A 69,228-nucleotide genomic window follows, 5' to 3' on the forward strand; every position below is an offset into this window, starting at 1 on the left:
TGTACTAAAGTCATCAACCGATGTAAAGCAGAGTGTAAATAAAAGTGGATTTGTAACTTGGGGGTGGAGATCGACTCTACAAGAGATGACTTGAGAATTCATTTGATTTGTCCCCGTGGACAAATAACCAGATTTTTCCAAAGGCCAGACCAGAAGGTGTTCCTTGCTCGGTGGCTGTGCCCTCAGGTCGTGGCTTCATTCATGTTATTCTGGGGGTGGGTGAGCATGCTGCTACATTTTTAGGTAGGTCCTGATGTTCTTCTGAAAGATGGCCTTGAGGTGGCTAATCAGAAATACCTTAAATTTAGGGACTTTCTGACTCTAGGTCGGTGTTTCAAGGAGTTGGTAACCGTTCAAGCGGTGGGAAGTATTTTTATTTAATTGTAGTTGCGACTGTCTCCATCTGCTTGGGTGCGATAGCTGCACGCGAAATAGTCGTGGAACTAAACCTGCTTTTATCTAAACAAAAAAAGCTTTGCTTTAGAGCAAAGGCACAGGGGTGAGACTGACTGGCCTGTGGTTCCAGGCAGTAATAGCAAATGGCCAGAGGTTGCTCCTACACCCAAGGTGCCACCAGGGAAAACTCTCTGGGAACCGCTTTCATCACCCTACAAACCTTGGGGTTCCAGGCTTTCCTGGCAACTTCATCCTCAAAACCATCTGTATTGATTCTCCTCAAGGCTGGGCTCAAAATAACCAAACTCTCAGGGAGGGTATTTCCTCAGCAGAGACTTGGAGCTTGTCCCCACAGCCTCGTAAAGGTGAAAAGTCTGTCTAACCCTAAAAGGGCAATTCTGATTTCTTTCTGGTGGCTGCTAGAAATAATCCTTACCTCAGTCCCGCTGCCAACCACGAGATGTGGAAAGTGTAGACACAAACTGATGCATGTTTACTGTGTGTAACTTACAACTTCTGCTGTTCTCTTTCTCCCGATCTTTTAAATGATGAGCTGAAGATGTCTTGGAAACAGTTGCTTTAAGTACCAGGGTTAGGAATCGGCCCCGAATATCGTCGCTTGAGAAATCCTGGTCTCCAGGGCCATTTGTTCCAATTTCACTGCTTCAGTCCGTGGTGCTCTCGTTAACTTTGGAATGGTGAACTGAGAAAATGGCTTTGTTTCCCACCTGCTCTGGTCAAAGGACAATTAGAAAGCATAAGGAAATCCGCAAGATGACTTTTCTAAATTGATAGGACTAACTGTGATGGGTAACGCTCTCCCAGAGCAGGGTGAAAAACCGGCACCATTCCATCTTCATACCATGGATGCTGAAGAGCTGCTGGAAAGGGGCATTCCAACAGGACAAGGGAAGTAGTTGGACGCTTTCATTCTCAGCTTTGGATGACAACTTTGAAAAATTCATAATTTTTATCCAGAATGTTTGTTTTCAGAGATTATCGCCTACCAAAAATCCATTTTGGATTATTTGTGTGCTGCTTCTATAAAATAGTTGAGAAAGGAAGGTAAGATCTCTTTTGGTCTCCATGATAAAATATTTCTTTTTTCGATAACGTTGAAAACGTGTAGTTGAAGGTCTGCTTTCGATTGTCTCTTTATTTAAAAAGTTTCTTCCCTTCGCGTAACGGAACTTCTGGTTCTTAAGATTTGGTGAGTTTCTGTGCTGAGCCTAAATAAATAAATAAATAATATGTTTAAAAAAAAGAAAAAAAGGGCAGTTTCACAGTTGGGCTGTGCAGGCAGCAGCAGAGGCAGGAAGATGCAATCACGGATGTGGGTTCCAGCGAGCTGCCGCCGCACCGGAGAGCCGCGCCGGCGGCACGACTCCCCGCCATGAATCCCCAGGAGCAAATTGTGACCTGGCTTATTTCCTTAGGAGTTTTGAATTCCCCTAAGAAAATCCTAGACGATCCGGAGGAGTTCCTGAAAACTTCCCTGAGGGATGGGACGGTGCTTTGTAAGCTCCTTAATCGGCTTCTTCCGGGATCTGCAGAAAAGGTAACTCCTTAAAGATGTGCTTTGCTGGCCCGAAACGGAGCGCTCCTCGGTAAAACACTGCCCTGGTCCTTTTTGGGGGGGTGGGGGGGGTGGGGGGGATGTTTCTTGGTGCGATGACCGGGGAGCATCAGAGATGAATGTTGTACGTTTCAGTTATTGGTTGTATCTCATTGAGGGCAAAGTACCATCGGGGCTTTAGTTCTCAGATTTTGTCTCTACATCCAGAACCCCCCCCCCCCCCGAAAGGTTGCAGTTGCTCGAGTTACGTGTCTTTGTGCAGTGGCAGGAAATACCGGCCCTACCGGGGGTGAAAATACCTTGGTTTTGAATAGAAGGATATGCAGTTTGTCTGTATTTATGTAAATACTGTTAACTGCCGCTGTAAATATATTCACTCTTGCTGGAACATACTGCGTTAGTCGGGAAATCCAGCAGAGAAGCAGCTGAGGTTGGGAATAAATGACAAACCTTGCATCTGGGCCACCTTGGGCTGTCCCAAGGCCAGCAAACCCCTTGGTACTGAAGAGCCCTTTAATCCAAGCGAGTGCCTCCCGGTAGATTTTTGGGAGGCAGATACTCAAGACACCCCGAAAGTGTGATAAGTAACTGCAGGAGAAAAAAGGGAAGGAGTCCAATGCGAGATAGGAAATGGCAACGCAGAAGAGAAGCTGTTTAATTTAAAAAAAAAAAAACAAACCCACAAAAAAACCAACAAAACACCGACAGGTTCTCCACCCTGGAGAACAGGAGCAAAAAAAAAAAAAAACAACAACTTTTGCTGGCTCCGTATCTTTTCCTTGTGTGTGGTGGTCGGGGGCGGCCTCTTCCTAAAGGCCGTGGGTGTCCCGCCGTGGCCGAGGGGCACTGTCACACGTTGACACCCGCCGCGAGCTGCCGACCATCGCGGCGTGTGCATCACTTCCTCCACGGGCTCTTCCTGCCTCGACAGCTTGCCTGCCGCCCCCACCCGCCCCCCCTTCAGAAGCTTCCCTAATTCAGTATAAACCGCACATGTCAATATTCCCGCAGGCCTTCCGAAGAGAGGCTTCGCAGGAGGCAGAGCGATGATCTCAGTGGATTTTTTCTCTCTCTTTAGTATTGCCCGGAGCCTAAAAATGAAGCTGACTGCATCGGTAACATCCAAGAGTTCCTGAAGGGCTGCGCGCTCCTTAAAGTGGAGGTAAGTCAACTGGCATCCTTCCTTTTATTGTCGTAACGTGCTTTTTAGATCAGCTTTCCAAAGGGAAGCCGGCTACCGGAGGGACCAAATCGGTAGTCATTCCTGGTGTTTTGTGTTAATAACATAAATGAGAGGATGGGTCATTCAGTATTCTGTCTGGAGAATTTGGGCACGGGGTGTGTTGACTGCAAGCTTAATTAGATTCCTTCTCTTTTGAGACAAACCTGAAAACGTGTGCGGCAGGAAGAGGGGGTCTGTCTGAACCGAGTCCACCGCTGTGGAAGTATTCACCTTTTTTTTTTTTTTTCTTTTTTTTTTTTCTTTCGTTATTAGAGATAAAGGATTGCAGGTTTTAGCCTTGCTTTAATATGAAGGTGGAATATTCTTAACGCTGCAGTATTTTTCATCCCCTTGCAACTGCTGCGTGAGATTCTGCCAAATACTAAATATATTAAAATAATCCCAATGAAGACAAAAGGCACCTTTTCAGTGGCTATTCCTGGTCCTATCTCCACGCTGATTCTTATGCTTAAGCATAGCTCGTACTTGCAAGATCAGAGCCTAAATGAATCACTTAAGAGTTGAGCTAATTCTGCCATCCCATTTTTTACTAAGTGCATATGGATTTTAAATGTAAAGACTTTTGTATCCCAGGAAAAAAAGAAACCTGTAACTAAGAGCCCTCACTGTCTCGTTTGAAATACGATCGACATTGTGAAAAAAAACCCAAACACATTCTGAAGACGAATTCTGCCAGAAGCAGGGACAGCATCCTTGGGCGTTACACAGAACACTCGTGCACCGCAGTGAGGAAAGTCCAGCCCACGGTAGCTCTGTGCCTGCACTTCTCCTTCGAAGGGCTAAACAAGCACAGAGCCTTTCTTCTCTTTGGAGCCCTTCAGCATGAAAATCTGCTCCTTCCAGAACTGTTTCACTGGCCGGTTCTTTCCCAGGAACGCCTTTCTGGGAGCCTGCTGCAGCAGCCCAGCTTTAAGAGCAGATATATATAGACTCACTGAAGGCCTATCAGATCAGAAATTGGTTGTTCTGACTATGTGATCCCCTCTGTTTTTCATAGAATCATAGAATTGTCTAGGTTGGAAGGGACCTTTAAGATCATCTAGTCCAACCATCAACCTAACTCTGATAAAAACCATCACTAAACCATGTCTCTAAGCACTAGGTCAACCCGTCTTTTAAATCCCTCCAGGGATGGTGCCTCAACCACTTCCCTGAGCAGCCCATTCCCTTTCCATGTAAAAATTGTTCCTAATATCCAATCTGAACCTCCCCTGGTGCAACTTGAGGCCGTTTCCTCTTGTCCCATCGCCTGTGACTTGGGAGAAGAGACTGATCCTCCCCTGGCTACACCTTCCTTTCAGGGAGTCGTAGAGAGCAAGAAGGTCTCCCCTCAAGGTCTCCTTCTCTTTTCAGAGAGTTTATTTTTCTATTTGAAAGCTAATCATAATGGCTGGGGTGGAAAATATTAGGAGTCTTAAAGAGCTGAAAGATAGGACAAGGGAGCAGTCCTCAGCTGTTGTGCTTTAAGGTCTCATAGTGTTGGAAGTCAGTTCTGCAATACTGCAGTCAGACTCCACAATTCTCAGATGCCAGGAACTAGCAACCTTGTGTGTCCAGCTCCGGGTGTTGGTCCGATCCTACCTGTGCCTCTTCTTCCTTCGTTTTAATTTAAGAAAAGGTTTCTGACTTCTTTTTTTCTTCTGAAAATTATCCTCCCCCTCTACTCTGCCCTGGTGAGACCCCATCTGGAGCACTGGGTCCAGTTCTGGGCTCCCCAGTTCCAGAAGGACAGGGAACTGCTGGAGAGGGTACAGCAGAGGACTACAAGATGATGAGGGGCCTGGAGCATCTCTCTTACGAGAAAAGGCTGAGGGACTTGGGTCTGTTTAGTCTGGAGAAGAGAAGGCTGAGGGGGGATCTGATCAACGCCCTATAAATACTTAAAGGGTGGGTGTCAGGAGGATGGGGCCAGTCTTTTTTCAGTGGTGCCCAGGGACAGGACAAGAGGGAACGGGCACAAACTTGAACATAAGAAGTTCCATCTCAACATAAGGAGGAACTTCTTTCCTGTGAGGGTGGCAGAGCCCTGGAATAGGCTGCCCAGAGAGGTGGTGGAGTCCCCTTCTCTGGAGACATTCCAAACCCCGCATGGATGCGTTCCTGTGCAACCTGCTCTGGGTGGACCTGCTTTGGCAGGGGGTTGGACTAGATGATCTCCAGAGGTCCCTTCCAACCCCATAGCATTCTGTGATTCTGTGAAACCCGGGTCCCAACTTCCACTGCTTGCCAGTCTCTTCCTGTGGGAAGAGCCCGCAGAGAGGTTACTCCCGCAGAGCTGCACATACGCACTTCCCTCCTACCCTCCTTCTTTGTTGTCCTGGTAACTCAGTCTTAGGAAGTGGAAGAAAGACACAGCAAGGCAAACAGCACCTTCTCCCATTTTGCAGGAACGGTGAAGGATCTGGATGTAGTGGAAGGGAGAGAGGGATAAGGACACTCCGTGACCTTCTTGCTTTGAGGCAGCTCCGTTAATTGCAGCAGCTCTACAGGCTGCGTTGAGCTGGAAGAGTCCATCCCATTGCAGGGTGTAAATAACCAAACTCTTCCTTAGCTTCAGCCCGGGGCTGAAGCCTGTGAAGATTTGCTGCTTCAAGTGTCTTAGTCCTAAAAAAAGAAGGTGAGCAGGGGAACCAACACCTTCTTCTAGGCATTCTGTAATTAGGTGAAACAATGCCCAGGTGGCCAAGAAAGCCAAGAGCATCCTGGCTTGTATTAGAAATAGCATGACCAGCAGAAGTAGGGAGGTGATTGTGCCCCTGTACTCAGCACTGGTGAGGCCGGACCTGGAGTATCGTGTCCAGTTTTGGGCACCTCAATCCAAGAGAGATATGGAGGTGCTGGAGCGGGTGCAGAGGAGGGCAACGAAGCTGGGGAAGGGCCTGGAGAATAAATCGTACGAAGAATGATTGAGGGAGCAGGGACTGTTTAGTTTGAGGAAGAGGAGACTGAGGGGTGACCTCATCACTCTCTACAACTACTTGAAAGGCCGTTGTAGAGAGGTTGGTGCTGGTCTCTTCTCACAAGCAAATAGTGATAGAACACGAGGGAATGGATTCAAGCTGCAACAGGGTAGGTTTAGACTGGACATTAGGAAGCAATTCTTCACAGTAAGAGTGGTCAGACACTGGAACAGACTGCCCAGGGAGGTGGTTGAGTCACCATCCTTGGATGAGTTTAAGAGTCACTTAGATGTGGTGTTGGGGGATATGGTGTAGGGAAGAACTTTGTAGAGTAGGGTAGATGGTTGGACTCGATGATCCCAGGGGTCTTTTCCAACCTAGATGATTCCATGGTTCTATGAATGAGACCGTGTCTAAAATTTTCTGACTGCTTTTCAGTGCTAGAATTTGATCTAAGTCATCAATTTGACCCAGCTCTGCTGAGACAGAGGACTGGGCAGAGGGCGTGGGCACCTCTTTGGAGTTTAACCGTCCTTGAGGGATTCTTTGGTGGTTTGGACTGAGGAACAGCGCAGATAACCTGTCTGTGCTTCATTTATGCTGCGACTTCAAGCTCCGAGCTGCCTGTGTGACCCCAGGTCTGGCCCAGTGAGTGGGGACTGCTAAGGCAGAGATGGCTGGATGCAAGCGTCCAGGTGGAAAGCACAAGGCAAGGAAGCTCAGAGCTGGTGGTCAGGTGGAGTCTAGTTTTAGAAGATACGGGGACAAGATCACGAAGAAAGAGGAAAATCAGGTAGAAAGTTCCTGGCCAAGCCCGTTAGTTTCTGCTGTTGACACCACTGTGCATATAGTAACAGCAGCTCAATAGCTGAGCATCATTTACTGCTGAAGGAGCACAAGACTTTCATTCAGCAGCAGCATTTTATTGCTAATGTGACCACATTCTGGCACGGGGCTGAATTTTGTGAACTAAGAATGGTATCTGCGAGATAAATCAATGGCTGGATTAAACCTGGCTGTCCAGAACGATCACAGAGCATGCAGCGTGTGGCTGCCATCGTGGGCAGAACCGAAGCCACCTTCTGCAGCTGGAGGTGCTTGTGACCTTCACTGATCTGTTTGTTACTTGGACGGAGGTCTTGGGAAGGCAGATGAAAAACCATAACCCCTTTGGCTCCCCATCCACATGCTCCCAAAGCCTGCTCTGCTTTGCCTTCCCTCCTGGCTTCCTCGCTGGGTCACGTCAAAATGAAAGCCCCAGCCCAGCACTGACCAGTGCAAGCACTAGGGAATGGGCACATCTGACTTCAGAGTGACCCAGTGTCCCAGAGACCTCTGGCTTGCAGGTGTGGGGGTGTCTGACACCCCTGAGTCCCTGCATGGGGCCGGGACCCGCAGCCGGGTGTCACCTGGGTGTCAGTGCTGCACTTCATTCCCTTCCCACGCTGCAGCCTGGCGTGGCCGGGGATGTTCTCGCTCCGCGTGGCAGAGTGTTCCCCCAACAGATGGGCACAGGCGGCAGAGGCGCCGTGCTGGCCGCGGCGAGGACACGCTGTCTCCGAGAATTCACCGCCTCGACTCAACCGTGCCTCGTCTGCAGGCCCTTCGGTGATGATTCCCTTCAGTGATGCAGAAACGCTGCAATTACCATTTCAACAGCCTATCTTTTCCCCTTCACTTGTCCTATATTTTTTCCTGTTCTTTTTCCTTTCCTTCTTTCGCTTTCCCTTTCTTTTTCCTTCCAATTTTTCTTTCCTTTCCTTTTTTCCTTTCCCCTTTCCTTTTTTCACTTTCCCCCTTCCCTTTCATCTTATCCTCCTCTTTCCTGATTCACTTTTTCTCCTTCCCTTTCCCTTCCCCTGTCCTTTCTCCTTTCCCCCTTCCATTCTCCTCTCCTCTTCCCTTTCCTTTTTTCCTTTTCCTCTTCCTTTTTCCATTTTCCCCTTCCTTTTTCCTTTCCCCTTTCCTTTTTTCCTTTCCCCTTTCCTTTTTTCCTTTCCCCTTTTCTTTTTTCCTTTCCTTATCCTTTTCGCCCTACCCCTCTTTCCTGATTCCCTTCCCTTCCCTTCCCTTCCCTTCCCTTCCCTTCCCTTCCCTTCCCTTCCCTTCCCTTCCCTTCCCTTCCCTTCCCTTCCCTTCCCTTCCCTTCCCTTCCCTTCCCTTCCCTTTTCCCTTCCCCTGTCCTTTCTCCTTTCTCCCTTCCATTCTTCTCTTCCCTTTCCTTTTTTCCTTTTCCCCTTCCTTTTTTCCTTTTCCCTTTTCTTTTTTTCCTTTCCTCATCCTTTTCGCCCTACCCCTCTTTCCCGATTCATTTCCCTTCCCTTCCCTTCCCTTCCCTTCCCTTCCCTTCCCTTCCCTTCCCTTCCCTTCCCTTCCCTTCCCTTCCCTTCCCTTCCCTTCCCTTCCCTTCCCTTCCCTTCCCTTCCCTGTTCCTTTCTCCCATCCCTTTTCCGTTCCCCTGTCCTTTCTCCTTTCTCCCTTCCATTCTCCTCTTCCCTTTCCTTTTTTCCTTTTCCTCTTCCTTTTTTCCTTTTCCTCTTCCTTTTTCCCTTTTCCCCTTCCTTTTTTCCTTTCCCCTTTTCTTTTTTTCCGTTCCTCATCCTTTTCACCCTACCCCTCTTTCCTGATTCATCTTCCCTTCCCTTCCCTTCCCTTCCCTTCCCTTCCCTTCCCTTCCCTTCCCTTCCCTTCCCTTCCCTTCCCTTCCCTTCCCTTCCCTTCCCTTCCCTTCCCTTCCCTTCCCTTCCCTTCCCTTCCCTTCCCTTCCCTTCCCTTCCCTTCCCTTCCCTGTTCCTTTCTCCCATCCCTTTTCCCTTCCCCTGCCCTTTCTCCTCTTCCCTTTCCCACCTCCCTTCCCCCTTTTCCATCGCCCTTTCCCACCTCCCTTTCACCCCGCTCCGTTCCTCCCGCCCGCCGCCGGCGGAGGGAGCTCCTCCCGCTCCTCCCGTGTCCCGCAGCGAGCGGCGGGGCGGAGCGGGGGCGGCGGCGGCGGCTCCGCCTCTCACTTCCCCTTCCCCTTCCCCTTTCCCTTTCCCTTCCCCGCGCCGCGATCCGGCTCCGGGTCAGAGCCGCAGCGGCCGCCCCGCAGCACCGCCCGCCGCCGCCGCCGCCATGCCCCGGGGCTGCGCTCCCACCCGCCCCACGCCGTGAGTACCCACCGGCACCGGGTACCGGCCGCGTGTCCCCCCCCCCCGCCGCTCTGCCCGCCCCCGCTTTCCCCATCCTCCGGTAGCCCTGCGTGGCTGTCACCTCTGGTCCCCGCGGGTGTCCCCCCCCGGTCGGTCCTCCGGGGTGTCGCCAGGCAGCGGATGCTGCCTGGCGACACCCCGGAGGACCGACCGGGGGGGGGACACCCGCGGATGTTGGGGGCATCCTTCGGCTCCACCGGGCTCCCGCACCCCATTTTTTCACCGGAGAAGCCGGGGTCGGGAATCTCCCGAAACGCCGGTACCGTGGGTGTGGGACCCTCCGGCTCCAGCCTTCCCCCTCGGGTTTGGGTGAAAGAGCGGCGGTCACCCCGATTCCTGGGCTTCACACCCGGCTTTGAGGTTCGCCGGGGTTTTATAATCTTAACTATACATTTATGCGGATAAAACACCTCGGGGCTGGAAACACGGCCTGCCTTCCCCTAACTTTTCCCCACCTCCCATCCCCGTATTGGGAATTTGGGTGCTGGTGACTTGCTGGATGCACCCGGGTTGGGTTCTTTGTCCTTCCCGAAAAGCCGGGTGCTCGTTTGGTCCCTGCCCTGCGAGCACCGGCCTCTCCTCACCTTCTGGCTGTCTTTGGAGGAGGGCTCTGGGTGCAGCAGTGCAGGTTTTCTCTCTTCCCGGTGCGATGCCTGCCGGAGCAGCCGGAGAGCTTCCCCGAGAGGAGCCGCAGTCTCCAGCTCTGAAAGTAGGGAAAGCATTTTAATGGAGAGCCTCCGATGACAGCCGTGGATTTAAGCAGGGTTTTACTTGCGTCTTCCATGAGCTAAGAGTGAAAAAAGCCTTTCCCCTCTCGATTTTTCTTCTAGTCTTGCAGCTTGTCTTTTAGTTAGGAATGGAATTATGGATGGATTGCGCTGGAAAAAGTAATTTTTAGCTTGTAAATGAGGACTTTTCTGTATAATGAATTTATTCTGGAACAAGCTGCGGAGTATATTTACGTTACAGTAGCTGATCCAAGAGAGTTTTCCACGTAGCCGTTGCTCCACAGTAGCAATTCCAGACTGTTTCTCCAGGAAGAAAAGTCCTAAAAGGGACTGCTTGCTTTTGTGCTAGAATTTTTTTTTTTTTTGCATCTCCCTCCCGCCACTGGTTCCCCCGGACTTGGCCAGTCCGACGGCTCTGAGCTCGCAGCACGATTCTGTGCGTTGATGGGTCGGGGATGTATTTTGCTGCTTTGGTCCTTTAAAAAAAAAAAAAAAGAAAAAGAAAAAGAAAAAGATGCCGTTCATTCAAGGCAGGACTTGTTTTTCGGGACGGACTTACTGAGGTGGAAGAAAAAGGGTATGACTGAGAAAATGACACACCGGAGAGATGCACGCGGACATCCCAAGCCTCGCTGTTTACTTTCCTCTTCAGCTCGGCGGGAGGGTACTGTGACCTCCCGTCCTCCAGCGGCTGCCAGCGGGCTCAGCGCACCCCCCCGGGCTCTCTCGTACCCTCTTCCTTTCCACCCAGAGGCGACCGTCGCCGCTTACGGCTGGGGGGGGGCATGCTCAGATAGCACCCGCTGCCGTTGGAGGGCAGGGAAAAGGAGTTCACGCAGCAGTTGGCAGCGAGGGATGGGGGCCGCCTGGTCCGAAGGGTGGTACGTCACCCCAGAAACAGCCCGAGGTAGGTGGGGGGGTGTCCCCAAAAGGCGTAGGTGCCGTCAGAGCTGTGGAGCTACTGACTTTAATACTTGGAACAACGACAGGCTGCTCCCCCTCCCGGCGTGGATTAAATTTCTGTAGGGCAAAGCCTTTCTCCCAGTGTTGAGTGCCTGAGTCCCTTTTTAAACATCGTCTCAACAAAGAGCAGCCTTTGTACTGCCCGTGTTGGACTTCGTTGCCGCGCTAGTGTGTCGAGAGGGAGAGATGCCCCGAGCATCCAGGGCTGCGGAAGAGCCCGTCCCCCTTCCTATTTGCAATATTTGCCAAGCGTACCCGAGGAGCTCCGCGTGGAAAGCAAGAAAGGGCCATTTTAAAGGGCAGTACTACCCCTAAATAAAGGTCATTAATGCTGGTGTACTAATTTAGCAGGATGCGTTCCAGTCCCTTGGAAGTGGTTTAAGTAGATGGTGTCTGCCAGGAGAGCTGTAAAATCATCTTTCCTGTTCATTGGATTTGCGGATCTGCGGTCTCCATCTGCGAGACAACGCGTATTTGAGGACTAGCAGATGGTGCCTTGGTGGTACCAATAACGGGGGCTTTTCATCTCGCTTATCTTTCCTTCGTTAACGGTAGGATTTGTACCATCTGTACAGAGTTGAGGGCATTTCTCACGTGTTAGAGGGGATCGCAGTGTTTTGGAAACTCAAGTCGCCCCTCGCTGAGCTGGGGGTGATTTCAGAAGGGCTGGGTGTACAAGGTCCAGGCTACCAGTCACGGCAAAGAAGCCCTTGCTAACGATGTGTATCTGCTTTGCTGTGGAGGTTTAGGAGCACAAAATTCTTTAGAGGGGAATTTTTGCACATAAAATCACTGGGTTTGGCTTGCTGTAAAAAATGTAAATGCCATATTGCAATAGCAGAAAATTCAGCGTGTTTGTTTCTTCTGCTGTGGAAAATGTGTGTGTGTGTGTGTGTGTACGTATGTGTATGTACAGCCTCAGTCTCTTCAGCTTTCGATAACAAAAATAGCAGCAAAATCTTTCCTTCCCTCAAGGCAAGCAGTAACCTTCTCTGTGATTTTCAGAGGAGTCCCTTCCCTGCCGACAGCACCGATTCTTTCCTTCCTTCCTTCCTTCCTTCCCCATCCCCAGCGTTACGCTCCAAATGCTGCCGGGTCCCCCTGCCCTTCCCACGCCGCCTGCCACCACCGGCGCCCCAGGAATTCCCTCACCGTAAAGGAAATGGGATTTGTCAGCCCTGAACAAACACCCTTTCCCTGCAGGGGCAGGCGGGGGACTTAATCCTCTCCGTGGGGCTACTCAGGTGGGTGGAGAGGGAGGTTTCGGGCTCAACTGACCACGTTCCTCTTTTGCAGGTGTTTGATCCACACGATTTGTACAGCGGAGAACAGTTCTCCAAGGTCCTGAGTACATTAACGGCTGTAAATAAAGCTACTGAAGGTAAGAACCAAAAAAAAGAAAAAAAAAAAAGGGGGTTATTTCTGTCTCGTATGTACGCCGGGGTAGGTCGGTGGGGTGCTTTTGTTTTGTTTGGTTTTTTTTTTATAATTCCTAGTTTATGGTGATTTCAGGAGGCTTGGCAAATTGTGCTGCCAGCAGCGATGCCCGGTGCTGGTCGGTGGAATTGTCATTTCATGCTCCGGGCTTAGACGTGGCATTTGGGAGTCGCTGTACGCCCTTTGCGGAGCTTGGTCGTTCGCTTTTACACTCGGGGACCTCTGCTCAGTTTTGACAGTATTAAGGGACCGTGGAAGTAGGTCATCGTAAAGGAGCCTCGATGTAAATGAGCGTGCACCTCCCAAAATGCAAATACCAGATTTTAAGTAGTGCATTTTAAAGCTGAAGAGGAAAACCAGATCCATCTGCATATTATCTTTACTGAATGTCAAAACAAACGTCGTTCCCAGATGCTCAGTCATTTGTATTGATGTGTCTCTCTCTCCTCTCCCTGGGTGCCTGGAGCAGCCTCCCGGATTCAGGAATCAAGCTGATGGCTTGTCCTGCCTCCCTGGGCATGGGAGCCGAAGCGAAGCAAATCGGCTCCTCCTGTTTCCATCCCAAATATATAGCTGCTCCCTACAGGCTGCTTTAAACTGATATTCGGTCCCATAGGCCATGAAAGGAGAGGTCCAGCGGGGAGGACGATGACAGGGTGGTGCTCTTGGAGGGGGTGAGAAGACCCAGGGTCTCATTCTGAGGGCCTGAGGAGCAGGTCTGTGCGGAGCTGGAAGGGGTTTGCAGGGAGGAAAGTATTCATGGCCCCCTGTCACACAAGCGGAATTGCACAGAGAGCCCTGCAGGAGTCCGGCACCAGGAGGAGAGTTTGATTTCCCTGCTGCAGGTTACATTTTAGGCGATTAAAAGGAGAAAAATTCAAACCCCAGACATGCAATTTTCCTTTCATGGGGAGGTTTTTCTCTTGTCTTAATGCATTTTGCCTACATTTGCTTTGCAGTGGTTTTCTCAGTTGTTTCACTTCTCTTTCATCTGAGTTTTTGCTTTTGGGCTCTCTTCTGCTCTCTTCTGCCCCATCCCTGGAGGGGTTCAAGACCAGGTTGGACGGGGCTTTGAGCAACCTGGTCTGGTGGGAGGTGTCCCTGCCCAGGGCAGGGGATTGGGACTGGATGGTCTTTAAGGTCCCTTCCAACCCAAACCATTCTGGGATTCCATGATTCTACAGAAGCTGCTGAGGTGTTCAACGAAACAACCTCATTGCTGGGACTGGACCCTCTCCCTTTTTCCTCTTTCTGGTTCTGTCCTGGTGCAAGGTTTTATAAAATCTCATATATATATATTTATACTATATTTAAACATTATATTAACTATTGTATAAATTATTGTGTATATATTATATAAATAGCAGCATATACATAATAATAATAATATATAATGTATAGTGATGTATATAATGTGTTATAATAATAATGGTATATATATGTACACACACGTGTATGTGTGTATAATGCTGCTCTGAAGAAATACAGGTTCTTAGAGTGCCTTTCTGCCACCCGCTCTCTCCCTAGAAGCCAGGGATGGTGATTCAGGCTCAGCGCATCTCCTTACAGCCTCTTGCCTCCCCAGTAAGTGGCAGCCCCCAGTGACCCCGTGCAGGAAGCTGCTGCAGTTCAGTACGGTGGGGGATATAAAATGCAGGTTGCCTAGAGCATCCCTTGCAAGTGCTGCTGCCATTACAATTGACATCAGCTTCATTATTCCCAGAGCAAAATGAGCAGGAAGCTTTCCTGCCCCTGTGCTTGCCCCTTGCTGGACCAGAGGGGTGTAATGGAGCGTGTGCCGATGGTCCTCACGGTGCCATGGTCACAGCAGTCCCCTTATTTACAGACCCAACTCTATTCTTGCAGCCACCCATGGCCCCGCTTGGTCCGTCCAGTCGCTTGGGACATCCAGAGGCTCGGGACGGGGCTTTGCTGGGGAATAGTTTCTATCACACGTTACCGAAGGGGGTATAGGGAAGCTGGGATCCTCTTGGTTTCATGGCAAACATCTGTCTGAGCATATGCTTTCTCGGTTTAAATGTTAAAAAGCGCAATGCCTGCAATATAATTAGCTGCTCAGGCAGAGAGAGCCCTTGGGAAAAGTACAGGGTAAAATAAATACATGTCTGAAATGTTTGCTTTTTGGTGGCTTGGCCACGTTCCTGAGAAGCAAGAGCCTGTGTCCTCCAAGCCGCCACTGCAGATGGTCCGGTTTGTCCGTCTCGCCAGAGTCCAGGGGCTGAATGGAGCATCAGGACAAGCCTGGGACCGGCTACTGCAGTTCCTGCTGTGGCCAGGGCTCTGGGGTGCCAGCACGTCCCGACACCCGCAGCGCTGCTGCATCCCAACACCCTTGTCGGACCCGGAGGGAAGTAGGTGACAGCTAAGGAAACGCTGTGGGAATGTCTTCCTGAGCATCCATTTGAAGCCCAAATCCTTGTGTCTTCCTGGATCTTGTTATGCAAATAACTAGAGGCATCGTTTGTTAGCGGATAAACTCGGAGTTCAGCAGCTGTCCGTCAAATAACAGCGATACAGAGCTCGATGCTTTTATCTGGAAGAGAGGGCAGGGGAGGAAAACCAGCTGTGCTGGATCAGACAAGGCTCGTCTGCCAAAAATAGTGTAGGAATGTGAGCAGAAAACACAGTTATTTTAACCATAGTTTAAGCAACATATGGCAGCAGTGTTCCATGCTGGACCAGGCATAAAATAGGACGCTGTCATGATGCAATATAAATGATACACTTCCCTGCCAAACTGTCAAAGTCAGTTTTACATTTGTTTCTAGGTTGCTGCGGATATTTATAAAAGCTTTGGAAGGTTGGGAGGGGCAGGGAGAAGCATAAAATCTACAGTAACCGAGTCATTTCCGTGGGACTGTTGCCGATGGCTTGAATAAGCGGAGAAGTCTGGGCTCGTGGTTTACGCCCTCCCTTTTTTCAGAAGGAATCAGGGGAAGAACATCTCAGGCTGGCAGTCAGCCACCCCTCCTGGCCCGAGAGCAGCCGAAACCGCTCCTGCTCAAATATCAGGATGCTTCAGAGGAAAAAAAAAAAAAAAAAACCAACCCCAAACCTGCCCCACTCTGTGTTTACAATGATGTTGCAGAAGACACCAAGTTAAGCAGGAGTGTTGATTCCCAGGAGGATAGGGAAGCTCTACAGAGAGACCTAGATAGATTGGAGCATTGGGCCAAAATCAATGGCATGAGTTTCAACAAGGGCAAGTGCCAGGTTCTGCACTTGGGCCACAACAACCCTGTGCATTGCTAGAGGCTTGGGGAAGTGTGGCTGGAGCTGCCTGGAAGAAAGAGACCTGGGGGTTCTAATTGACAAGCGGCTGAATATGAGCCAGCAGTGTGCCCAGGTGGCCAAGAAAGCCAACGGCATCCTGGCTTGTATTAGAAAGAGCGTGACCAGCAGAAGTAGGGAGGTGATTGTGCCCCTGTACTCAGCACTGGTGAGGCCGGACCTGGAGTATTGTGTCCAGTTTTGGGCACCTCAATCCAAGAGAGATATGGAGGTGCTGGAGCAGGTGCAGAGGAGGGCAACGAAGCTGGGGAAGGGCCTGGAGAATAAATCCTATGAAGAGTGGTTGAAGGAGCTGGGACTGTTTAGTTTGAGGAAGAGGAGGCTGAGGAGAGACCTCATCACTCTCTACAACTACTTGAAAGGACGCTGTAGAGAGGTTGGTGCTGGTCTCTTCTCACAGGTAACTAATGACAGAACGAGAGGGAATGGCTTCAAGCTCCAACAGGGTAGGTTTAGACTGAACATTAGGAAAGAATTTTTCACAGAAAGAGTGGTCGGGCATTGGAACAGGCTGCCCAGGGAGGTGGTTGAGTCACCATCCCTGGATGTGTTTAAGAGATGTTTAGATGTGGTGTTGGGGGATATGGTGTAGGGGAGAACTTTGTAGAGTAGGGTAGATGGTTGGACTTGATGATCCCAAGGGTCTCTTCCAACCTGGATGATTCTATGATTGATTCTATGATTCTACAAAGTGCGTTTTCCACGCGGAGGGGGTTTTGCTGCTGCTGCTGCAGCCCGGGGAGCTGGGAATTCACCGTGCAGTCATTATGCAGTTGTGTGACGAGCTGGAAAAAGAGAGAGAAAACAGTCTCACTGGCAGCACACGAGATCTAACATGAACGTTGCCCATCGCTGGAGCGTGGACTGGCGCGTGGGTATGGTATGGTTGGGGGTTTGTAGGGCAGCGGCGCCTGGAAGGCGCAGTCACGGACCTGGTCCCCATTGTGCGAGGCGCTGGAGGAAGACAAAGCTTCTCTAAGAGCTCACAGATTGTGTTGCTCCGGGTCCAATCTAAGGACGAGGTGTTTTCCTATTAAAACGAAAAATCCTCTGGGGAGAATAAAAGCCCAGCTGAGTTCCTGTAACTCCCACCAAACTTCCCCTTCGGAATGACTTTCCCATGTTGACGTTCGGACTGGAGGAGAATGGGGGAACAACAGCCTTAGAGGGTTGTGTTTTCCGGTTCCTGTGCACGTTGGTGGCTTGGTCACCCTCTCTCCTCTCGCAGCGGTTTCAAAGAAGAACTCCAGATGTTATCCAGCAAGGATAGCTGGCACACCCGGCACGGTGATGCCCGCAGACCGCTCTTCTCTCTCCTCCTCTTGAGGTCCATGGGCATGCAAGGTCCCCCCCGCAGGTGGAAAACAGCAGCTCTGGAATACAGAAATGTTCTTAAAACTGAAAAGAAGCAAATATAAGGCAAATCTTAGAAGCACTTCACAGTTAACTGAAATCTTCTGTTGCTCCGTCTGAGCAGCATGGCACATAGAAAGCAGGTGATCAGAGTGTTGTCCCACAGTCTGGTATGAGGTGCAGTAGCAGGGAAGTACTGGGAGCTACTGGGTGGCTTGAATCCCGTGTTTTTACTGCTCTGCAGCATCCAAGCAGGATTCTGGGGCTGAGCGCTGCCAAGTCCTGCAGGAGCTGGGACGGCTCTTAGTGCCGAGGCCACTGACTCAATCTCAGCACAGGGCAGTTGTGACCAGGAAACTTTTTACCCTCTGGCAGGTTTTTCTATATCTAATATAAATAGAAATCACCCCATCTGCAAAGCGAGGAGCTTTGAGCATGTGAAGGAGGCAACTCCAAGAGCTGCTGGGACGGTCTGAGCCTTTCCGTGGGCTGTCCCTCTCCTGGGGGTGACACTCCTGTCCTTCCTCAGCACCTCCTGAATCCCTCTCTCACATGGCTGATGGCAGCGGTCCACGAACAGTAATCAAAGTTGTGCCCAGCCTCTTTTCAGCTGTATAATGAACCCAGAAGGACTTCTCTGGATAGAGAAGCCATTGTGTTGACCAGCTGTTCAGCATTCTTCCCCGCTCGGCGGGGAAGCCCACGCTGCAGCTGCGGAGGTGACCTCGGAGCACTCACTTGGGAGGTAGACTTTGAAACACCTTCAGCAGTTCTTACTCGGATCCCAGAGACGTTCCCAGTTGAGCAGCGCTGGGCTGGGTATTATTCTGTTTTTCTACAGCTTTAAGGGGGTTTTCAAAAAAAATGCCGCCATCGGACGTGTGGCTGCAGAGCTGGCATAACCTAGGGGTGCCTCGGGATGCAACTGAGCTTCTTCCACCATGGAAGGGTTGACCCAGCCCAACAAAACCATCTTCACCATTGACCAGGAGTACCCCACTGGAGATGCAGCACACTCGCTGTCTTAGAACCATAGAATGACAGAATTGTCTCAATTGGAAGGGACCTTTAAGATCATCTAGTCCAACCGTCTTGCTCTGATAGATGCTCCTTCAGCTGTTGTGTGCCCTGTTCTTGCTTTCCTTAGGGGCTTTACTCTTTGCTTTGCCGTGATGTGGAGGGAGGGTGGAGAGCTGGGGAAAGCTCAGATGTTGTTTTTCCTTCACCAGATCAGCCGTCGAAAGGGCCATGTTCCCATCTGTCGTCTCTTAGCTCTGCGGCTGGAGGTCCCCACACCGACTCCAACGGCACAGCTTCACAGTCAGCGAGGGTGCTAAGGAGGCAGTCCAAGCCTGTGGTATCCTTTATTTAAATCCTTTATTTAACGTCTCATCAAGGGTTTGATGGCTGCGGGGGTAGAGGAGTGTGAGTGGTACCTCTGGGTCGAGCACGCTGGAGGGGCTTGTTCTGCCCTGACCTCCATCATGGAGCTGCTCTGCCTGGAGAGAGCCTCGTGGCTTCTCCAAACCTCCTCTGTGAAATGAGAACAGCGATTCTGATCTGTTCTCCATTGCGCTGGGAAACTAAATTAATGCTTGGGAGGGACCTTGCGGTTCTCTGGCAGAAGTGCTTATACAGAGCAATACTGGAAAAACAGCTGTCACAACAAAGAAGAACAATAGCTTGTCCCCTTGGCTTCTGCATTTTTGGACTATTTACTGATGTTTTTCCATGTTTCTTTCCTTAGGAGATGACCGAGAATGGCAGTCATCAGCTGGTGGTAAAGGCCAGGTTCAATTTTAAGCAGACCAATGAGGATGAACTCTCCGTTAACAAAGGAGACATTATTTATGTCACCCGGGTTGAAGAAGGAGGCTGGTGGGAAGGGACCTTGAATGGAAAAACCGGCTGGTTCCCAAGCAACTACGTCAGAGAAATCAAATCCACCGGTAAGCACGTTGCTTTCAAGGGCTGATTGAATGACAGCGGTATAATGCAGTGTAGATCCTCGTGCCTTTGGGAAATTGCTGCTATTTATTAAGGACCATTTGTGTCCTTAAAGCAGCAGGGCTAATGGAAAGATGAGCGAGACCAGACGGGCGGGTAAAGCCTAGTCTTTCGCATGAGTTGTTTGAGAGCTGCTTCAGCCTCTTCCCCAGCGCATCGTGCCTTTCTATTGCTCCCCTAAGCCCCAGCAGCGCAGGAACGGGGACATCGCCGGAGGATGCCCGGGTCCCCTTTGTCCTGGGGAGCTGCCAGGTCCTTCCAGTGTCTGAGCGCAGAATTAGCTTTCTGTTAGAGACCTGGGTCAGGCTGTGCATTTGCGTTTGGTCCTGCCGTTTCTGGCAGGGGTGGGATGGATGCTCATGGTCACGGTGAGGGAACCAACAAAAACTATATGGCCACGGGGGACGGTCCCCTGGTTTTTTCCATAGCGACGGCTGATTTCACATAGTACATTTTCCCTCCCAGAGCATCTTCTGCTGCGATGTTGAGGAAGGAGGAGGGAGGGGACGATCCATCTGATGACATCTGTCTCTACTGAGCTATGTCTTGAGCGTCCTTAACATTTTTCCGCGATGTGATTTTAACCAGATGTGGGGTGGTGATGACATGAAGCATGCCCCTGGCCAGCCGCCCCGTAGCGTTACACACCTATTCAAGCAGCTCACCCCGTTGTGCTTCCGAGGCCACTGTGTGACACTAAACATGGTTTTTTACAAAATCCAACTTGAATTCCTTAACGTGCCTTGAGGGCTTACCCCAGAGGGAGACACCCGCTGTGTGTTTGCTGCTGGTTTTATGGCCCAGGATCAGCCCTGGCCTCAAACACTCTGCTCTGCAAAGCGGCTGCAAAATGCGCAACCCCTGTTAGACATCCTTGCTCCCACACTTGCAAGCAAAAAAGCAAAGAATAACATTTAATGAGTGAGTGCTCAGAATTAGGCCAGTTTTTATTTAATTCTAAATGGAAAAAAAAAAATCATTGTTCGGATATCTCATCTCCCACTGTTTCCCCCTGGGACGTGATGTCTGAGCTGGAGCAGGACGTTGGAGCAGAGATTGAAGGCTTGTCTGGCACAACCCAGGAATCGCTAATTAAGTCAGTGAGAGAAGAAGAGAAATGCTTTAAAAAAAAGGAGAGCGAACTTCACTCCTATGGGGAAAATCAGATGGGAGCCGCGTGAAATGACGGCACCTCATTGAAGAGAAGGACAAGCCTCCCATTGATCCTGATGTAGGAGCCCATCAGATATTTTCTATCTGCCGAGCTTTTCCCTCCAGCACCCATTTCATATGGGAGAAGGGTTCATTCCCCTGGTCTCCCCTTCCTTGGGACGTGTGGTTGTGGTTCAAATGGTGGATGCAGGGACCACCAGCTAACCCTCTACTGCCCCGGGACCGCTGCCTGGGGGCTGTGATCCGGGGAAGACCCTTGCTCCGAGCCAGTGGGATCTGCTTTCCTTACCTCCGAAGTCTGAGACTTGTCACTCTAAATGGAGTTACTTGTTTTTCAGCAGTGTCTGTACCTCCACTGTGTCCTAAGCGTGCCCTTTGGGTGGAAATAACTAACTGTGAGGAGCAAAGCTTTAAATGAGGCACAGAGCTCCCAGCTGGAAGTGACAGGAAACTCTACAAAGGCAATAATTAGACAATACATCAAGCTGCGGTTTCCAGGGGCTAAATTTATCAATCTCGAGCTTCTCCCCTGCTATCGGTGTGGAAGTAATTGCCTTCTGTGAGCGACTGCAGGGAGGAAGGAGAGAGCGGCTGCTCCCCGTGGCACGGAGGCGTTTCGGTACAAGGTGCGGAGCCCCGCGCTGCCGACCCGTCCCGCTGCGGAGGGTGATGGTGACGCTGCCATGCCGGGAGAGCTGGCAAAGCCCCGTGGCAGGGAAGGGACTTCTCTAGGGAAGGAAATAATGGTGCGGGGACTTGTGTGTGCGCATGGGGGAACCACGCTGGAGGCATCTGCAGGGGTTTAGCAAACGCAGGAGGAGATGAGAACCGACTCCCAGGTTTGTGTGAGCTTTTTCTTCAAATCTGCCTTCGTTCAGAGAAGGGATTTTTTGCATCGCAAAGGACTGCGGGGATTGGGGTTCAGCGTGGTGATCGGCCTTGGCTTTCAGCACCTTGTGAATCACCTGGAGCAAAACGCCCCATCCAGCATTTCGGGCAGACACCTGCTTTTAAAACCCAAATTTTGTGGGCCGGCTGAAGCCATGCTGTAGCTCCAAAGAGTTGCCAGACGCTGGGCTGCTGCCAGGGGTTTCAGAGCAAACCAGTAAGTCAGTTGGCAGCGGGGCTGCGGGGTTGCTGCTGGTGTGACTGACTCGGCTGCCTTCCCGATGTGCCTGCCTGCCCTCTGCTCCTGGTTCCTCCGAGGCCGGCAAACCAACCCCACCATCGAAGTTCTGTGTTCACGGGGGTGAACGTGACGCAGTAGTGACTTTCCCCGCTGGAATAATGAGAGCTGTGCACTGTAAGCAGCGTGACCTGGACAGGCTGGAGAGCTGGGCAGAGAAGAACCTCATGAGGTTCAATAAGGGCAAGTGCACCTGGGGAGGAAGAACCCCAGGCACCAATATAGGTTAGGGATGGATCTTCTGGAAAGCACTACTGAGGAGAAGGATCTGGGAGTCCTGGTGGATAGCAAACTTTCCACGAGCCAGCAATGTGCCCTTGTCGCCAAGAGGGCCAATGGGATCCTGGGCTGCCTAGGGAAGAGTGTGGCCAGTAGGTCGAGGGAGGTCATTCTCCCCCTCTGCTCTGCACTGGTGAGGCCACAACTGGAATACTGCGTCCAGTTCTGGGCTCCCCAGTTCAAGAGAGACAGGGAACTACTGGAGAGAGCCCAGCGTAGGGCAACTAAGATGACTGAGGGATTGGAGCATCTCCCTGATGAGGAAAGGCTGAGAGAGCTGGGGCTCTTTAGCCTGGAGAAGAGAAGGCTGAGGGGAGACCTTATCTATGTTTACAAGTACCTAAAGGGTGGGTTGAAGGATGATGGAGCTGGACTCTTTTCAGTGGTTTCCAGTGATAGGACGAGGGGCAACAGGCACAAGCTGGAACATGGGAAGTTCCATCCAAATATGAGGAGAAACTTGCTTTCCGGTGAGGGTGGCAGAGCCCTGGAACAGGCTGCCCAGGGAGGTCGTGGAGTCCCCTTCTCTGGAGATCTTCAAGACCCGCATGGATGCAGTCCTGAGTGATGTGCTCTGGGCAACCGTGCTTCAGCAGGGGAGTTGGACTTGATGATCTCCAGAGGTGTCTTCCAACTCTGACAATTCCGTGATTCTGTAATTTATTGATTTTGTGTTGTTGTTTTTTTTTTTTACAGATAAACCACTCTCTCCCAAAGCATTAAAAGGACTTGAAAGCACTCAGCTGACAAAGAATTATTACCCTGTGGTAAGTTTTAAAGTGCTGATCGTACATTTTAATAAGTAGCATATTATTAATCTTCTGAACTTAGAAATCACTGAAGCAATTTGTAACAATTGGGGATGTGACTCTGTATTTAAATGCAGCTGTTGCCATTTCCTGGATTCAGGGCTGTCGAGACAATAAACCACAAATGGAACTTGCTGCAAGATGCCAGGAGGAGGGACTCGGAGTGGGTGACCGAGATAGCATAGCAGAGGTGGCAGCGTTGGGATCAGTGTTGGGGAATAAGGCACGATGTCTCTGGTCTGGTCCTTGCCATTGACTGCAGACTGTCTCCCCTTGATAAAGATGGGGAAATAATGTCACGGCGTGAAGCAAGCCAAATTAGGGCTCTCATTCGTGATCCTTTTCTTGCGTTTGGCTGGAGATGTGGCACCCCTGTGCCTCTGCCCTCGGCGAAGGGGCAGGGACTGCAGCTCCCAGCCTGGCTCGTTGGCTTGGCTTTGGGGCAGGTCAGCCAGCCAGGCTACGGGCTGCAGGTGGAGAAACATCACCTCCTTTACCATCTTGCTGCTGGAGAGGTGATGTCTGGCAAAGCGGGGCAGGCACCTTCCTGCCCTGTCCAGGCTAGAGCGAGCCCTGCCACGTGAGAGAGTTAAAATGCCTGCATGTGAATGTCCCTGGCTCTTGGTGCCGGAGGTGGAACGTACTCATCAGCATGTTTAAATATATTTCAAGCAAAGCAAAGCAGAAACAATATGTCCAGAGAGCTGGGAACCACCTCCCCTGTCTCCAAAGCGCTTCTACATTGAGAAACTTGAGCAGTGGGTTTGCCTACCCGGCTGCCGGAGACAAATTGGCTGCTGAGATGGATTAGCCAGGACCAAAGCCGACTCGGCACGTCCTGGAAGTGGCAAGTGAACTGTGCCCTGGCTTGAGCTGCTGCAGGAGCCCTCCTTGGTCTGGCCACTGTTTCGTTTAAATTGTTGCCTGCCTTGGTGCAAGTGGTGCTCCCAGGGTGCATGCACAGGTCGGTTGTTTGTATCCCTCGGCAGCCAGTGATGCATGCAGGGTTAGGCATGAGCCTCCCAGGGGTCAGGTACTAAACTCGGGTCCGAACTGACATGGTCTTCATGCTTTGCCAGAGAAGAAGGAGCAGCCCTTAACACCGGCTTTCCAGGCCTCCCCCAGTCTGCAAAGTAAAATCCTGAAATCGGACCCTCAGGGCTTTCCTGAGCGTTCTGGGTTCTGCGTTAACAAACGTCGTTTATGGACTTAAAATGCACTTCCATGCTTTTCCACACTTGGAAGCTGATGTCATGTTCCTTTGACTAGTCGCTAGTGCTAAGATCTACTCAGTGCTCTGTCTCTCACCCTAGGTGTTGCAAAATATTCTGGAAACAGAACGAGATTATGCGAAGGAACTACAGTCACTTCTGGGAACTTACTTAAGACCCCTCCAGTCTTATGATAAGTAAGATATAAGGGCATCTGAGGTGGAGAGAACCCTGTAAAATCAACCATAGTTCATTACTTTCCTGCTGTTGAATGTTTAGGGACTGTTGCTGCTCTTCTTGTAAAGCCTCACAGCTTCTCTGTGAACCAGAAAAAAAAAAACCAACCCACGTTGTACAGGTTTCTGCTCTTTCCTCTTCCTCAGTGGTGGCGCAGGCCTTGGGCTGTGTTAGAGATGGGCATTTCCATCTGCTGGCTGGTCCAGCCCATCCGTGTGCTCGTGTCCGGCCCTCCTGGCATGCATGTTTCCCGGTGGTGTGCCCTGCATGGCTTCTTCCCTTGTCATTTGCCTTGTTGTGACTTCTCGGCCCCAAGTGGCGTCTCCTCGTCTCCTCTTCATTTCGTACGCGGCAGCACGTGTCCTCTGCGCTCACATCGCCTCTCGCTAAATCCAAACTGCTGCTGAGCGAGAGGTGACTCCCCTGTCCCCCGTCTCTGCGCAGCCTCTGGGTTAAAGTCCCTCTCTGCTTGGGAAGAGCAACGCTGGGGTGACCGGGGGACTTTGCCAGGGCTTAATCTGTGGAAATAAGCTGATGTGTTTTCCATCCGTGCTGGGGAGTGATACAGAGGCAGCACATGCCGTCCTGTCCTTACCCGGGCAGCATCCTGGTGCCTCTCAGCAGATGCCTAGCCACAGTTTCACCAAGTGCAATTAGCTTCATCTCCTGCTTATTGCTTCAGCTTTACAGTCATCTCGTCCGAACGGTGCCAGCTCCGGCACCCCATCCATGCAGCCGCGTTTGGGGCCAGAGTCATAGAACCATAGAATCAGAATGGCTTAGGTTGGAAGGGACCATAAAGATCACCTAGTTCCAACCCCCTGCCCTGGGTCCCTCTGGCTGAGCAGGAGGACCGGACAGCCTTGATGCTTAGACGTTGTCCAGACAGATGTGGGAGGGTGATGTCTTAAGGCCTTTGTATTTAAATCTCTCCTTCCTTCCCCACATCTTCACGTAGGAGGTATGTAGCTGTGAAAATTTCTGGTGCTCTCAGCCTTGTAGGCGGCAAATGGCTTAGATGAGGGTGGTACGAGAGCGACTCTGAGGATGACAGGAGCAGACACGTTAGCTTTGGCTTGGAAAAACCCAACCTCGCTCAAGGAACAAAGCAACCTCTACCCAAGGGTGCTGCTCCGTAGGACCCTCCCCCTGTAGAGAAACCCACGGCATGAATCCCTGAAGACAAAGCTGCCTCTGTGTCTGTGCACATACCTCCCTCCCCACCCCTGGCTGAAATCCCATCTGTCTGTGTCTATTAGACAGCTAAACATCTGAGAAGATTAGTGTGATTAAGTGATTAAAATCCAATTAAGATAATCCTTGACAGCAGACATCTTCTCCAGGAAGCTGTGGTCTGTAGCTCACAGATCATGAATTTTGTGTTTTCCTGTGTCTGATGGTGTATCTGGGGAAAGAGAAATTGGTGGACCTTTTTGGAAGGGCTGCTTACAGGTATCACGGGGGCTACTCCTAAAAGCAACATCTCTTTGATGATGATTGGTGATTTGACTCTTCCAGGCTCAGCGCTGTGGACATCGCGTCGTTGCTGGGAAATGTGGAAGAAATCTCTGCGTTTCAGCAAACACTGAACCAAGCCTTGGAAGAAGTTGCAAAGTAAGCTCGTGCCGTAGCACTGAGGGTGTTAAACTGTTAAACTACAGCTAAAAATAATAGAAAGACCCACTCATTAATGTTCCTCCTGGCTGCTGTCTTAGACTTGTTAAATATAGAAGGAAACAAAAGGGATTGAAGAAAGGCAGCAGGTAGTGCTTTGGCAGGAGGGAGGGTAGAATAAACTCTGACATTTCTGCTGTTAAGGCGTCTGCTGAATGAAAGTGTCGCTAGACCTGACATGAAGGTGTCACTAGACCAAAGAGGCAGACACCTCTAGGTTGGGAGATCTGGCAGGTGGGAAGATGGGGATTGCCAGGGAGCAAAGAGCAAATTATTAGAGGTGATAGTTTCCCTGGGGGAGGCTGGCAGACGTGCTCAGCCTCAGCCCAGCCTCCCCTTTGGAAGGAGAAGGACTCCTAGGAAAAGACTGAATATTGGAAAGATATTCAGGTTGTGGCTTCCCTTTCTTTCTCCATCTCCTCTCTCATATTCATGGGCAGCCCAGACAGTGGGATCACCCCTCCGTTGCACCCAGTGCTTCCCACATCCTCACCAGGATGTCATCACTGGGATGCTGCGGCTCTTGCTGGTGGGACAGGACATGCTGCATCACACCTTGTCCCAGGCTGATAACAGGTTGTGATACTCACTGTCTGCACCGCAGAAACCCAGTCCCATCTGAGGACCTCCTTCCTCCTCCTCCCCAGGTGACAGGCGTGGGTATTTTGCTTGGTGCCGCAGTTACGTGGTGACCTGGGAATGTCCCTGTGCAGCGGGTGGTTCCTGGGCAGGTACCTGAGAGTGCCGTAGCTGCAGGGTGCAGATCTGGAGGCATAACGTTGTGGCTGGTATGTTGGCGTCCGTAGGCTCCCCGAGAACCAGCAGCGTGTGGGAGGCTGTTTCATGAACCTGATGCCCCAGTTCCGCTCCCTGTACCTGACCTACTGTGCTAACCACCCGTCCGCAGTCAACGTCCTCACACAACACAGGTGAGCCATGGAGGAGGAGATCCAGACTGAAATCCCTCCTTCAAAAAGTTACTTTTATTATTAATACTTGGCTTGACACGACTTTTAATCTGTATTTTGACAATAAGGCAAGGGGGTGACATAGGATCCTGCTGCTGGGAAAGCCGGTGGGGCTTTGGGCTCTTCAACTTAGCCTCAGCTCCAGCATGGAGACAACTCATGTTGCTTGTCTTCAGAGTGGTCCCACAGGTCCTCTCTCACAGGACTCTCTTATTTCGGGTAAAACACGCAATTTCAGCCCTAGCGGTAGCGTCTGCTGTGATTGTAACTTGCTAAAGGACCCAGATGCTGTTTCAGACCCATTGCTGAAGTGCTCGCAGGTGGGAGAAGGATCCCTTGTGGCACTACGGTGTGGGGCACCTCGTTGCAAAAGGAGGGTGGTCATCAAGTCACCCGGAATTACCCAGTTCAATAACGGAGCTGCTGTTCAACCAGGTGCTTGATTTGCAGGATCATTGGTAGATCGCAGTAATAACATCTTCCTTCAACATGTCCCACTTGAGTAGACACGTGAATTTGTATAATGTCATGCTAAAGAGCCTGCCAAGCCAAAAGGCTACAACCGTGTCATCCCTAACGCAGCTTAGCTGTCCCCCCTGCAGCGATGGGAAAGCCAGGACCCTGTCCGTAATGGGAACTCGCAATATATTTACTTACCTGCTGAAATCCAGCTTTAATTCAGCCTAAGGAAAAGCCTGGCTCCTGTAAATGACTCATTCATGTGGTTCCTCGGTCTGACCCCTTTTCTTAAATCAGTCAAAGAATCAGCTTTGGCAAACGTGCTGGCAGGCACAAGCCATGTTTTCCAGAGCGATGTAGGAGCTCGCAACGGCGTCACGGCTCCCAGCAGGGTCCCGGGGGCGTCCTCCAGCCCAGCACCAGCCTCTGCAGCCCCCCGCTGTCCGCCAGACGCCTGGCCCTGTGCCACCTCCCTGCTCCGGGGGACCGATGTACCCCAGGGGCTGCGCACACCAACGCCCGCCACCCCGCAGCATCCTCCCCTGCATCCCCGGGGAGCCGGGGTCTTGCTCGGCTGGAGGCTGGCAGCTCCCTGCCTGCCCTGTCGGCTTTGCGGTGGTGGGGTGCTCAAGGGGGGGAGGCTGGGATGCCTTTACAAAAGCACAGCTCAGAGCAGAGCCCCGGCCATCAGGAGAGCGTGGGAGGCAGCAAAACACAGCCCTCAGCGGTGGCGAGCCCTCCTCCTCCTTCTTCTTGTTGTTGTCGTCTCTATTTATAGTGATGAGCTGGAGAAGTTCATGGAGAGCCAGGGTGCGGCCAACCCGGGCATTCTCATCTTAACCACCAGCCTCAGCAAACCCTTCCTGAGGCTGGACAAATATGTGACGCTGCTGCAGGAGCTGGAGCGGCACATGGAGGTAGGTGGGATGTGGGACTGCTGGGCAGGCTGTGAGCTGCGCCCCCCCCCCAGCTGTAAGAGGAACCTCTGCCCCTCGGGGTATTTGAGCACCGCATCGCTAAGAGCACTTACCACCCCTCCAAGGAGGCCTCCCACCTCCGTGGGACATTATCTACCTTTAAGATTAAAAGTGGGAAAGTGGCAGAGTCTGGGGGATGCTGTGGGAAGGCGTTGCCTGCTCTTCACCCCAGCCCTTCCTCAAAGATGGGCCATCTCCAGCACGAGTTAAAGCAGAGTTGAGGGTCAGGCGACAGCTGGTACTCATTTGCACAGCGGGTAATAAATCGGTGGTTTTTATTAGCATTTTATGAGATTCCTATCCCCGGCAGCTCACAGGCACATCCCCACCCGAGGCTTGTGCTCCCGGGTGGAGACAGAGCCGCGCAGGCAGACGTGGATCTGGCAGCCAGCGCAGACACGGGGGCGGAGGAGCCGGTGCCCGGGAGCAGGGAGAGCAGCCAAGGGGGACGGAGGCTTCCTCGGCGGGTGGCAGATCTGCTTGAGGACATTTCTCCCCCTGAGGACTCTAAAGATCTCTGCCGCTGGAGCTCTGCTGCTCGCTCTGCTGGTGCGCTCCAGCCGCAGGGATGCAAACCTCAGGGGTGGTACAAGGAGGTGAAGAAAACAAAAGCAACACCCTATTTTTAACCGGGTTTGCTTTTCCCCCCCTCTTCCAGTATTAATTACCAGTTAATTACTCAGCCCGCTTAGCCGTGATCATCCAAATCCACCTCCCAGCCAGAGGATTAAAACCTCTGCCATGCCCGTCCGGGGACAGCGTAGGTCTCTCTGCAGGACGCTGTGTAGGGGTCGGCGCTGGGCTTGGGGACACACACGACACCTCTTTCTCTGAGCCGAGTGTGGGGGTTTTGTGGCATGAATCAGTAGGGCTGTGGTTTAAGCTGCGATGCCGTGGGAAGAGTATGGGCTGTATGCAATATAGACGTAGGCAATATAGCTGTCTGCAGGGCGGATGTATAGCACCGCGTTCCCTGCTCCGCTGCGCAGCTGGGGACGGGGCAGCTCTGTCCAGGGCAGCCCTCCTCCCGGATCCAGGTGTGATCGACCCCAGGGACTGCTCCATCACAAGACACCTTAGGATTCGCTTGGCTTGAGGTCTGGATGGTGAAGGTCTTGTGATGCAGGGCCTTAGGTGCCCAGGAGAAGGTGCTGGGAGAGTACCGGCATGCAGCTGCAGTGGGAGATAAGGGGCAGCATCCTGCTCCCCCCTCCCTGGCCCAGGAGCTCTCTGCTCAGGCGTGCCCTCCCTTAAGCCCAGGGGTGAAGCTCCCATTGGTGCTGGTGGAAATGGCACCCTCCATGGGGCAATGGCTGGAATACCTTGCGTGCCAAGGGAAGTTTCCTTCCTGAAGGTGAAACCAGAAATCCGCCCCGTACTTCTGCCTGTTTTGATCGATTTTCTTTGCAAGCCGAGTTTATGGGAAGTAAAATCCTATCTGCTCTTGCTGTAGCCACTTTAACACTCATTAAATTGGTATCATCAACCAACGGCATAGCTGCTTTAAACCATGTCACCTTGCACTGGGTGGTGGGGAAGGTCCCTGGGGGGGGTTTGGCCCCCCTCCTGCAGCCCATGCTGCCTGCGCCCTCCGCCCCGCATCCCCCGGCGAGCTCTGCAGCCCTGGGTGCTGTGGGTGCTGCTGCTGGTCCCTGAGGGATTTTTCTCTCCCTTCACTAGGAGGCGCATGCGGATCACGAAGAGGTTTTGAAAGCCGTCACATCCTTCAAGTCCCTTGTGGTAGGTGGCGATTCTTAAAATAGAGCGCTCCATTTCAGGGCTGCGTTTCGTGAAGAGTGAGTCAAGCCTGACATTTGTCTCCTCATTAGAAAAAAAAAAAAAAAAAGGTCTTTTGGAATGGAAAAGATGGGTTATAAAGAATCTTAATTTCAAGTTTCAAGCCTAGAGCTGCCCCTCTGGCTGCATGTTTCAGCAATTCTTGCTGGCTCCGTGGTCCCAACAGCAGAGACGGAGCATCTCTGACTTCCTCCTCTGCTGCAGAAAGCCACGTGTGGGTAGTGGTGGTGGGGGGGGTCCCTTTCATCTCCTTTTGCCTCCATGCCCTAATCGTTTGCCACCTGAAACTAGACAGCCCCTTGCTCACAGAGATGAGCTGTGAAAGGTTAACACGGGTGTGTGACTCAACTGCTGGTGCCAGCAGGAAGGTCCCCTCTGAGCCCATTGAGCGACTCCTTGGTTTGGTTGAGGTTTGCCCCCGGGGGCCACCGGGGGTGGCTTTGACCGTATGGCAGATAATTTGTGGCTCCGGGTGCTGTGGCCATCGGTGGGGAGCAGAGAAAGTGGCAGCAAAGGGATGAATCAGAGATAACAAACCTATTTCTGTGAGCTGTGTTACCTACACCCCTCGCAGTCCTGCTGCACCGAGATGAAGAAGAGGGGGGAAAGCCATCCACGTGCACAAAGGTTTTACCCGGCAAAGCTTTTTTCGGTGATTAAAAAAGCTGTAGTCTCTCTGGCTTTGTAGCCACTGAATACCTTTCACTACAACCACTCCAGATGTGGTCCAACTTCCTTCCTTAACACAGCAGACGTGAGTTTTTGGTGCTTAGCAGTGCAGATAAAAGATGGGGAGGAGAAAGTTCATAGAAAACAGGAAAGGGTGATAATGTTACATTTACTTAGAAACTCGGCTCCCTTTCCATTTATTCCAGTAGATAACAGGGGAATAATTCAGTTAAATTAGCTGGTGTCATTAATCTTTAGGAATGCTCGTAAGTGATGGACGGTTTTTACTTGAAATGTGTACTTGGGTGCTGAGTAATTTAATGTAATTATGATGCAACTGCAGAGGTTCAGTGGGGATTTGAGGGTAGACGGGCAGAGATGCCCCGTGCGACAGACGCCTGGTTCCAGGGTAGGACCAGGGAGGGACCACGGGGCTGCCGTGATGTGCTGTGGTGCCTCTGCACAGACTTGGGGTGGATTGCTGTGGATTTTGTATGGATTTGCATCCTGGGAACACTGGATTTGGACACTCGGGGAGCCGTCAAAGCGCACAACAGTTGCAAAACCACAGGAAGCCCTCGCAGTTTGGTTCAAATGTGTGTGTTCGCAGCCGAGGCCCAATGCAGCCTCTCTCTTTGAAGATCTGGATAGTCAAAGAGTTTGCACAAAACTTGAGCTGGAAAGGAGGAAAATCTCTGTTAGAAACAGGGGTTTGGAAAAAACCCGAGCAGCTGGTGAAAACTGAGCCTGGGTTTGACTTTGCAGCAGTTTTCCCCGTTGGCAGAGGGGTCAGTTAAAGCAAGTTTGGCGTGGGTTTTCAGGGCTGCCTCCGTGCAGTCGGTGTTGTCCTCCCCCTGCTGAAAGGTGCTGAGGGACTGGCCGCTCCGTGGAGCTCTACCGGTCCCCATCTGCCGGGCATCGGTGCGGGCTTTGCAGTTACGGCACCTTCAAAAGCTTCTTTTCGTGCTGCTCTACTGCGGGGCTGAAATACTGCGCCACGTCCTGCTTTTGGGTTTGCAGATTTTGCTTAGAAAACATCCACCCGTCTGATTCATGGGGGTTTTGCGTGGCTGCAAGTATAACTCTCTCTACTCTTTAGCCAAAAAGGGGCAAAATCTCTCTGAGCAGCAGCAAAATTAGAGACATTTAACTCTGCGGCTGTCTCGGTTTGGAAAATGTGACCCGGTGCTCTCAGAGGTAGGACTGGTTTGGAAAGAAAAGCTTGCTCAGTGCAGTTCGCAATTTCTTTGACGTTTTAATGAATTCATTACTTCATGAATCGCTAGGGTATAATTTTATTTTATTTTATTTTTTTTTTTAACAAACTCTGTGTAATGGAGCCGAAGCAGGCTTTCCTGATCCCTTGAGGTCACCAGCCCTGAGCCCACGTGGCTGTGGGAGCATTGCTGGTGAAACCGTCTTGGTTGGGCTGGTTTGGGTTTGCGCCTGCCCTTCGGCTAACGAAGTGCCCCGCTGTGATTCCCAGTCGCAATGCCAAGAGCTGAGGAAGAGGAAACAACTCGAGCTGCAGATCCTTTCCGAGTCCATCCAGCGCTGGGAAGGAGAGGACATAAAAACGATGGGAAACATCATCTACATGTCCCAGGTTATGGTACAGTGTGGGGGAAGTGAGGTGAGTGCAGTGGTCCTTCTCCCGGCTAAAGACATTGTGTCCAGATGCCCCCTTGCTCATGGGGTCAGTGATGGAAGGTGGCAGCTACTCTTGCTCCAGGCCAGCAAAGTGCTGACAAATGGGACCTACTGGAAAGATGGGGAGGGACTTTTTACAAGGGCATGTAGTGATAGGATGAGGGGTAATGGTTTTAACCTGAAAGAGGGGAGATTTAGGTGAGATCTCAGGAAGAAATTCTTTGCTGTGAAGGTGGTGAGACCCTGGCCCAGGTTGCCCAGAGAAGCTGTGGCTGCCCCATCCCTGGAGATGCTCAAAGCCCCATCCAGCATGGCCTTGAGCAACCTGGTCTGGTGGGAGGTGTCCCTGCCCAGGGCAGGGGGTGGGACTGGATGATCTTTAAGGTCCCTTCCAACCTGAACCATTCTATGTAATAATGCTGATAAATAATTTTACCTGGAGAAGAGCTGTGCAACGGGACTGGGCACATCTTTGGAGTCAGGCACCCCCCAGGGCTTAGCTTCCGGCCTTTGGTGACACACTTTTCAAGCTAAAGAAGTATCTCAGTGTCGTATAGCACGTTAATTTCCCTCTTTTCCCCCTGTGACTTACTCTGAGAAATGAGAGTGACTTGAAGGTGTGGATTAGCGTAACCATTCTGCCGCGTCCTGTGCGCAGTGCGGTGGCTGCTGTGACGTCCCACTCCAGAGCTGACTGCGCTTCGGAAATAACTGGATGGATTCCTGTGCTACTGGTCCTAAAGCATCGCACCAGTGCTTGCCACAGACCTTCACCAGTGGTGTTAAAGCCATGTTTGGTGTCTGCTGTGTGGGAAAGTGCCTGTTACCACTGAATTTGGGGGGGTTGGAACTCCATGATCTTTAAGGTCCCTTCCAATCCAAACCATTCTATGATTCTATGATAATTCCTGTAGCGCTTTTTCTGTGGGAAGGGAAGAACTGTAAAACAAAGCCCTGTAGAGTCTTGTCCCCAAGTTTTGTTTGGGAACTGCTGGGGAACACAAGGTCTTAGTCTTCTGAGGCACTCGAATGTTTGGAAGGAGACGTCAGTAACATCAACAGGATTAGCAGGACGCAGGCGAAATGTATGCAGGGAAAGCTAGTATAGAACTAAGCTGCTGTAAATAAACAAAAAAATAAAAACCCAGAATAATTGGTTTGGGGTGGTCTCTGGGAGGCTGCAACTCCAGCTGAAACAGGTTCGGTTTGCTGGAGGAGAGTGCTCGTGATGCATTGGCAAAGTGGACTAACCTAAATTTTCATCCCCGCAGGAGAAAGAAGAGCGGTATTTCTTGTTGTTTTCAAACGTTTTGCTGATGCTGTCTGCAAGCCCACGGATGAGTGGGTTCATCTATCAGGTAGGCACGCTTAATTTGAAGCTGCAAGGCGTTAGGTGTGAAAAAGGAAATCAGATAGCTGTTATCGAATTCAGAGCCTCTGCTTCCTTCAACCTCTCTGTTGTGATGCAAATGCCCCAGGCTGGGAACCAGGGCTTGGTTTCCCTGTGCGTGCCAGGACACTTAGTGCCTTTGTCCTGCCCTCTGGTTAAACAGCCTTGGGTTAGTGTCAATGCGGTGAAATTGGAAAAAATCCCCAACCATCCGAGCACGTTGTCCTACGTGTTGTCCTCAAGAACGTTGTGTGCGTGTGAGGTGTCCTGACCCAGCCGTAGGGTTTGCCCCACGCGACCATCCAGCCGGGCCATCTCTGGAAAATGCTTCACTACTATAAAGCCCACTGTAAAGAGCCCCCGATTTCCACTCCCTGAGGCACCCCAAAACACTGCATTTCTTGGGGTTTACCGTTTGAATGGCTGCGATCAGGCTGTCGGGAGCTTGGCTTTTCTCCATCAATACCCTCCAGGAAAAGGATGTGCTTCTGTTGATGTGTCATTTGTCCTACGCGAGGGTAATGAGGGACCAAAGGTGATGAAGGACCCGAAAGATTTGGGAAGGATTTGGCTGGTTTTTTTTTAGATTTAGGGTGAACAGGCAGTTCGGCATGCAAAACAGAGGGACAGGGAAGGCGGTCAGAAAAACCAGGGGAAGTTCATCCTCCTGACTTGGTTGTAAAAAGGGTTTGCACCTAGTGAAGGGAAAGGGCGGCAGATGAGCCGGGGATGACTCAGTCGTCATGGGAGCCTCTTCTCCGGGGTTTGACCTAGTTGCGTAGGGAAATCTGGATCCATACATTAAAGGAGACTCTTCCTGCAGTCTGAAGCCTTCACAAATTAGCTTTTAATGACAATTCCCAGAGAGGAAGGGATCAGCAGAAACAAGCAGAACAACGCCTGCTGGGAAGCATGTGCAGACACTGACTCCTCCTCAATTTTCCTAGGGAAAGCTGCCTTTGACGGGAATGACGCTGACAAAGCTGGAAGATGCCGAAGGGAATGAGCACATGTTTGAAATCGCAGGTCAGTGTGGCCGCTGCCTGGGGGCATCCTCCCAGTCCAAACAGCAGCTGCCACTGGAGGTACTGGTCCTCCTCCTCCCTCCACCCACTGCACCACGCTCTTCTTTTTGCTCTTTTACTGTCTGGTTGGAGTTGCTGAGCATCTCCCTCTGCGTTGAGGCAACCTCCTCAGGTGCCCTTGAGCTCTGTCTCTGGGCTGCTTTTGGGGACCATAGAGTTTGACAGGGGACAAATCTCCTGCCAGGACTGGTTGTGGCCCCACTAGCACTGCTCTGTGCCGTGCATGCCCTGTCTGCGTCTGGGGTCCATCCTGTGGAGCTGTGAGTGCCTCGTTTATTGACAGATTAATGGCTCTAGTCATTAGGTAGCTTTCCTAATGTTCCTCCCAATTTTCCCCTTCGATTTATCTCGTTACTTGTAGTTATACACAGTCGTCATGCTGCAGTGCAGCTATTTGCGCTGGTGGCATTTGGTGTCAGGGTCCTGTAAATCACAGAGATGTTGCATTTGCTTCCTTTTAACGTTAAATAACTCCTCATCACAACTCCTCATCTCGCCAGTTCCCTGGGTTTTTCTGAGCTGTTCCCACGCTGGCTAGCACTGGAGCAGGATGGGCAGTCACACAGAATCGCATCTTTGCCCTGCCCTTTTTGCAACCACTGGATTTTTCAGCTTGAGGAGCCACTTGTTGCTGTGCCGAGTTGAGCTCACCCCGCGTTTCCTTCGGGCTCTCTGCCGCTTGCTAACGGCGGTTATTTACCCCTCTGCCCCAGGGAATATGACAGAGCGGATCACCGTCTCCTGCAGCACCAGCCAGGACCTGCACGAATGGCTGGAGCACTTGCAGAGGTTGACCAAAGGGACGTGCAACACCGTACCCAAGACACAGTCCTGGAGCGCTCATTCGGTAAATCTCTGCCCTCCCCAGCCCCTCTGCTGCCTGGGCTTCCTCCGTGCTGCCCCATCTCTCTGTTTTGGCAATGCACCTTGATACCAAGGCATTGTGGACAGCTGTACCAGACACATCCTGCAGTTTTGCTTGTAACCTTGTCACGCTTATACTGTTTTACGTGTGTCCTGCCCTATTTGTGCTGCAACCTAGATGTCTCGAAGGGGTTGACAGCGAATCCTTGTCCATCCCCCTCTGCTTCTCTGCGTTGTTTGGTAGCTCACGGTCTCCATTTGCTTCTCATCTGTTTTCTCAGACATTTAGCTCAGCTGGACAGATCCGTGGCCCTCTGGAACCCCCGAAAATCCTCAAGCCCTGGAGCTTGAGCTGCCTCCGTCCCGCTCCTCCGCTCAGACCGTCAGCGGCGCTGAGTTACAAAGAGGTAATCATCCCGCCTGCCTGCAGAGAACTGTGATTTCATGGCAATCCCTAGTGCTTGTGTCCGGGTTTCTTACCCTGTAACGAGGGCACAGAAGCGTAGGTTTAATGGGGATGTGGAGAGAAATGGCTCTGCGAAGTTTTGCCCCGGTCCGGCGATGGACCCTTGTGGCACGGCTGGCAGAGGAAGAAGGAGCACGTGTGTTTTCAGGCTCATCCCCATCCCACATGTTTGCTCTCAGCTGCTGGATGTCACACAGCCTTGTGTGTCCCCTCAAGTGCTCTCCTTCTGCAGTGCAGTGGAGAAGCTGCCTCTTCTCCTCCTCCTCCTCCTCCTCCTCCTCCTCCCGCCTTGGTGGGAGCCATGGGTGGGAGCAGGGAGATGCTCCAGCTCCAGCATTGCCGAGGCTGCAGGATGGAGCAACAGTGCTGCACCCAGAGGAAGAGGAAAAGGGCCTGAGGGCGTTTTTGATGTTTCTCCTGTCTTCCACCCTGTGTTTTGGTGGCTGGAGCAGGGCTCCCTCCAGCAGCCGTGGGGCTGGACCCTCCTCCGCCGCCCACCCGAGTGTTTCACACACCTGGGCCCTGCCGGGAGGCAGCAGCCCGAGGGATGGCTTCCCCCGCACAAACCCCGAGCCTGGGAGGTAGGAGGCGGCGTGGGGAAACCCAAAATACAGCCCAGCTCCGATTCTCACCCCCCGCTGTAACTGCAGTGCTCTCCTTCCCTACCTCACGGTAAACTTTTGGAATTACTCACCAGTAACTCGGGTAACGTTCCTCTTACCGAATGAGCACTCCGGTTCTGAGTCAGCTGCCTTTCTTGGTACAGCAGCCCTGGGAGCATCACTGCCCGAGCTCCCAGTGGGGATGGGGACAGGGAGGAGGGCTTGGACCTCCCCCAAGCCCTCCCAGCACTCAGGGATGGAGATCCTGGCAGCCAGGGGGGCTGTGGGTCTGCTGCTCCAGGTAAGAGATTTGGGGTAGCCTCACAGCATTTTGTTACATGTATTTCTTAAAAATATGTAAAACAATGCATTTCAGTTTGGGAATTAAGTTGTTCAGAAACCAAGCAAGCGGACTGGAAATGACCCTTAATCTTTGCATGGTTCCAATCCCTAACGTAGACTAAACCGTTTCTTGCTTGCATGGTGAATTAAAATACAGGAAGAGGCTTGAGTTAGAGGAGAAATTTTTCTGCGTGAAAGTGCAAGGCTGATATTTATTTATAAGGCAGGCCAAAACCGCAGATTGAGTGATATCATTAATACCACGGTCCTTTGCAGTTTCTCGGTTGTCCCCTGCCGCGCATGGGCAGGAGTTAAGCTCGCTGTGTCGAAACCAGGCGAGAGGTTTTTTTTGCCACAGAGGCCAAGCAGGCGGGGAACCCCAGGGACCAACGATGTGGTTTGCGTGGGAATGGGCTGTGCTGGTCACCTTGGTGGAAACCCAAAGGCCCAGGGGTCCACCGGAGTAGGAGCAGAGCTGGGCTGGCACAGCCCGGTACCCAGTCGGTCCAGCCTGAGCCCGGGGGCAGCTCCCATCTCGGGGAGAGACTCGTGGACACAAGCCCGTGATGACAAATGTGAAATAAGTCCAGTAAGTTAGCCCAAGCAGATCTGTGTCTGCCTCGTCCCTCCCTCCGGGGTGCTTCGTCGCTAAGCAGAACTCCTATTTCACTCTATTTTTATTTCGTTTTTAGTTTAAAGTAGGGCGCAAAATTAACTACGCTAACAGCTCGGTGCAAGTCACCGTCCTGTAATGAAGATACAATGAAGGAATACAGATTTCAAAGGTTATTGGCAGGGAGTGGGGGAGTTTGATTAAAAGGTTGGAGAATTTCAGACATCCAGTGTTACTTTAATTGGCTCCTAGTAGTGTAGGACGGGATGGCACAGTCTTGTGCATTTCCTCGTACCTAGCTGTGCTCAGGAAACCCCAGAACCTGCTTGCGTACCGCACAGCACTCTTGTTATTTCCATTGAAATTGGGTCATTTTTCCTGTTCTGTTTCCAGTAATCATTTGAAATGACAGAGCAGGTGCTGTGGGTAACGCGGTGTGTCCAGATTCAGGTTAGCGGGGTGAAAAAGATTTATGGACGACTATTTTTTTTTTTACTTTTTTTTTTTTTTTTAAGTGGCCTGCTTTGCATTAGGAAATGGGTTTATAACATCGGGATTCGGAATTTGCTGCCCGGCCCTGCGGGAGAGCCGCGCGGCTTCCTGTGCCCAGCATCCCAGGGACGGGACCGCTCCACGGGCTGCGCCGGTGGAGCTGGGAGATGCTGCTGCCTCCCGTGAGGGTGGCGGGTCCCCTTTGAGAAGCTGCGGTTCTGGGGGACTGTCAGCAGCGTGAGCAGAGCATCCCAGAGCCAGGTCGGAGAGCACAGAACCGGTGGTGCTGAGCACAGGACCGGACCCCGAGCTGCTCCATGTGCTCGGACGGAGCCGGGCGCCCGGGGCGGCTGCAGCATTGGCTGGCACCAAGGGGTGCTGCGTTTTTAGGCACCCTTCTCTTAGGCAACCATCATCCTGCTACTAACCAAGGCGGCATGTTCTCTATTCCCGCCTGTTCAGAGTGTATTAATGCCCACTTACCGTGCGTTTCACCTGTAATTTTTTTCGGTTTTGCATGACACCGCGCTCCTTTGCATGCCGATAGCGCTCTAAAGCCAGGTCAGAGGGTGTGCCGCATTAATCGCAGGACTAACAGGTTACGTGTGTTTTAGAATTGTGGATTTAATGTGACTTGGTCAATAAAATCATCAGTCTCTCACACTCATCTTCTCTTTCTTTGCATATTCATTGTAGAGGATGTCTTATATCTTAAAGGTAAGGGTAGATACATCTCTTTGGCTTATTGTGGCAAAGAATGCTTGTTCCTGTTCACGCTTCTCGTGCTTGCATGACCCTAATTTTGCCTGGCTGTATCAGTAAGTTATCGTGAGAGTCGGCGGCGACTGGCAAATCTATTTTGAGATAAATCTCAAGAAGAATTTCGTATTATGGTACTTAAACTTCCTGGCATGCCTCTTCTCCTGCTTAAAATCCGTATTGCATGTAACCCACTAATACACTAATTCTCTCCAAATCAGCAAGACTTGTAGCTCAGCGAAGGAGGTAAAAGCTTGTGTTTCTTACCTGCGGAGTCATAGCAAAAACTAACTTTGTGTGTATTTGTTTGTTCTCTGTGTTTGTGTGTGGGGGATTTGTACTCTCAAACAAATCATTTGGAAACAACGTCATTTGCCAACTGTTTTATAGTAGAAATCAAATCGAGTCAGGGAAACAAACAACATTACAGGGTTCTCTGACAAAGGCCCCAGAGCTGGTAACCAGACTAAAAGTGCTGTGAACGTGTTTGAATTCTTTGGCTAAAGGATCTTAGCCAAGGGTTGAATTCGCTGAAGGAGCTTGTCCTGTCCCAGACCTGGAGGTGCAATTCCCAGTGCTGTTCCAGGGAGCAGGGAGCCACAAACTAGCGCATGGGAAAGGCAAAAAGCGTCATTTCCCCCAACTTTTTGTCATTGTCTGCTTTGTAGTTCTCTAATGTGTTGTGCATAACATGGATAGCTGCGTTCAGCTGCGCTGCTCCACTCTTTGAGCTGCCTTTGGTTCTGGTTAAACACAAGAGTCTGTTTCTCTGTAGGATTCCAGCAAAAGTCCAAAAACAATGAAGAAGTTTCTTCCAAAAAGGAAAACTGAGAGAAAACCGTCTGATGAAGAATTTGTTATTCGGAAGAGTAAGTGTTGGGTTTTTCTCCTCTTTCTGGAAGTTTCTGTGTACTCGGTGATCTCCACGGGACTTTGAGAGCAGCCTTTCTTAGGGTGCAGGATGCCACAGGATGCTAGTGTTGTGAGCAAGCCTACGTGCTGCCGAGCATGGAAGGCTTCTGGAAGCACTCTGGTCCTCAGCCTCTGTCAGTTCCCCTCCCAGGTACAACTGCCAGGCATCCTACCACCCTCCTGATCCCGTGTTTGTGGGTGGTGGTCTTGTTCTGGCTACGAAGCCAAGGAGCTACTTCCAAGCAGTTAAAAAGCTGCATCAAAACTGCACATCAGTAGTCATCAAAGTGTGTCTGAGAGCTGGGGCAAACCCTTAGCTGGCCACACCAGCAACTCCTGGAACAGTTTCCATGGGAGACCAGGGAACAAAAAAGGACCTCATCCCTGCAGGGGTGTTCACCTGCAAAGAAGGATGTCCTGACAGCTCCCTGAAGTCCCCTGGGGACACTCCTTGGGGTTTTACATGAAAGGCCATGGTCACCCAACAGTGAGCTGCTACAGTGTACAGCCTGAGGGTCAGTTGTCTCCCTTGAGAAGACAGTGCTTAGGGCTGGAAATGAAGACTTCACGTTTCCAGGTCCTGCTCTGATGTGGCAATACCAGACCCCTCCTAGCCCGGCTGCTCTGCCTACCCATTTCCTGGCCATCCCTGCACCCAAAGTCAGGCATCACCCCCTGAGTTTTGCTGAGGCGAGCAGCTAGAAGTCCAGTTCCATACTGTTTCATCGTGGTGCTTAATGCCACAGGATGTTACAAAGGCCAGAAAATATAAAGGACCTCAAAAAGCAATTAGGCAAAGTCCCAGAGACAGCGTCAGTCAAGGAAACAACATGCTCTTCTCTTCGGGGACCCGGGAGCAAGATGATGCCTGAGCACTTTGCTTTTTGTGATAGCTGTTGTCTGTGATGTTTTACAGGTACTGCTGCGCTGGAAGAAGATGCTCAGATCCTGAAGGTGATCGAGGCATACTGTACCGGGGCAGGCTTCCAGCAAGCTCTCAGCTCAGGTGGGCACACAACCAGATTCAATTTAGTTCTTGAGACTCTGCCTGCAACGCTGATAACCCCTCTGGGAAAAAAAAAAAACCCAGATGGTTGCATCATACAGCAACGAGACTCATGCTAGGAAACTGTGCGGTGTTCAATCTTCAAGATAAGGGAGCTTCATCTGCCTAGTGGTTTAGTTGCCATTGTTTTTCTTCTAAACACAGAGAATGAGGCAGGTAGGAGGGCAGATGAGACACAGCTATTTCACCAGCACTTGATTGGGATTAAGCAAACCTAGTCAGTGCCTGTGGCTGTCAGACCTGAAAACCTGATGGTAATCTCAGGTTGCATATAGCTTTAGAAAGGAAGCCTGAATATTATCTCTCAATCAGCTGCGTGTTTAAGAACAAGCCGCTTCATAAGAACCTATCTAACATCTTCAACTCTGGAAATATAACTATTTATCATTGCTGGTGAGATGTCAAATTAAATCACTGAACTATCAAATAATGATACGTTGAAAAAAAGGGAGGCCGTGTTTCCTCTGAGAGCTCCTGACCCTAATCGAATGATTTCATTTATAAGTCATGATGTGGCCTTAGATGCAATGAGCTCTCTTGAGAACTTTCCACTTGTTGCTTTAGCTCCAGGATAGCGGTACGACTAAGCCCGTATTTACCCCTGGCGGCTGCTCAAGCCCCCACACCCTCAGGCTCACCGGGGGGCACGAGGGCTGCTGGCTCCCCAGCAGCGTGGGCATCCCAGAAAATCTCCCTTCTCCTTCCTGATGAGTGATTCTCGTACACAGGCTCCCGCAAAGACTCCATCCCCCAAGTCCTTCTTCCCGAGGAAGAGAAAATCATCGTAGAGGAAACGCGCAGCAACGGCCAGACCGTCACGGAGGAGAAGTAAGCCCAGCTGCTCTCCTTCTTGCTTTTTGGAAAGGTGTTAAAAGCTCACACCTTCTCCTTCTGCATCTCTGCAGAGGAGCGAGGCTGGTGTCACCGACTGCTGCCTCAGTCCTGGCGAGAACCGCCGGGCTGTTTCGGTGGCTGTTTCGTCCCTTATTAAGAACAGAGCCGCCCTCCCGGCTGCTCTGACGTGGCCGTAGCCCTCTGGGAGTCTGTGTGCCGGGTCCCGAGGGTCCCACAGCTAATCCGGATGCAGCTAATGGGGTCAGAGGGGACAGAACCAAACAAGTGGCTTTTTTCTTTTTAACTACTGACATACCAGGTTGCTGCCACCCCTGGAGAGCCCCCCTGGCAGCCGGGTGATGCCGTCTGTGAGTGCTCCCAGCCTTTTGCATAGCTCCAGCATCTGGGTGACCGCGTTGACCTGCTCCTTTCCTAACCCAGACAGGACGTTCCTTTCATGCTTGTTTTTCTGGCAGCAGAAACTCAAGGAATCAAGGCCGTTCTACAAAAGATGCTCAGGCATTTCCAGATTGAAAGTCATTGTTATTTATTGCAGTAGCATAAACAAGGAAGCCAAAGCCACAGATCTTTGTTGATAAGTTAAAGATAGCAGAACAAGCTATTTTTCTTGAGTTTTGAGAAGAGAGCCCTGAATTTTGGACCAGTGGCCTATAAATCTCGGGGTATTTCCAGAGTCCCCTCCCGGGCAGCAGCCACAGCTGCAACCTGATGTTTGCAAAGGAGAAGCTGGAAGCTCCTTCCCCATCAGCGCCTCGCTCACGAAAGCTCCCGTGCTGTTGCTGTTTCACTGCACTCCAGCTCTTTTTATCTCTTTTTTTTTTTTTTTTTTTTTTTGCATTTCTTTTTGCAGGAGCCTTGTGGACACGGTTTATGCACTGAAAGATGAAGTCAAAGAACTGAAGCAGGTAATTGGAGCGGGATCGTTCGCACTGGCTGCGCCGGGTTGTTGTCTTGGACTGGTCGGTGCCCAGGAAAAGTCTTGCCCATGCTGGTGCAATCCTGCAGCTCCCTGAATCCACGTTAGTTTTCTTCTGGTTTAGCCCCTTGAACCAGCTCACCGGCAGCTCAGCCCCTTGAGCACCAGAGCCAGCGGGAGGGAAGGAGTAGTTGGTCTTTGTGCCAACGTGAAACTTTCCCCTGACTCTAAAAGCTCTTTCGACTTGACTCTTCGTTTTATAGGGGTCTGGTGGATCCCAGTTCCTGTAGGCTCAGAGGAAACATAACCTGTTCCCTCCAGCCCTGAGCCTGGAGGTGGGAGAGACCACCCCAGGGGAACAGAGCCCTCCAGCCCAGGCTAAAATTAGGTTTCCAGGAGGATGCTTCTGCCTGCTCAAAGTCACTGGGGCTTTTGTGCAGGTCTGTAAAGTAGTAAGGGTCTGCTTGGGCAGTTTGGACCACAAGTAACCCGCGTTGTTCATCCTCACAAGCCAGCAGTGACCTGTCAAATGTCCACGGGATGCCATCGCCAGGCAGCCAGGCGTGTGGAAGTACCTCATTGCATAAAGCTGCATCTTTATTTTTCCCCTCGCAGGAGAACAAAAGGATGAAACAGTGTTTGGAGGAAGAGCTGAAATCCAGGAAGGACTTGGAGAAGCTGGTTCGGAGGCTGCTGAAGCAGACGGACGAGTGTGGCAGGGAGGACACGGGGCGCAAGTCGTCCCTGATCGCCTGAATTCGGGGAGAAGCTGCTGGCAGTGGTGTGTGACCTCAGGTGTTTTTTGGGAAGCGGAACTGGATCCTTTGCCTCTTCTTGCTCCTTATTTCATTGGGTTTGGGAATTTTGTTACCAAAAAAAAAAAAAAAGTCATAGAGGAAAAAAAAAATATAGTTTTTCTTCCATCCAGTAAGGAAATAAAGCAGAAACAATCCATCACAATTAAACCAGTAAGCAAGCGGTCCATGATTCACAATTCATCTGCAGCAACTAATACCTCATCGTACCTGCTACTGGGAGCAAAATACAAACTCTGCTAATGATTGCTGCTCACAGATGGTTTGGCAGCAGTTTCCTAGAGGAAGCTTAAGCACTTTTTAATGCTTTCATTCTTTTCAAAAGCACCGGTACCTATTTATTGAATGAAAACATTATTGAGGTGGCACTGAGCAGAAACCAAAAAGCACCATGCTCCTCTTTTCAGATAATCACGACTGGGGAAGCTTTTCCCATCCACCTTGTTTTTCCCCGTTAGTTGACTGTAGCGAACTAGAGCCCAGCAATACTGTGGTTCCCGTGTGTGGCCTTGATACTGATTAAAATGTGCAATTAACATGAAGACGTTTGAACTCCTCGGGGAAGTCAGATCTGGAGCCCCTGTCGGAGCGCATGGGAAGGTGTGTGTTGCACCGTTACTGCCTCCTGACAGCCCGTGATTAGCACAACAGGTAATTGCTCTTCTGCCCGTCCCCCCCCCCCCATCCCTTTTCTTACGCATGACCTATAACTCCCGCCCCCCTGCTTTGTTTTCACATTGAGTGTCCGGGTATCGGATGAGTTTAGAGTTTCGCCGTGCTTCCCCTTGCAGGACAACACGCTTTTCTCTGTATGAAACGTAAACGCTGCTTGACGACAAAACACAAGCCCCAGATGTGCTGGTTCCCTGCTCCCTTCTGCCCAGCGTTAAGGCTCTCCGTCGCTCCTTCCCAAAGGCTGGGAACGGAGCCAACGGCCACTTCACTCCCCCCCGCTCCCCCATCGCCCCAAAGGGGCTTTTGGCTAGCAAAAAGGAACCGTCTCTTGGAATAGGAAAGATATTTATGCTTATTCATCGACAAGAGCTGGGACGCTCCTGGGGCAAGGACATGCAATGCCCTTCCAGAGCCCTGCACAGCTCCTCGAACGCAGCACACAGGCAACATGCATATGTATCGGCTATCTTCATCTTATTGGGTGTTATTCCTTAGTTTAGAACTGATGTTTTCCTTCCTTTCCTTAGCAGCATTATAACAGTAACCTTCTGTTAAAGTTAACGATAAGTCTTTATGTATATCACAGGGCAGCGTGGTCCCGGGGTGTGCAGACGCACCGCAGCTCATCACAGCCGTAGCGTTAAACGTTGGTCGTGAAGGACGGAACAGAGGCAATAATTACAACTCCCTCCTTGCAATTAAAATTTAGCCAGAACTTAGCAAATGGTGTTTGGGGAGGGCTGGGTTCCAAAACATCGCAAGGAGTGTAAAAAGAAAAACCCTCTTTAAATTTAAATCTCAGCTGTTTCTAGGATAAAACAGAGGTCTTTGTTGCCCTGGCTGCATTTGCCATCTCCAGAGCATCCCAGCTGGATGGCAGCTCCCCGCATCCCCACCCAGGTGCACAGGTGAGCGCTTTGCTCGGCCGTCAAGCCCTCCTCTGCTGGTTAATGGTTTTCCAGGCTAACGACCTTGGCTGCAGACTGAGCTGCGGTCCTGGGATGACGGTGCCCAGACACCCCGGCACTCTCTGCTCCCGCTGCCAGCCCAGGGGTGGGCTGGGGACCGGGCTGCAGGGTGCAGCCAGGGCAAGGAAGCAAACCCAGCGCTATTTACACTCCGAGGAGAGGGTAGAAAAGTTTCCTCGCTGCCCCCCGCCCCGGTTTAGTTGAAACCCATGCTGTGTACATATGCATGTCTGTAAGATGCAACGTGATGGAGGGCACACTGGGACTTTTTGGATCAAGCGTTTGTCAAGAGCTAGAAGCCAAAAAAGACAAGAAAATAAAATTAAAAGGAAAAGAAGCCATGCCGGATGGACAGCAATGTTTCCATATTTACTTTGTTTACAGTGCTTTGTAAATAGGTTCCAGTGAGTCTGTCTTTAGATGGCTGTCGTGTCAGCTGCCTTCCAGTTTATCTTTGTCATGTAGGTTTATTTACTGTAACTACTTATGCAAGGTCAACTTTTCTAACATGTTTTTATTTTGAACAGTTTTTTAATTGACATTTTCAACAAATAAAGAAGGGTAAAAATCGCTTCTTAGCTCTCGGTGCTGCTTCCTTTGTTTCCGCCATGAAAGCAAAGCCAGTGCTTGCCGTGGGCAATCCCTGATTTGCTCAAAATCCTCATGGCTGCATCATCCTCCCTCCCAATTACTGGATGCTGGCAGGGATACTGGTGCGAATGGTGATGCTGGCTCCTGGGCTGTTGCTCCCACCATCACCTGGACCTGCAGCGGGGAAGGACGCCTGGTCCCAGTGAGAGGAGATGCATTTCCATCCCTCCAGCCCCGCTTGAGCTCTGGGAACGAGGACGCTTCATGGAGAACTAGCTGCTCCCCGCTGCACCGGCGGCTTGCTGTAGATAAGTGACTTCCTGCCTGTTTTTAATTTTTTTTTTTTTTTTAAGTTAGTATGTGTTTTTTTTCCTGGAGATTAGGTGTGGTGACAGGATTTCCTTTGGTCTACCACTTGGACAAGACCTCTCCTGCACGCTGGTATTTTTAACTCTTTGGTAGCGACGTGCCACACTCAACCCGCAGCCGGAGCGGGCGGACAAAGGGCAGGAGTGCCAGATCTTGCTCTCCCTCCCCAAACACAGCAGTTGGAGTGGGAAAAAGCCCAAGTCAAAAAGAAACAATGTCCTTGGGCGCACCACGGAAAAACGCTGGAGTCTGCAAAGGATCCTGCTTGAGCCCCGGTGGCACTTTGGGGAATTATTGCAGCAGCAGAGCAGGGCTACATCTAGACCCGAGCGCCCCAGAGCCCGCGCTGGGCAGAAGAGCAAGGAGGAGGCATCCCTCAGGCTCATTTTGGAGAGAGCATCTCCATTCCCAGGTCCCCAGATCCAGACCAGAGATCCTCCATCCTGTTCTCCTGCTGAATACGGGGTCCCTTTGGCCCCTTCTCTTACACCAACTCCCAAACAGCCCCTTGCGTGACCCAACTCCGACAAAGGCAGAGCCAGCATCCTCCAAGCAACGGGGCTTGGCTCAAAATGACCATTGATGTGAAAAAAATAGAAAAAAAAAAAACCCAATGAGATCTTAATCTCTGCAGCCCAAACCACAGCCATGGCTGGGGATGTCCTGGAGGTCCTCATTCTTGGTGGTCTGCTCCCATTGACCATGCCAGTGTGGCACCACTCCAGGGAACAAGTGCCGCCGAGCCCAAACCAAAAGGGGGGGGGGGGGGGGGGGGGGGGAGGAGTCTCCCTCACCCCCAGGTAGGGGTGAATGCAATGGGTTTGGCCTCCTAGAAGAGATGGAGACCCCGCCCCGAGCAGGGGAAAGGGCTGTCACCAAGCAAGGGGTGCCGAAGTAAGGTTGGCACACAGTGACTGGCTGGGAAGGGACATAAAAACCAAAAAAAGGACAACAAAGCAGTGCACAGAGATGCTGGGAGAGGCTTGTCACCCAAGTGGCCACCGTGCAGAGCCACGTAGAACATGGACAGTCACTCTCCAGCTCCTGCTGCCTGGCAGCCCTGAGCTCAGCAGCACCAGCTGGAGAGAACCCACTTTGAAAGTGGCATCCCAACAACCAAACCAACCAAAAATCTGATTTCTTATACAAAACCAAAAAAAATAATTATATTTCCCAGTGAGCTCAGTGTATCTTGAGCCGTGCAAGTACCTGTCCCAGCAGATGGCCATGCTGCTGCTTCCTCCTGCTGCAGCTCATCCAGGACCTCCTCATGCCTGCCCTGCTGATGTGCCCCATGTACTCATCACCCTCTCATCCCCTTCTCCATTCTTTACTCAGAAAGAAGAATGAAAATCAGTTCAGAAAGCGTAAAATCCACAGCCCAAGGAGTGACAGAGAGGCCCCGCATCAGGGGAAAAAAAAAAAATCAATGTATTGATGACCTTCAAACTTTCCACGGGGAGAGGAAACCTGCGCCCGCTGTGGCACCGGGCAGGAGCCGGGGAGGAGAACAAAGCAGCTCGGGAGAAGGCCACAGCTGGATGGTGGCAATATCGCATCTCCTCCCCTCCCACGCGCTGCCTCACGTCTCAATCCCACGGGCTATTTTTGGCAAGTGAAGAAACAGAGGCAAGAAATAAAAGCCCCGGGAAAGGCAGCGGCACAGTCAGGGGAGGTGGCAGCTGGCATCTGCTGCTCTTGCTGCAGAAGTTATTGAGGTTTTATGCCTTTTTGTTTGTTTATTTGTTTTCTTTTTCCCTCTTTAATTGTTCCCCCCCCCCCCGCCCCTGAGCCATGCATGAAAATCTGTTTCTCCATATGATTTGGATCTCCACACGATCCCTGGATCCTCTCTCAGAGGTTTGGGCTGGGGATCGCAGTCTGACCCAAACCCTCCTGCAGATGCTCCTGGCCCCTGAAGCTGGGGGCCTGCGGGGGGGTTTCAAGGCTGTCCCCTCACCTGTGACAGACAGTGTGTCCGCTCCTGAAGGTTTTGGGCACCCAGGAATGGCCATGCACATGCTCCTTGCAGCTCTCCCCATCTGCTCGCTTCCAGCCAGCTTTTTCCCTTTCCCAGTCCATGCCAGTTTGCAGGGTCTCTGGTTTCTCCTGTGGCTCCCACCCGTGCTCCCACTGTGGCCAGGTACCTCCACTTCCCTATGGAGTCTTGGGGCTCTCCAGCTCCCCCATTCTGTCTCCATCAGCCCGGCCCGCAGGGGTTGGATGAGTTTTGGCAGCGGTGGGGACGTGGTGGGACCCAGGAGGTGGTCACCTAGCCCCTGCCACCCCACACATGGTGACCACAGGATCCCACCTTGTGCAGCAACCATCCCTCCGCTCCAAAGTGGAGGCATCCCTGTAGGGTCCATCACCTGGGAGGCAGGAATAGTTCTTTTTCAGCCAGGTGTCCTAAATCCCCTTAAATTAGCTGTGGCAGGGGCTCCAGCTCCAGTGCCTTCTCAGGGCAAGGGGGTCCCTGCTCCCTCTTCCAGCCAAAATGCCCCCAGCACTGCCTGGCCCTGGCACCCCAACATGCCCCAAGGAGTGCAGTGGGATGGCTGCCCCAGGAGGCTTTTGGGACTGTCCCCTGATGAAGTTATACAATTTTGGAGAACAGCCAACAAATATGTATTAAATTACAGTAAAACCAGACTGGCTCTGAGCTCTCCTCTACTGACTGTGGAAGGGGACGATGCCGGGCACCGAGCAGGGCAATGAGCTGTGCAAAGACTGCCCCATCCGTCCTGACAGCGGTGGCACTCAGGCACTGTGTTAGGACCAGACCTGCAGCCTTCAGCCAAGCAAAGCCTAAGTAAAGCCCAAATCTGAAAGCTCTTCCGCTTGCAAACCTACTGGCTTCCAGGAGTATTGCCAAACCTTCGCAATCCAGTAAGTGTGACCTGTGTAATCAAGTGCTTCAGGCTTGTCATCTTTGGAATCTTTAGATTTTTTTTTTTTAAAAAAACGCAACAGAACCATAAAATGACAGGATGGCTTGGGTTGGATCATCTCATTCCAATCCCCTGCCCTGGGCAGGGACATCTCCCACCAGACCAGGTTGCTCAAAGCCCCGTCCAACCTGGCCTTGAACATCTCCAGGGATGGGGCAGCCACAGCTTCTCTGGGCAACCTGGGCCAGGGTCTCACCACCCTCGGAGTGAAAAATTTCTTCTTTCTTCATCTAAATCTCCCCTCTTTCAGTCTAAAACCATTCCCCCTCATTCTATGGCTCCCCTCCCTGATCAAGGGTCCCTCCCCATCTCTCCTGGAGCCCCTTTAGGGACTGGAAGGGGCTCTAAGGTCTCCTCAGAGCTTTCTCTTCTCCAGGCTGAACCCCTCCAACTCTCTCAGCCTGTCCTCACAGGACAGGAAAGGTGCTGCTGTGCACACGTCCTCACTGAGGACAGCCAGAAGATGCTCTGCACACACATCTTGAAGGCCTTGGGAAGAAGCAGTTGGTCCTGCCACCCCTGTACTTTCCTAGTCCTCATCCCAGGGGAGGACGAGTCTCAGAAGAGGATACAGGTCCAAATTTGACAGTGGTGGCCAATGCCCCTTCCACAGATTAGTAAAACAGCCCACAGGCAGGGTGTCCTCTACCTGCAGAGGTGGGAGGAGGACAGTCTCACAAGCAGGTTCGGTTCACCAAGAACAGAGCACTGCCAGCATCTTACCAGAGCTCTGGGTTGAAATCAGTGACCGTCCCTCTGATGCTGGGCGGTGAACACAGCCAAGGCAGTGTCACCCTAAGCAAGAAGGCTGATTGAGTTTCATAGCTATAGCTAGGCACAGATGGAAAAAAGGGGGTTCTCAAGATAAAGGAGACAGTTAGGGTGGCAACAATGCATCACCAGCAGCTACCGTGTAAGGACAGCACTTGGCTGATTGATTCCTTTAGAGGAGACGTTCCTAAGCCGTTTAATGTTTTTCCGTTGGTGTTCTGTAAGCAGATTGGTACGGGAGATATGTATGAGCCTAGCTTGGCTGGAGCACCCTGAGCCATCCTACATTCTTAGGAAAGAAACGTTGATGGTAGAGTTTGCTAAATAAAGCTCTTGTGACACAACGGGGACATCCACCCTGCCAGATGCGTGGGGCATGGTGGACCCAGAGACACAACAGCAGCACGTACCAAACCGTTGGCAACAAAAGAAAAAAGCAAAGTGCAAACAACAACAGCTTCATACTTTGTTCCATTTGTGTTCTCAGGGCCCTTTGACCCTCATTAATAAATAACAAAATATACAAATTAAGAAACAAGAAAACCAAAGAGACAGAGGAACATAAATACGGGAAACAGGGAAAGACACTTTGCTCAACAAAGCGGGGCTGGACCCCCAGCTCGGGGCAGCCCCCTCCTCACTACAGCTTGAAGATGCCAAAGTAGGTGTTGCCGTGGTTGTAGTTCACTCGCGTCGAGTCTGTCACGTTGACAAAGACCATGTCGCCTTCCCGGAGCTTGAAGACACCTCCCTCACGGATAGACTGGAGGTCGCAGAAAGACTTGGAGGTGCTGTGTGTGTCTAGTCCCCTCATCAAGAGCCGGTCTTCCTCCATGGGGAGATACAAATAAATATAGAGGGTGAAGGGTGCCGAAGTCGCTGCCTTGGTGCAGAAGCTGACTTGTGAGTAGATGTAGTAGAGCCCTGCTTCCTTCACCTTCAGTTTCCCGTCCTGGTAGGATATCGAGCTGTTGTTCATGGGGCCATACGTCGTTGTCTGCCACTCTAGCACTGCAGGAGGAAAGCATGGCAGATGAGCTGGGAGAAGGAGATTTTGGCAGGCTGATTTTGTGGGGAGACCCCCATAGACATTTTGCATCACAGCCTCTGTCTGCTGCAGGGTGTGGGGATGGGTCCTGCCCACCCCAGGACACGTCCACAGCCCAACAGGGTCCCCATCCCTGAGACCAGGACATGTTTAACTCGAGTTTCTGGTCACTGGCCTTGCCACCCTTGAATCGATTATGAGAGCAGAGGAGCATTTTACTTCCTTCATTCAACCAAGTGGAAATGCTTAAGGTGGAAGATTGCACACAGTTGCCACCACGGGCCAAACACCCCCATGTCCACCCCTGTAGGGTTGCTATCTCCACGGCTTTTGATGGCACAGCCTCTGAGCCCTCAGAGCACTGCCAAAACACACTGCAGCTCCTGTTTTCAGAGGTATGCATCCCAGGGCACATAGCTTTTCCAAACCAGGTGCTTGCAAAGTCCTTCCTCCACCTGGCCTCCTGAGAAGGCAAGACTTTGCCAAGGAAAATAAACATCCCACACTTTTGGTCCCTGGCAGGGTACAGAGCTGGAAGGGTTCTGGGTGGCAAGTTCTGCCTCCCACCGCTGGGACCACTGCCCACGCAGATCTGCTTCTGGCATGGCTTTTGGGGCACTATCAGTGTCATCAGAGCAACTTGTAAACATGCACTCCTGCCAGAGCAGGTACAGATAAGCCAATACAGAGACCACAGAAATCCATGGCCCTGGGGGCTGAGCTCAGCTACGACCTCCAGGAGGGATTTTGGACCTTCCTGAGACACCTGTGAGAGCATCAGGGGTGAGCAATCCAGCTCCATGGAGAATAATGGGTTCAACCGTCCCAGCCCAGAGCCCCAGTCCCCGCAGCGGGGTGGCACGGGTGGTCCTGGTGGGGCCATGCAGCCCGTGGTCCATCCCCAAGCATCCCGCAGGGAAGGTTCCTCTGCTCTCAACCACCGAGGTGCAGAGCCGAGCTCCAGGCAGCTTGCTGCTCTCACCGCAATTTCAGCCTCCTTTATAGGCTCAGCAAGTGTTTAAGCAGGGGGTTTTAAAACGCAGCGAGTTTCTCACTCCTTTGATCTTATCTAACACTAAGCTTTCCACAGGTAGACTGAGCTCTGGGTGAAATGCTGCGTCAGAGATGGAAAGAGCAGTTGCTGATTACTGGCAGTTACTCCAGAATTAAATCAAATGCGCTCAGATTGCGAAATCCTTGCCAGATTGAGTGATTGACCTTGCAAACTTTTACTCCCTTCGGTAATCCTTGCTCTTGCAGGATGTCCCTTAGCTCAGGGACACCCTTAACTGGGGGACAGAGCTGTGAGAGCAACCATGGTTTGTGCAGAGGGATGCACAAATGCGAACAGACTCAGGCATTTCTCAGTCATAGAATCATAGAATTGTCTAGCTTGGAAGGGACCTTTAAGATCATCTAGTCCAACCATCATAAACCAAACTCTGATAAAAAAACCATCACTAAGTCACGTCACTAAGCACCACATCAATCCATCTTTTAAATACCTCCAGGGATGGTGCCTCAACCACTTCCCTGGGCAGCCCATTCCAAGGCTTAATAACCCTTTCCGTGTCAAAATGTTTCCTAATATCCAATCTGAGTCTCCCCTGGCACAACTTGAGGCCATTTCCTCTTGTCCTAGCACCTGTGACTTGGGAGAAGAGACCAATCCCCACCTCTCTACAACTCCTTTCAAACCTTAAATGGTGGCCACGGCTGTGAGTAAGTGCAACTTGCCTAAATCAGTTTGGAGCTACTTATGGTGCGACTGTAAAGTCACCAGCCAGCCCATATTGCTACCGGGACCAGTGATTAGATCAGCAGGTACAATGCCAGAGCTCTCCTGTGGCAACCACCCCAGCAAGGCCATGGCCAGGAGAGCAAAAATGTTGCATTTTGAGTCCCAAAGAAGCATGAGAGGTTGGTTTCCTTAAATATGAAGAGAAACAGTTTTTCCCTCACAAGAAAACACCGTAAAAATTAAGCCATCATGGTGGGTTTCTAGGAAGGCACACATAAGGCTACTGAGGACACCCAGCGTGGGATGCCTGGAACCCGTGTGGCACAGGTACACGTGGTGATGGGACCACTGGGAGGTTTGCTCTCGTGCTGGAGTTGTGTTGTCCCTGTCCCTGCCCTTGCAGAGCCACGGGGCAGGACTGCCGGGTCTGGCTGGGGGACGCACACTGCTATTCCCCACTGGCTCCCTGGCCAAGGCAGCACCAAGAAGGTCTGTCTTACCTGAGACTGCCTTGTTGCTCCTCTGACCTGCCAGGTGGGCTGCGATCGGCTTCCTCTTCTCCGCTGCAATTTGGAAAGGCCAGTGTTATCGATGGCTTGGCACCCTCTGTCCCCTCTGCAGGGACCACGGCACCTCCCACCCCTGCTATTTCTGTCTGGGACAAATCCAGCTCAGAGACACGGTCTCCAAAGTTGTTCCCCCCCCGACCCCAGCTTTGAGTGAGGCAGGATCTGGCCTCTGCCCAGCAAAAACACTCAGTCACCTTCGAGGTGGAGCCCCCTGAGCGATAAAGCCCGCAGAGGTGACCGTGCCACCTTGCCCACCGTGGGAACAGGACCTGGATGTGCCCGCTCCTTACCTGCCACGGATGTCTCGTTCTTGTGCATCAAATGGGGATGCTCATGGCCTGCAACGTGAAAAGGCCATGGATTTAGTTTTGGATTCATTTTCATCGACTTCAGGCAACGTGTCACCCAGAGCTGCCTGCCCTGGTGAGACAGCCATGCCCAGTGACCACCTTTGCCAGCCCCATGCCGTGCACAGTCCTACCCCCATGGGGATGCTCCAAAACCCAACCCCCTCCTCTGCCTCCCTGCCATGCCCCGGCGCACCGGTGGGTGTTGCAGAGTGAAGGAAACCCCTTCCCAGACCAAACTACTCCTCCTGCCCCCCACGAGCCACCAGCGGCACCTGGAAACTCACCTCTCTGCATTTCAAACTTGGGCTGCTCCTTGCTGGCTCCCCCGTCCTGAAAAAACAGCAAAAATACATATGTTATTTTTAAAGATTTACAAGTCAAGGATTTTGAAAGCCTCTGTGTAAAGGATGCTCTGGCCATTGCACAGGTTGGTGCTGCCAGCGCTCAGTGAAGGGTACCGTAACCCCCAGAGTCCCTCCAGCACCTTCCACCAGCTGAGGCATCATACACCAACAATGAGGAAGAAATGCCCCTCTCCTGCCTGCTCTGACCAGCACAGTCCCTCCTAAACAGCGAACTGAAGGGCTGGGCAAGTTGAGGGCACCTCATCCCTGGCCGGGAAGCCCTCAGCTGCACCAGAAGGACATTGCAGTGCAGGTTGGCTCTTCTGCACAACATCCTCCTCGCTGGCGGCTGGGAGCCGTGCTGCCTGGCCAGAGCCTTGTACTGTCATCGACACCTGGGCAAAGCGGGCATAAAAGTGCTCCCAGGGGCAGGTGGCCACGAGCATCTTCCCAGCCACCCAGCACAAGGTGCCAGACAGCAGAAAATCAATGATTTTTAGATGGGAATCAGAGCGCAGAGCTAGAGTGGCTGCAGCTCCATCCCTCCCACAGCAGAGCCCCAAGCATCCCTTGGCCGCAGCTGGACGTGCTCTGACCATTGAGAAAAAAACGGATGAGATTTTTCAATGGTATCAATATAGTGTAAAAAATATAGTGTAAAAAGAATATAGTGTAAAAACGGGCATGTGTTACTCAGCCCCAAGGTAAAGGGCATCCATGGTTTTACAAAAACAGCTTGGGGTGAAGCTATGTGTGTGCCTGGGAGCCCCCCTCCACCTTTATCCACCCAACAGCAGTGTACCTTGCGCTGGAGATCCTGGAAGCCCTTTAAAATCTTTTCACAGTCCAGTAATGTCGACTTCTGACCTTCTGCCGTCTGACATTTCTGTACTTTCCTCAGGAAGATGTAATCTTCATTTAAGCTCAACACCTCTTCCATCTGCCGGCGGGGGAGAGAAGAGAGGATGAATGGGATGTTAGTGGGAAACCCGCAACGGCTGGCAGAGGAGCCATGATAAATCACAGCCTGGCGAGCTCAAGGTCAGTGGTTCAGCATCGGGATGAGCCGGGCAGAGACACTGCGGGTACTGAGCGCTCCCACCAGCCACCCGGCACAGCATCTGCACCCGCATCCACCGGGAATTGCACCCACGGGGCTGACCCTGCTTGGCTGGGTGAGAGGAAGATTGCTCAGCATCCCTTCCTATTTTCCATCACCCTTATCATGGATATAAATTTCCCACTCTGCCTTTTCCAGTAGGCAGGTGGCAAATATCCACCCCTTTGCATTCACAGACAGCGGTGGAGAAATCTCAGTGAGCGGTTTGTTGCTGCTGCCGCCCCACCAGCCCCAGCAGGCAACTGGGATGCCCACTCTGCCCCACGCTGCCCTGTCCGTGCAGGGTGGCTTTTCATTTTTCCAACTAACCTATTGACTAAAAGAGCTGCCAAGGGACCAAAACGACTTGTGGGTTGGGGCTGAATCCCGCCAAGAGCTTCAGATTAAAAAAAATCAGAAAGCCAAACAAAAGAATAAATATATATTATACACACACATACTGATTTTTGAAATTACACCCATTTTTTGGTAAAAACCTAACATTTGGCTAAATGGTACAGAGAAGTGTAGATGGACATGAGGGCACAGAGCCTGGCAGAGCGCTCAGCGCAGGCACCACTGGGATGCAGAAGGTTGGGTTTGAAGCCCTGTCACATCTCTGAAGGCAGCTGAAATCCTCCTGTCACCTGTGACTGCTTCTCAGCTGCCTCTGATCCTCCGCCACAGCCTCGTGCAGCCCCATTTCACTCCACTGGGGACCCTCTGCTGGCCCTTTTGCCCTGGGCTGCAACCCCCCTACAGCAAAGTCCCCTTCCAGCTCCCTGACTTTGAAGCCCCCCTAGCTCAGGATTGCTCTCCACGCTTGAAAATCAGCAGACACCCACTAAAATTTCAACATAAGTTGAGACAACATGTTTAAAAAAATCAGTAATGAAGACCTTAGCATTGTATGAGGTAAGGAGAACTCATTCTAGGTCTCAGACACATTTAATTTCTTTAGCCCGTAGTATTTTCTGGTGTGGAGGAAAGTAGCTTTAGATCAGTGATTTTCAGCATTGTGTCAATCTCAAAAACAGCATTTCAGTTTTTCATTTTGTTAGTAAATATTGTCCCACGTATGGGACAGGATGGCTGATACTGTGTCACTCAAAAAAAACCCAAAAGACCGAGATCCACTCTTTTCTTCCCTAAACAGAAAGGCAGCATCTGAAGTGAGATATTGGTCAAATTCACACATGTAAACACTAAAAAATAAAATAAATTCTGGACGCCACATCCTCACCACTAGTGTCACAGTGCTGCCAATTGCTACGGCACCAGAAAAGCCACCGAGGATCCTAAAATAGCTACTTATGTGTTTGAGCCATACTCTCCTCTCCCCGGACTGGCCATCGGCTGCCAGGTTTGCTATTAACAGCTCTTCTTGATCGATCCATTCTCATTTTGTTAATGAAGGGAACAGATCCTCGTCCTCAGTGTACATCTTAGTGGCAAATTAAAGCAGAAATGAGAACATGGGTGTAATAAACACCACTCGGGCATCCATCTTCTACCAAGTTCATCCTTTTGGCGAGCACACCTCGTCGTGGCTGAAGGCAAATCGCGTTAGCAATCCGGCCGAGACCACCTTACTTCTCCACTTACCTTATCCATCTTCATGTGAAGATACAAACAGAAGAGTACGGTCCCAATCATCTGTGCTACAATAAATACAGCGAGGAAGCCCATGAACATTTTCATGGTGCCGGGTGAGGTGCTGCCGATGGGTCGGGGCGTCGCGGGGCTGTAGGGTTCGTTCATCCTCCGTGCGCGTCGCTGGGGCTCCTTCAAATGCGCTGCTGGCAAGTAGCATGAGAACTGTTGTGTGAGCGCCCGCTGCTCAAGGGATACAGGTTGCAGCAACCTACACTTCCTGGAAAAAACTCTTCGTAGTGGGTAGGTTTATTCACTACCGTCTCCCACAACAAAAAAAAAAAAGGTTGCTTAGGCTTTCTTCTCTGGTGCACTTCCATGCTTTTTCCTACCGTTCTACCAGAAGCAGAGAGAGTTTCTTATTCCATATATTCATAGTTGCCCTCGAAACACTCCAGGCAGTGCCCCGGTGTTTTTTTCCTGCTGTGGATGAAAGTTTCATGGCAATGTGTCTTAAAAGAAATGAAGACCGTGAATACAGGGACAGAGCTGCTGAGCAGCACTGTGGGCTGCCAGGGGCTGGGAAGCACTCGGAAAGTCAGGGGTTTCTCAAAAGGGGAAGAAAGACTTCTTGCCCCCTGTTTCCTTCATGAGGAGGATGACTTTGCAGTGAAGATGCTCAGCTGAGGCAGGCGGGTTGTGCTGGTTTCTGGCCTTCCCTTGTGTCCCCCGGGGGTGAGGGAGTAGCCGGAATGATCTTGGAGAAAGGAGTATCTCTATGGACACTGTGACCCTTGCGCGGGCACAGCTTTCATGCTCAGACAGCGGGACTTTGGGTCTCGGTGCTTGGCCATCACTTTGGAGAGACAAGTTTTAAGCAGATTTCTTGGTACCCTAGTGAGGTGCTGCCCCTCCACCCAAGGACACAAGCTGTCTCAAGCCCTGTCCCCACTTACCCGTGTTACCTGTGTCTATACATTTAGGCGTGAAAAGGGCTGTTAGGGATGCTGGGCGGGATGCTGGGCACTCCTGGCAGCTGCTGACCTCCCAGCATCACCTCCATGCAACTTTGGGCAACCCGTGTCCCCTCTATGCCCCCAAGCCTCTCAAGCTGGCAGCAGAGAGGTGAGGTCCTGCCCCCAAGCTCTTCAGGCATCCAACACTCATTTGGCCATGCACCACCAACAAAATAATTTAGGGTAAATGCAGAGGGGTCCTCACAGCTTAGAGCAGGGGACAAGCCTCCTTTTCTCCATGTAAAGAGGATAAATCTGGGTTTCTGCTGGGCTACAGAGGAGGAAGGCCAGGTTGCTGGTTTGAAGGCAGTCATCAAGCCATCATGTAAAGTTGTTTTGAAAGTAGCATGCTAAAGGCAAGGCTCTTATCAGATGCAGCAAATAAAGGGTTGGATCCTGCGAGAAGCAGCAGGGTGCTGAGCAGGTCGCTGCTCACCAACAGCCCCAGGAGAAGAGGGTTCTCAGCGCCTCGTCGGGGCTGCTCAGAGCCTTGCAGGATGGAGTCCAGCCTTCGCTTTTGCTGCCTACCCACTCTCTCGCATCCTGTCCTGTGTGGTTAGGGCGCTGCGAGCTGCAGATGTAGAAGCTGGTAACAAAGCACAAACATCTCTGCAACCAACTCAGAGTTTTGACCTTGGTAGATCACCCAGTTCCTAAATATAGCATCCAAATCACAAGTGTGGGGTGGCACCAGGGTCTCTGTGGGCAGCAATTCAGTGGCTGGGCAGAGGACAGCCCATGGCCGAGGCCCTGACTGGTTCTCTGGAGTCATGTCACTGTCATGGGGACTATCACCCCTCCATGCCAAGGATGTCTCCAGCTCACATGCCAAATATGCTTGCTGTCCAGCCCACCAGAGCTTCCCAGCCCCACCAGGAGCGTCCTCCTGGCAGCAGTGGGGTGACCCAAACAGTGATGGGGATGTGCTGTGCTGGGTCACAAAAGGCGATGGATCCCCTCGGCATCACTGGGCTTTGGACCTGGTCCCTTGGGTTTCCCTGCTGTGCGCAAGACCAAGCCCACACACAGACTGCAGGCATTGCCAACCCATTGGTTTTAGTCCTTTTTATCTTAAAATTGACATTCTCTTTGGAAAGACCAACCCTGGCCTCCTCACAGGGGTCTGGTCTGATACTGAGCTTCTACACATTGTCCCTGCCACAAGGAGCTTGCCAGAGGCAGAAAGCTATTTTGTGGTAGACGTTCCCAAGGACACCCCACACAGCTGAGGGCCATGAGACCACGGCGAGGAGCAGCTCCCCAGAGTCCTCGCCCCGTGCCTCAGCCCCGTGGTGGTCACCGGCATTTTCCAGGGCTCTTCAGAGTTTCCTCTAAATTTAACGTTCAGGTTTGGGGGAAGTCTCTACATGAGAAACCAAATGACATGAGAAGTCATCGCTCGATACTTTCCCCGAATCCTGAGTGTCAGGACCGAGAGGCAACCGATAACGTGTGAAACCACAGCAACGAGCGGTGCAGAGCGCAGCAAGCGAGTTTTTGCACAGCTATTCCTGAGCCTTGGCTGTCCCTGGCAGATGAAACTTCTTCAAAGCTGTTTCTGGATATCCACCAGTCACTGTTTCACCGAAATGAGAAGAACCTGTAGGTAAAGCCGGAAACTCCGAGTGCATCACCGACTCCATCACACACACCTTGCTGGGGAGGATGGAGCTGGCGACAGCCTCAGAGGGGCTGCCAGGTTTGGCAAGGAGGATGGGGAAATGCTCCGGTTTTGGGTACCCAGCACAAAACATCACCAGAAAGTTGGCCAGCTTGTGTTGTAACCCAGGAAACTGAGAGTCGCTAGTCACCGGCACCCTGACGGGAGAAACCAGGTGGAAAATGTGACAGCAGGGATCCTGGCAGAGGTTTGTCAGTGGGGAGGGCAGGCTGGCAGCTCCTCTTCAGGAAACCATTTTTCCACGTTGGCAATCCAGCCCCTCACCACCCTGGCTGGTGGGGAGAAAGCCCTCAGGAGCCATCTCCTCCACACCACACCACCAGGTCCTGCTGCTCCGGCTCAAGCCAGGAGTCAATGGCCGTAGCACCAGATCTAGCAGGAGGTGCCAACCAAGAAGGCAGAGCCCCATCAGGCCATCCCACCACCATCACTGTTCAGTGCCAGGCAAGCCAGAGCTGCCACATGGTGTTGGTCCCAGGGGACATGCTCTCTGGCCACCTTACTGCTTCACATGGATGATAGGGATAGGGGGGGGAGACTCAAAGTCCTCAAAACACATGTTATGCCATGTCAGGGCCAGGTAGCATTATAGTTGCACATCCTTGGACACTTGGCTGCTGTAGGAATATGGTGGGGGGCATAGGAGAGGGGGGAACACAGCCTTGGGGAAAGAGGGGCATGGTCCAGAGGAATCATGAGCAACAAAGAGAGGACCCAACACCTGGGGAAAGGGTCTGCCTGCATGGGATAACCCCAGGGAAGGTGAAGTCACACCTTCATCTGGTGATGAGCCCACCGCTGAAGAACCAATGGGATTTTCTTTCACCCCCAAAACCCTCTGAACGTAACCATCCCCATCCACTCATGAACCCAAACTGGCAGAGTTCCTCCAGCCAGCCAGCCCCCGGGTGAGACAATGGGAAAATGTGATCCATCGCTTGCATTCCTATTGACCTAGTTGCGGTATTTCCGCTGATCAGCAAATTGTCTCCACTTGTACTCAGCGCTCAGGGGTTTGTTTACTGAGAAAATATCCGGTTGCCTACCCTGGTGATCTGTCAAAGGCTGGAAGCATGTCTGAAGGCAGCAAGGTGAAAGCTGATGAGAAGAGAGTGAATTTTTTTGGGTGCCCGCTGCGGTTTCGTGAGTAGTTCTTTTAAATGTGCTGCTCACCCCACATGCTCTTGACAATTAACAAAAGCTGGGTGCTGTGCAGTACTAAGAACAATACATTCAAAAAGAAGATTTTATTCTGAGTCACAAAAGGAGTTTGCCTACGATGCTGTGGGAGGGATGCAGAAGGGAACCTATAAGAGAAACCTAAATTAGTTCCTTCAGCACAGGGCCAAGGGCAGAAGGGAAATTTGGGCTTTTCCGCCATTTGTTTTGCCACGTCTTTAGCTTTTTCCTTCTCCTCCATCCTCTGAGCTCTCGTGTCTCCAGGACAACCTCGTCACCGGAGACGAAGAAGGAACAGACATAGCCAGAACACCACAGAAAGCATCACCAGCATCCGGAGAAGGAAAGGTTGCGTTGTAGTTTCCGTTCATTTTTTTACCTTGGTATGAATGAGAGAAAGCTTTTGGCATCCAGAGCAGCAAGAAGCAGCCTCAGGAACAGGAGGAGGCTTCAATCCTTGCGATGGTTCCATCTGTCTGTGGAAGAAAAGAGCAGAAGATGGTGGTTGTAGCCACTATGGTGGTATTGGCAGGCTGCAGCCCCATCACTCACCATGGCCCTCAGCCATGGAGTCACCCATGTGGAGGTCAGCAGAAGTTCCAAGCTCCAGCAGACGTGAACACGGGCTGTCCCAGGCTCCTGCTGCCCAGCAGGTAGATCAGAGCAGGGTGTGGAGCACCATCTCCACTGCCTTTTCCCCAGAGATGTGAGGGGACATCTGTCCCTTCCCTGCCACCCTCCAGAGCAGCAAAGAGCAATGGGAAAGAGCTGCGGGGGATGGCAATGGGGTGCTGCTGTTCCTCTGAGCTGCCCTGCTCCAAGGGCCCTTGTCCCCTGTGTCCTCCATCCCTCCTCACCTCCCCATCCTGTTGTAACACCCATGGATGCACCCCAAGCCGGCCTTTCCCAAGGGGATCGAGGTAGGTGAAGAGCAAAGAAAGCAGAGAAACAAGCCCCAGTGACTCCCCAGAGGATGGAAGGCCCCGAAAAGCACGTGGCTCTGGCACCACATCTGGGCTGCACATCTGGGCGGCGATGCCACGGAGAGCACCCGGCCTCTAAACTGCTGATGCTGAACCTCGCCGAAGCCGTGAAACCACAAATCGCACTAGAAACTTCTTGCTGTGACAGGCTGCACCTCCTTCTCCTGGCTTCCTAAAAATAGAGCCTGGTGCGGGGACCCCCACGGCCCCGGCCCTGCCAAACAAGCCCCTGCTGCCTGAGTCACGGCGGAAGGGAGCGGGAGCATCCCGTGCGTTCCCCCACACTCACACCGCTGCCCAAAACAGCCCTCCCCGGCACGGGGTGCGGGGGCCCGTGGCCATCAAAGCCGCAGTGAAACACCCCGGCGAGGCTCTGCCTTTTCATCTTGCGAAAGGAAAGGGCAGGAGCGGGGAAAAGCAAAACCCGCGGGAGGCTGCAGGGCTGCCGGCACCAGCGGCTGCCTCCCACGGCGCCCTGCGATGGGGTGGGTGGGGAGGGTCCCGGCATCGCCCCGGCATCGCGCCTTCCTCCCCCGCCCGCCCCATCGAGACAGGACCGAAAGGCAGCCGGAACCACATCTTCTGCATCCGTGTGGGACTCACAAACAAAGCAAAAGCCTCGGAAGGAAGAGGGGGATGCTGCCATCCCTCCCCACCCTGTGGGGCTGAGCCCCCCAGCAGCCGCTGCTGCAGCCAGCTCCAAGCACTCGCTGGGCTCCATGGGGCCAAACCCAGCCCTGCCACAGCAAAGCCACCCAGGCCTCAGCTCCCACCACGCCATGAGGGTCCCCGGCCACACTGGTGGGACGTGTCCATAGGTCAGGAGTTGCTTTGTGCCCTAAGGAGGGTTTCACAGCTCTCGTCTGCATGGCACCGACACGTCTTGCAGCAAACCATCTGGATCCTGATTAGAAATCATGAAGAGATGGGCAATCTCCCAGGATTGATTTGGCAGCCACTAATTTAATCTCCTGCATTAAACCACAAACCCTCTGCCGAGGCAATATTAATGCAAATTACTCATCTTTTTCAAAACCTTACACACAGCGACCTCCATAAGGCTCTCATCATACGGCTGTCTTAACCACTACGAGAATCACCTCTGTGACTCTTCACTGTGTCCCCTCTCAGCCTGCACTGTCATTACTCTTCTCTCTCTCTGTTGACCTTTGAATCCCGTGGGAAGCTGTGCTCATCCCTCAGGATGACTGGGATTCCCCTTGGGGTCATGCAGGGCCCCCAGGTGGGCAAGAGAGAATGATGCTGCTCGTGATGGCAGATCAGCCAGCAAGGGTGAGGGACAGGCAAGGAGCGCTGCTCTGGCTCTGGGGACAAAATCCCCAGCCCCTGCATGGGAGTAACCATCCCCATGGAGAAGGCAGCGCCTGGGGGCAGGAGGGACCTGAGCTGGGGTGAAAACCCACACACAGCCATGCTCTCTAGTAACGCTGGGTCTGAGAGCCCAACCAAGATGAGGCGCACACGGCCGGAGGCAGCAAAACGGATCTTGAGTCTCTTGCAGAGCAACGCAAAGGCAGAGCAGCGTCACCTTCGATGGCGCGCAATAGATACTGCAATGGGAACCCACAGCCCTTTCGTCTCGGCGCCGTAAGCCGTGGTGCTCCGAGCCAGGCACGTAGGCGTCGCGAGAAGCCCTCTCCCTGCTGCAGGATGATGGTGGGAATGCTTGCCCCAGGGACAGCTTGCTCCTAGGCTAGGCTGCCATGGCTCAAGCTCTGGGACGTCATCTTGCTGACAAATCCATCATAAAAATCCCTGGGAGCCAGGAAGAGACACGGCAGAGAGCAGATGCTAAAACAACTCTGCCATCTACTGACTTCTCTGGCTCCCCTCCCTGCCCCATCCATCCCTCCATCCCTGCCGCACACAGCCGCCTGGAAAGATGTTGCTAAAAATGAAGGGCCTCTCTGCCAGGACGTGGTGCTGTAGGTGATGCCGGAGGAGCCCTCCAGCCAAGTAGGCGTGTGTCCTCACCTATCCTGTGTCCTGGGGACCTGGGCACGGCTCAGGGTAGTCCTCAGGCTGCAGAGCAACCAGCTTTGTGGGGAGAAGAGCAAACTGAAGCTGAAAAAGCTGCTGCTGACATAATCATAGAATCATAGAATGGTTTGGGTGGGAAGGGACCTAAAGATCATCCAGTTCCAACCGCCTGCCATGGGCAGGGACACCTCCCACCAGACCAGGTTGCTCAAAGCCCTGTCCAACCTGGCCTTGAACCCCTCCAGGGATGGGGCAGCCACAGCTTCTCTGGGCAACCTGGGCCAGGCTCTCACCACCCTCAGAGTGAAGAATTTCTTCCTAAAATCTCATCTAAATTCCTAACATAATAACATTCTTAGTGCTCAGGCCAGGGACAAGACCTGCTTGAAGAAGAGAGCGAGTCCAACTTCCATAAAGCACTGAAGTTTCAGGAATTTCTCTATCTGAAGAGACCTCATCGGCAGGTTTTCCTCTGCAAGGGAGCAATGCTCCATGGCTGGCATGTGTCCCCTGGAGGTCCAGCCACCTCTGCTGTCCCCACAGCCCCTGGGAGTAGGGCCAGAGCAGAGCCCAGGTCTCGCTTAGTGTGTGCTCAGCCGAAGCACTGGCAGCCACAGTGGGGAAGAGCAAGTGACAGCCCCAAGCCAGGCTGGTAGACCTGATGCCATGACCAGAGGTGGTGCAAAGGCCAGGTCCAGCCTGAGCTCTGACTCCAGGCAGGGTGGACGGCACCCCTTTTGCAGGAACTGTGCGCAGAAACCTGACCAGCAAGATGAGCTCAGCACCGCCTCGCTAGTAAAATTAAAAGGGAACAACACACCCAGAAGTGAAACTAGAAGAACATCCCGGTGCTATGGAAACCATCCTGCCAGCATGGGAAGGTACCTCTTGGACCAAATCCTAGCAATGGGGGCTGCTCCCTGTTTCCAGTGTTGCAAAGCAAAGGAGCTTCGGATGCACAGATCAGGGGAGACACGTGGCCACAAGGACAAGGACATCACTGCCCCCAGCTTGCACCTTCCTAAGGTCATGCCTGAGAGTTGCAGAGGCAGCTGTGTGTGATAAGTGGGAGTGTTTAAACACACCAGGAATTCATTTTCTCTTTTGCTTTCCTCCCCAGCAGAGTCCCGGTGCACACCACGTGTGCAGGACCTATGAAGGCTGGAGGTGGTTGGTGAACCAGCACGCCATGCTGCCAGGAGCACCATGACCTCAGCCCCAAGCTCCCACCTCCACACCAGAGGTCCCAGCGGCTCAGGGGCTTCTGCAGAGGAAAACGGTGGCAGCAAAATGACAAATGTCAAGCTTGCATCTTGGTGGCCAAGGACTGCCTCTCCTTGCAAGGCTCTGAGGATGCACCAGATGGAGGATGGAGACTTCCCATGGCGGTGCTGCAGTGGGACAGTGGTACCAGAAACATTGACATGAGGGCCTTTAAGATGTTTCTCTTTCCAAACGGTGAGAAAGTTAAAACCACTGTTGCTGTGCAGACAAGCTCTTCCACCAATACTTTATTTTCCCAAGGGAGATATTTCCTTTTCAACCCAGGCACTAGCAGCCAGAGGCCGTGTTGCAGCTCGAGCTCCCCTGCTCACTGGCACACCATGTCTATCACAGCCAGACACGCTTGTCACCAGGAAGACCTGCTTTGAATTTGTTTTGGTCACTGCCCAGAGGGATGCAGATCTCCAAAGACCCTGCTGAGCCCTCTGTCCCATGCATCCTTTCTGCAAAGGCTGCTGCGCACTTGAAAATGGGTAACGAGGTCAATAGATGTGGCCACGTATAGTGCCTGGTGACAGCACAGCATTGGATATACCAGCTTCAGCATCCCCCTCTGCCTTCTCCAGCCTGGAGGAGAGGCATTTTCAAGAAGTGGCTCCAGCTCTGGTGAAACACAGCCTGGACATACAAGGAGGGCATCTCCCGTCCTTCCAGGAACATGATGGCAGAAGATGTTGCAGCCCCACCCCTGCGTCTCACTGACACTGGGAGCAAATATGCTGCAGTTTCTAGGTAGAAGTCACTCTTACCAGGAGACGCTGGTGCTTCTCGGAGCTTGCAGCCTGTTTGCAGAGGGCTGAGAGACCTCAGCTCATCTCACGTTTACCACAGGGGCCAGGCGTGCACCTAGGTGGCTCCAGCAGAGCCCCACACCCGCCCCAGCCCCTCTCATGTGGCTGGTTGGTGATGCAGGACCTCTGCTCCGGCTCCTGGCCCACCATGCTCAGGATGCCATGGGCTGAAACCCCCCCAGGAAACACTCTGTGTCAACTGTCTTCATCCTTCCCAGAGGTTTCCCATAAGGTGTGGACAAAGTTCCTGCAGAGCTAGAGTGGCTTGTTCAAGCACACTGTTTTAGGAAGGGATGGGGCTAAAAACCTAAAATTAAGATGATTATCCACATGCAGGTCCCCAAGGATCAAGTCACACCAGAGGAACAAGCTTCATCTGGAAAAAGACACGTCCAAACGTATCTCACGCATAATAAAGGGGACACAGAGCTACGTGGCTCATGGGTGGGTGCTGGCTATGGGTTCAGGGGAGAGATTCTCATGTCAAATTGCAGAGCCGTGCGAATTAAACTCCCTTGGTAATGCCCAGACTCAGCCAGAGTCCCAGCACATCCCGGACCTCACTGTGCCATCACGTCAGCTGGTGAAAGCTGGCCTGGGGGCACACAAACTCTGCTCAGGGTACACCTTTTTCTTTCCAGAGCAGCTTCTTATAAACCCAGGCTGGGGGACACCCTTCTCCTCGCTCACTTGAATGAGTCATCAAACCCCAGAGGTTGTAATTCCCTTTTAGGAGAAAAGCAACTGTTATTTTAAAGTGGAAAATCTTTGGTCAAAAAAAACCCTGCATGCCTGGAGGGAACTATTACACAGACATAATGCAGTCAGAGAGGCTTGCACACCGAAATGGCCACTTGCTGCGAAATACAGTGAAAGAAAAACCCCAAACACCCTGTTCAAGGAAACCACCCAAATGGCATTCACCATAGGGGCAGAAAAAAAGGACCGTTTTCCCCTCCCGTATTCAAGGAGGGGAAGAAGAACGCTGCTGCTATCAAGAAACTATCACCATTTTGCTGAGCCACAAGAAAATCTACCCACGTAAGCACTGAGTGTTGCCAGCCCCGTGACAGTAAGTTGGGGGAACCACAAGGGAAACCAGGCTCAGTGGTTTGAGAGAAAGGAAAGCAAACCCAGAGCACATCCCAGCCGGTTCCCTCAGCATCAGCCTCCCTGTGCCCCACCACAGGCCAGGAGCTGGCTGGGATGTGGATCCTGTTGGCCTGAACATATAGAATCATAGAATCATAGAATGGCTAGAGTTGGAAGGGACCTTAAAGATCATTGAGTTCCAAACCCCCTGCCATGGGCAGGGACACCTCCCACCAGACCAGGTTGCCCAAAGCCCCGTCCAACCTGTCCTTGAACCCCTCCAGGGATGGGGCAGCCACAGCTTCTCTGGGCAACCTGGGCCAGGCTCTCACCACCCTCACAGCAAAGAATTTCTTTCTAGTATCTAATCTAAATCTCCACACTTTCAATTTAAAATCATTCCCCCTCGTCCTATGGCTCCCCTCCCTGATCAAGAGTCCCTCCCCATCTCTCCTGGAGCCCCTTTAGGAACTGGAAGGGGCTCTAAGGTCTCCCCGGAGCCTTCTCTTCTCCAGGCTGAACACCGTCTTTCTCTTGCTGCCTCTGTTTATGACGCCTCAGATAAGTCAACTGGTCTCAGTTTCATCACTGGTGAAATGAGGCATCTCTGTTGCTGGGAAGAATGAAGATCCAGAGACGGAAACAGCCGAATATATTCAGTGGATATAGAAAAACAAAAATCGCTATGCCAGCTCTAATCTTCAGATCAGTATTATTTCAGGGTGGATTGTATCTCGAGGTGGGACTGCAGGATTAGCAGATCCCTTTTTCCCCAGGTCAAGTCTGTTTTGCCTGGGACAGTAACTGGTGAGTGATCTGCCTGTCCTTATCTCGGCCCGTGAGCATCTCTTACTTTCTCCCTCTGCCCTCCTGAGGAGTGAGGGAGCGGCTGGGCGGGCATCTGACAGCCAGCCAAGGTCAACCCACCCCAAGGTCCCAGCCCTCCCACAGCCCTATTTGCTTTCCACACCGCAATGCAGTTGCTGGGGAGCCTCACTGCTTTTCCTAATTCTCAAAGAACTGGGCTGAATCACTACAGCTAATAATTCCGTGGTGCCATATTGAGTCCCAGCGCTGGCACACATGCCTCCCTCCCCATCTCTACTAAACAGCCCCCCGGACCGTGAAGGTGTCTGGCGGCGCCACATGAAGCAGTTTCTAAGTAACAACCTGGATTTGGTGCAGGAAGGTGAATTCCCCCCGGATTCCCTCCTGCGGTGGGTGAAATAGCAGCAGAGCATTCAGTCTCTGGGGTGGTTGTCAGGATCTTTGCAAAGGGGACTCTTGGTTTTCGTTTTGTAAGGCGAGAACATCGATGGAACTGAAAGTAGGTTGACAGTGCCCACCCATGCAAAACTATAACAAACCACAAAACCAGGCAATTGAACAACCTGCTCCTAATGTTTACTGGGTTCATTTTCCGAGCACTGGCTGCTGCTGAAAAAGGTCTCAGAATACTTTAGTGGTAGAAATGGCCTCTTGGTCTGCTATTGCCAGAAAAACCACTGAGCTTGTCCTAGAGGGCAGGAGCACATGATTCAGGTTTCTGAGAATGAGCCCGTCTTCAAACAATCCTGCAAGTGCTCAAAACTTTCTTGGTACAAAACCAGAGCTCTCGTATCACCTTCCCTCACATACCTGAGCTCAAAGAGAAAAAACGTGAAGCAAGTTTTCCTCACGGCATGGCAAGAATGGATGGGCATCTCCCAGGAGGTTGGAGCTTGAGGTCCATGGTGCCTTGAGAACAACAGGGAAAGGCCATATCTGGATTAACACTAGACAATAGGCATCTCTTAGACCCAACTATGTCCTTTTAGCCCATTTCAGGAGCTGCCAAACAATGTCCCCACCAAAACCCAGACCAGGTTCTCCAGGTGCTCTTTGGTTGCAGCCAAAGGCACTATCACACATGGAATCTGGCAGAGGATAGGGCGGGTAACCACAGAGACCACCACAACATCTCTGTGATGTTCCCTCTTCTACAAACCTGCTAAAATAACTGGCTGCTTTTCTTAAAAACCCCACTGAAGTGAAGGCAAGGTAAGAAGCAAGTTGCAGTACTCTTTCTGAAGGACAGTCTGTGGGAGCACACCTGGATGCACCAGTGTGCAAGCCTTCCCAGCTGTGCCATGGGATCTGGAGTGGAAACCATCTCTGCCATAAGGGATGGCCGAGGCCGTGTGTACACTGAGGTGTGCAAGCTGAAACCCCACTGGGGACAAACATTGTGGAGCTGTGCCAGCTCTGGACACGGTGCCCATCTTGATGCAGGAACACTTTTCCAGGTCAGAAGAGGGATAAGACCAAAGAGCTCTGCAGCAGCCAACTCCTTCCTCTGAGCAGATGTCCAAAAACCCTGAGAAATCCCTCTCCAGTTGCATGTGAGGACTCAGGGGGAAGCACAATTTACAAGCCCTTCACACAGGTGGGGACACGTCCACCCCTTTCATGGCACAGGAACATGGCCTTGGAGGATCGCAGGGCATCTGCAGCCTCTGCTCCCGTGTCCTCCTCACAACTTGTGGATAACCAGTGTCCATGGGATGGGTCAATTTTCTCCTCCTTCCCAGAAGGAGGAGGAAATTTCTTCCCTAACAGCTGCCACTACAATATTTTGCAATGCGGTGGCTTTTGCTGGGTGGCAAGACGCCAGCGAGTCATTCATAAAACTCTGCCTCAGGTAAGAAAAAAGCCAGAGCTCTGCATGGGAAATTAAATACTCTTGACATTACATAGCTGTCCTGGGGATATTAACATACAAAA

General features: G+C 51.8%; 2 protein-coding genes across 3 annotated transcripts; one reads left to right on the forward strand and one right to left on the reverse strand.

Moving 5' to 3' along the window:
• The first annotated feature begins 1,709 nt into the window (after window positions 1-1,709).
• Window positions 1,710-45,586, forward strand: ARHGEF6 (Rac/Cdc42 guanine nucleotide exchange factor 6). Of its 2 annotated transcripts, XM_074147420.1 has the most exons (23): window positions 1,790-1,954; window positions 3,051-3,134; window positions 12,291-12,375; window positions 18,326-18,453; window positions 18,844-19,045; window positions 22,438-22,508; window positions 23,864-23,958; window positions 25,517-25,612; window positions 26,479-26,601; window positions 27,878-28,016; window positions 29,757-29,816; window positions 32,029-32,175; window positions 33,464-33,550; window positions 34,530-34,608; window positions 35,381-35,514; window positions 35,813-35,938; window positions 38,743-38,763; window positions 39,581-39,674; window positions 40,634-40,723; window positions 41,512-41,611; window positions 42,489-42,543; window positions 43,170-44,020; window positions 44,161-45,586. In XM_074147420.1, the coding sequence occupies exons 1-22, from the start codon at window positions 1,790-1,792 to the stop codon at window positions 43,308-43,310; spliced, it is 2,322 nt and encodes a 773-aa protein (XP_074003521.1). In that variant the 3' UTR covers window positions 43,311-44,020; window positions 44,161-45,586. The 2 variants fall into 2 exon arrangements, with proteins under 2 accessions (XP_074003522.1, XP_074003521.1); XM_074147421.1 differs by lacking the exons at window positions 38,743-38,763; window positions 44,161-45,586 and having other exon boundaries at window positions 1,710-1,954; window positions 39,564-39,674; window positions 43,170-43,524.
• Window positions 45,587-50,138: 4,552 nt separating this feature from the next.
• On the reverse strand, window positions 50,139-56,666 carry CD40LG (CD40 ligand). Its single transcript, XM_074147937.1, has 6 exons — window positions 56,451-56,666; window positions 54,549-54,686; window positions 53,687-53,732; window positions 53,343-53,390; window positions 52,984-53,046; window positions 50,139-50,705 (listed from the first exon to the last, which is right to left on the reverse strand). Exons 1-6 carry the CDS (start codon window positions 56,604-56,606, stop codon window positions 50,335-50,337), a joined length of 822 nt encoding a protein of 273 aa, XP_074004038.1. The 5' UTR covers window positions 56,607-56,666; the 3' UTR covers window positions 50,139-50,334.
• Window positions 56,667-69,228: the final 12,562 nt, after the last annotated feature.

The sequence above is a fragment of the Numenius arquata genome, chromosome 5, assembly GCF_964106895.1.
Source record: "Numenius arquata chromosome 5, bNumArq3.hap1.1, whole genome shotgun sequence".
Taxonomy (NCBI): domain Eukaryota; kingdom Metazoa; phylum Chordata; class Aves; order Charadriiformes; family Scolopacidae; genus Numenius; species Numenius arquata.

Excerpts from the sequence above, each read along its gene's own strand:
- ARHGEF6 (XM_074147420.1), top strand. The coding sequence starts at position 1,790 with ATGAATCCCCAGGAGCAAATTGTGACCTGGCTTATTTCCTTAGGAGTT. Across the intron at positions 33,551-34,529 it reads TGAGTGGGTTCATCTATCAG|GGAAAGCTGCCTTTGACGGG; the intron begins GTAGGCACGCTT and ends CAATTTTCCTAG. Across the intron at positions 41,612-42,488 it reads CAGACCGTCACGGAGGAGAA|GAGCCTTGTGGACACGGTTT; the intron begins GTAAGCCCAGCT and ends TTCTTTTTGCAG.
- CD40LG (XM_074147937.1), bottom strand. The coding sequence starts at position 56,606 with ATGAACGAACCCTACAGCCCCGCGACGCCCCGACCCATCGGCAGCACC. Across the intron at positions 53,047-53,342 it reads GAACGAGACATCCGTGGCAG|CGGAGAAGAGGAAGCCGATC; the intron begins GTAAGGAGCGGG and ends TCCAAATTGCAG. Across the intron at positions 50,706-52,983 it reads GAGCAACAAGGCAGTCTCAG|TGCTAGAGTGGCAGACAACG; the intron begins GTAAGACAGACC and ends TTCCTCCTGCAG.